The 71,087-nt window shown below is 44.2% G+C and overlaps 5 protein-coding genes and 1 long non-coding RNA gene across 10 annotated transcripts in view; 3 read left to right on the top strand and 3 right to left on the bottom strand.

The window, feature by feature from the left end:
* The first annotated feature begins 23,368 nt into the window (after nucleotides 1–23,368).
* Nucleotides 23,369–24,542, top strand: LOC133903799 (proline-rich protein 4-like). The gene is made up of 2 exons (XM_062345262.1): nucleotides 23,369–23,608; nucleotides 23,710–24,542. The coding sequence occupies exons 1-2, from the start codon at nucleotides 23,446–23,448 to the stop codon at nucleotides 24,330–24,332; spliced, it is 786 nt and encodes a 261-aa protein (XP_062201246.1). The 5' UTR covers nucleotides 23,369–23,445; the 3' UTR covers nucleotides 24,333–24,542.
* Nucleotides 24,516–26,916, bottom strand: LOC133903800 (uncharacterized). 2 transcript variants are annotated; one of them, XR_009907355.1, is made up of 4 exons: nucleotides 26,547–26,916; nucleotides 25,556–26,161; nucleotides 25,397–25,484; nucleotides 24,516–24,653 (listed from the first exon to the last, which is right to left on the bottom strand). It is a non-coding gene; the product is annotated as an uncharacterized LOC133903800 (long non-coding RNA). The 2 variants fall into 2 exon arrangements; XR_009907354.1 differs by having other exon boundaries at nucleotides 24,630–24,908.
* Nucleotides 26,917–35,393: 8,477 nt separating this feature from the next.
* LOC133903703 (uncharacterized) lies at nucleotides 35,394–37,918 on the top strand. Its single transcript, XM_062345143.1, has one exon. It carries the CDS (start codon nucleotides 35,629–35,631, stop codon nucleotides 37,597–37,599), a length of 1,971 nt encoding a protein of 656 aa, XP_062201127.1. The 5' UTR covers nucleotides 35,394–35,628; the 3' UTR covers nucleotides 37,600–37,918.
* A 1,286-nt stretch (nucleotides 37,919–39,204) lies between these two features.
* On the bottom strand, nucleotides 39,205–42,120 carry LOC133903217 (non-specific lipid transfer protein GPI-anchored 24-like). The gene is made up of 4 exons (XM_062344534.1): nucleotides 41,781–42,120; nucleotides 40,213–40,376; nucleotides 39,555–39,678; nucleotides 39,205–39,221 (listed from the first exon to the last, which is right to left on the bottom strand). Exons 1-4 carry the CDS (start codon nucleotides 42,118–42,120, stop codon nucleotides 39,205–39,207), a joined length of 645 nt encoding a protein of 214 aa, XP_062200518.1.
* A 5,932-nt stretch (nucleotides 42,121–48,052) lies between these two features.
* LOC133902956 (auxin transporter-like protein 3) lies at nucleotides 48,053–52,817 on the bottom strand. Its single transcript, XM_062344286.1, has 4 exons — nucleotides 52,332–52,817; nucleotides 51,646–52,226; nucleotides 49,782–50,247; nucleotides 48,053–48,797 (listed from the first exon to the last, which is right to left on the bottom strand). Exons 1-4 carry the CDS (start codon nucleotides 52,740–52,742, stop codon nucleotides 48,414–48,416), a joined length of 1,842 nt encoding a protein of 613 aa, XP_062200270.1. The 5' UTR covers nucleotides 52,743–52,817; the 3' UTR covers nucleotides 48,053–48,413.
* Nucleotides 52,818–70,275: 17,458 nt separating this feature from the next.
* LOC133904038 (putative disease resistance protein At3g14460) overlaps nucleotides 70,276–71,087 on the top strand; it is a 4,148-nt gene continuing 3,336 nt past the window's right edge. The window contains exons 1-2 of one of the 4 annotated variants that reach the window (XM_062345521.1): nucleotides 70,622–70,751; nucleotides 70,861–70,997. Coding sequence is in view for 3 of the 4 variants with exons in the window: in XM_062345522.1 (XP_062201506.1) it covers nucleotides 70,374–70,751 (378 nt within the window). In the remaining variant the exon portion in view is untranslated. Of the gene's footprint in view, nucleotides 70,752–70,860; nucleotides 70,998–71,087 lie in introns of all 4 variants that reach the window. The other 3 variants (XM_062345522.1, XM_062345520.1, XM_062345519.1) reach the window with 3 other exon arrangements.

Consider the following 71,087-nt stretch of genomic DNA (forward strand, 5'->3'; position numbering starts at 1 on the left):
TTAAGTTGATGCAGGTTCACAGGTCGGCGAGGAAGAGGTGGTGTTTGGCTACTTTGTGCCTATCGATCCGGGTGGCGGGCAGGAGTAGCACACTCTACTCCGAACTCGGTACTCTTGGTATGGAGCCTAAGGGCATGTGGCTCCATATCCTTTTGTTGTTTAGTTTATTTTCTTCCGCTGCGTAGATCTTTTGTTGGTTAGGAGTTGAGGGGTTTTGTCTTCTCCTAGCTCCCTTTTGTTGTAAAACTGTTGAAATCAGTTGCCATGCTTAACTTTTGTAATATAAATATTTATTACTTGCTCTTTATTAAGCTATGTTGTGATGCACTATGTTGGAGGCATGTGTTCCGATCCTTGTGCACAAAACACGTGTCGGGCCTGCCGGAATGGTATTCGGGTTAATCGTCGAGGTTGGATTATGAATAATGATCCGCCTGATGATTAATTTGAATACTGTTTGGACGGGTCCTCACATTGTTCATCTTACAAACTTGCATCTTGCTTTGGTTATCAAAATTCTCCCCCTTCGTCAACAATCTCCTAAAAAGGCTATATGCACATGTTGAGCTCAAAGGGAAAAACATTAAAGCATATGGGAGAGAGCTTCATAAATCATGATCCAATTAAAAGGATACAAATTGTATGGATATCACTATAAATGAATGATAGCAATTGTAGGCTATGAAATCATATGAATCATAATTTATGAAACTTACATAATATAGTCTAAACTCTCCATATATGTTTACATACATATGATGAGAAAGAAACATATGCACAACTAAACAATATGTCAAGATAGTAAGTTTAAGCTATATTATGCATGAAGATAGTTTAAATGAATAAAAGATTTAACAATGATACCAATTGAAGTATTTAAGCATTGCATACCTCCGGAGATATATTGATTGCTCCATGAGACTACAAGAGATACAACTTGCAACACATGTTAGTCTCAAAATCAGAACCTATAGGATATACTTCCCCTAAAAGTGTGCATACATGTGTTGAATACTTGTGACATATATGCACTTATTATTGATAACAATGGAGATCTATCATATAGATTGGATCGTGGCACATGAAAGATACCAATTGTAAAAACTGGTGCCATGAAATGAACCAACAACTAAAAAATCATGTAGGTTGTTCATGGGTTAGAGATAAAAAAACAAGCAAACTACCATATGAAAACCTACACTAGGCATTGCAATAAATTGAAATATGGCTATACAATCCTAGACGAGGCAAATAAGCTTGAAGCAAAAAACAAAATGCATGAAAAGTCTAGCTACCATTTACCTCTTTTACCTTTGAATGGTGATTTGGGTATGTGATGATCATAATCTTCACCAATGCGCCCATCTTGTACACTTGGCTTCTTTGCTTGAATCTTCACTTCATCTTATAAGCCAAGGTTCCAAATCCCCATAGTCACTTTGGGCTTCAAGTCTTCTTTGAAATCCAAACTAATTGGGGCCCCTTCATGTTCGTGATGACTTTCTTGGGCGTCCAAATGGGTTGATTCCACCTCCAATCCTTTCTCCCAACCATGTGTGCAATCACCTATCCATTGTTGAACTTCTTGAGCTTATAGTGGTTGCTTTTGATCTTATTCTTGTAGTTCGGCTTAGTGTAGAGGTTGGAGGTCTTATTAGAGAGGTTCACCATCTTCTTCTTCTTATTTGTCTCCTTCTTGGCTTGCTTGTATTGGAAGGACTTGTGGTCTTCTTGATAGCATTTGAAGTATGTCACAGTGGACCTCTCCGCAAGCTTCTTCACCATGAAAACATGATTATCTTGAACATGTTGGACATGTACTTTGCCCTTTAAAATCACCAAGTCCTTCTTGAGCTTCTTCACTTCTTACTTAAGCTCATCATTTTCTTGTGCAATGAGGTTGTTAGATGATTCTATAATATCATTCTCAATACAAATCTCATTGCAAAAGGGAGAGCTAGATAAAGCAATTAAATTATCACAAGAAGTAGAACAATATACCTTAGGATTGAAATTAAATAGAGATGTAGATTGCTTCAAAGGGACCCTAGTTTGATATTTAATGTAGTCAAATTTAGTCTTAAGCTCACCATGCTCCTTGTTTAGCAAATTGAATTTACTCAATAATTGTTCATAATTAGAAACAAAGATAGCATGAATGTCATTGAGTGTATTGAATTTCTTAAGCTCTTTTGATTGTTTCTTAAGGTTCCTTTGTTGCTTATTGATCAAATAAAGGAGTTCATCATAGGAGGGAGAATCCTTATCGGATTCATCATCACTTACATTGTTATCCATACCTTTGGCCATAAGGCACTTGTGAGATGGCTTGTGTGTCGACTTGCGTGATAACAACCTTGAGGAAGAGCTTCTCTTGGAGAAGTGGATGTTGATGCTCTCATCACTTGATCTTGAATCTTCACCGTCAATCATTCATCTTCCTATGCTTGCAAATGCCTTGGCTCGTCCACTTGTCTCCCTCTTATTCTTGGTCTTTTTCTCCTTCTTGATATGATCAATTGTGTTGATCAAATCTTTAATGGAGATAGGATGATCAACCTTAGCATTGATCCTCTTCATATTCTTCTCTAACTTTGAGAAGAGTTTGGCCATCTTAGAATCAATTTCTTCATCACTTGATGCACTTTGATCATCCTTTTCATAGCTCTCTTCATCTTGATCACCATCATCTTCGCTTGAGTTTGACTTTTACTCTTGCCTTCTCATCCTTGTCTTCATATTTTAGCTTTGAGCTTGCTTGTTTGTGAGAGAAAGGTTCTTGGTGTAGGATGAGGAAGAAGCTTCCACCCTTCCATGTTCATTGTCATCTTATAGGCGGTGATCTTGTTGAGCACTTGACTTGGAGTCATCTTCTTAATGTCATTATTGTCGTAGATGATAGAGACTATCAACTTGTACTTCAGAAGAAGTGCTTAAAGTATTCTTCTCACACTTGATCATCTTCAATTGGCATCAAACCTAACATATTGATCTCATTAACAAGAATGTTCAAATGAGAATACATATCATTAGCACTTTCATGGGGTAATTGCTTGATGTAAATTAAGCTTAGTAACAAGCACATGATATTTCTCATTGCGCACATCCTTTGTGACTTCATGTATTTCAATGATACTATTCTAAATATCATGTGCATTAGTGAGAATAAATATGATTAAATGCATCAAAACATATAGATGAAAAAATGATACTCTTGGCCAATGTATCTAATTGTCTCTCCTTATTGGTGATGCGAGGTTTTATTCCTTGCTTGGTGAATCTACAAACATCCAACCCTTGGGCTTGCAAATAACAAGACATTAGAATTTTCCAACGTGGAAAATTTGTGCAATTGAAAAGTTAAGCACTATGTGAATCTATTCTAACCCCAGACGTCACAACTCACTAGGCGGTGAAGCCTAACTGATCATAATGAGACGAAGGCTCAAATGCCACTTGAATTGGTGAAACCTTGTGAAACGTGAGAAGCTCTAACACAAATTGTAGAGCTAGATGTGAGCCCTAGCTCTGATACCAATTGAAAAGATCGGTGACATCCTTAGAGGGGTGAATTAGAACACTTAGAATCTAGTCGGCTCCAAAAACTACACAAGATAAACCTATACAATTTCTATCTAGATGTGCTCTAGGTTTATCTAGTGTGTCTACTCTACCGATCAATGCGCTTGCAACATATCTAAGAAGGTAAATTGCAAGAATGTAAATGCGAAAACGTAAATAAGCTAGAGAGAATAAACTCAGCATAAGGATGTTTATCCCGTGGTATCAATGACATGAATGCCACCCCTAGTTCACGTTGGAGCTTCACAAAGGATATGCTCCCGGTCGGCATCTAGTCATGACTCTTGAGCCACTAAGTTATAAAGACAATGCCTCCACCCGGATGAGCCACCAAGCTACCAAGGCAAGGTCTCACTACTAGCCTCTCTTCTGGTTCCTTGCCGTCGTGATCACTTCAGAGCTTGAGCCACTAAGGCAAGGATCTCCGTATCCCCGTACACGCTTCTCGTCGTCGCTCCACACCAAGTCGGAGGGTCAACAAGTTTGCCAATGAGCCACCAAGACTCTAAGGCACCAATGTACCAATTGGTACAATCTTTGGTCACTCCTTGGTCCACTCTCTAGGCAGCAATCACCTAGTAACACTCTCTTTAGGCCTATAAGCACTAATCACTCACTAATCTTATGCTTAATCACCTTGGATGATCACTTTAAACACTTTTGTGGCTTGGATGTCTTCTTAGGTGTACATAAACTTCTCAAGACTCCAGCTGTATGCCACATCTTTAAATGACTGAGTTGAGGGGTATTTATAGCCTCAAACCCGCGCACTAGCCATTACCCAATGACTCAAAGAAGTTGTTAACATCGGATAATCTAGTGAGAAAAATAGTATTAACACCAGATCATCCGGTGAGTACACTCTCACAAATTAGCCGTTGGAACCCCACTCAAGCCTCTATGAACACCAGACATTCTGGTGTATATTTCATTTCCATCACCGAACTATACGGTGAGTTATCCTGAGCCATTCGAGCCTTTCATTCTTCTCTGTGTAAATTGCTCCGATGAAAGTATCTGGTGCACATCACTTCATCACCAGACTATCCGGTGCCTTGAACTTTGTTCTTCAACACTTGGTACCCTTTCTGTGTAAATTAGTTTGGTGTGAAGCCTCCGGTGTGTACAACACATACACCAGACCTTTTGGTGTGTTGATCTCCTTCTATCCCTTTGCAACACAATGATCACCGAACCATCCAGTGCTTTGATCTTCAACTTCAACAGCTACAACATTCGCTAGTAGAAATACTCCGGTGTGTACATTTACTAATCACCAGTCCTTCTGGTGAGGTCTTCATACCTCTCTCCCCCTTTGTCAAATATGCTCTGGTGAGTTCAACACCTAGAGCACTGGACCATCCAGTGAGGCAAATCTTCCTAGGACTTCTCCAATTCAGTCCAACTTTGTTCCGGCTGCAGTGGCTTCTTCATGTATTGCATCTATGAGACCTACTAACATATATTCTTAACAAACATGTTAGTCCCATTGACTATGTTGTCATTAACCACCAAAATCACAATTATAGCCTAATAGGGCCTTTTTCGCTACACAAGACCCCCCGCAGTGGCCACAGGCATGATCCCTAGTGTGCCATGCGACCGCACCCAGGCGCGCTCAGTCGAGTTGAAAAAGACAGAGGGGTGTGCCGGCTGCTACTCCTGGTCTTGGTGGTCGGAGTCTAAGAGCATGTGGTGGATCTACCCTAGGTGAGTGGAGGAACGATGGTATGATTCAAGGAGGACGAACGGCGGCAGCGGCACAGCGGAATGGCGCGAGTCTGCTATCGATAGGGCATTGGGAGGATCGAGCGTGGAGTTAATGCTGGGTCATGGTGGGCCACATGGAAGCCCAGGCGTGGGCCAGGAGCGAGGGCAAAATGTGGGGAGGGCAGGACGTGGAGGCAGGATACAGGAGGGTGCGGGAATCACTATGTACTTTTAAGTAGCAGAGATTTTGTGTAGTGAACCTTTTGGTGTAATAAATTAATATATTGTTTGTATTTAATATTAAGTCTAACTAGTAGTTCCTTACAAGTTTTAGTTGTATTTATGTGTATAGTATAAATATTGGTTTTTGTTACCAACCAATAGTGATAGATTATCACTAACACCTCGGTCCCTGTGCCTCATGCTTTCAGACTATTCCTACTTGTTGGTTAGTTGATCTGGTAGTGCTAGTTTCGCTACCCTACATAACTATCCTTCTCTGCCCTTCTTCAACACTTAGCCCTCCATGGCCTCCTCCGTCTCGAAGCCTCACGCTGTCGTGGGTCTCCACGACACCGACACCGCCACACACCTCCATGGCTTCCTACTTCTCGAAGCCCCACACTGTTGTGGGTGCCTCCGTGACAACAACCCCACCGCACCTCCATGGCCTCCTCTGTCCTGAAGCTCTGCATTTTTCTGGGTCTCCAGGGCATCCCCCACCCTGACACTGCCACCCTGACACTGCCACCCTATCCCCAATCTCCACCATCATGAGTCATTGCGGCCTCCTTCACCCTGACGCTGGCACCCTCCACCACAATGACATCATTTTAGCTGAATTTTAGATTATTTTAGGTGCATAGTAAATGATTTATATCCATTTTAGATTATTTTAGGTCAATTATAGATTAATTTTATAGAAATTAGTTGAATTTTTAGCTATGTTTATCCTCTCAATGATCAAATAGGCCAATGATATAAGGTCATATATTGCTAATGATGATACCATGTCAAATTAAGTTTGAATGTTCTGTTCTGTGGTATTAGGATGTAGGTTGTGCAAATTACCTAAACTCTGTTATCCATGACATCACATTAAAATTTGGGATACACAAATGAGGTGCAAAGGAATAATATTTGTTGGCATTCCTTGGCGCAATAGCCTGCTCTCATTTTCCTTGGCGCCATTCCTCCTTGCTTTAGGTACTTGCGCTAATATCGATAAATAAATTATTTTGCTACTTTGCTGCTTTTGTCCATTTCAGTGATAGATGGTGATTATGTTGTTGGCCTATGATGATAAGTTAGAAGGTGTGCTAGGATGAAGTGGCTATTCTTGCACTAATATCATCACTGTGAATCTTGTTTCTATAATCATTAGATGTAATTATTGAGATAACAAAAATAAGGTGCAGAGTGATTATAGGGAGGTTATTTTGTTTGTCCCTATCAGTCCACATATGCATGATAGTTATGATATTTTGTGCCCTAATCTGATGCCCTATGGAAATTTAAGTTGAATTTACAATCCAAAGTGATAGATGATTATCTCTTTTCAGGAATTTAAGTTGAATTTATATTTTTGGGATCTATCTTGGCATTATACTTCTCACCATGGCTTTCCAGTTGCAATACATTGCGTGATAATAGGAGGCCACATATTGGCAAATTAATTGTTTTGCTAATTTTCTGTTTTGGTCCATTTTTAGTGATAGATGTGATTATATTGTTGGCCCATAACGATGAGGTAAATGGTGGGCTAGGATAAAGTGGCCATTCTTTCACCAATATTGTCATTGTGAATCTTCTTTCTATAATCATCATACATAAATTAACTGAGATAACAAAAATAAGGTGCAAACTGATGATAGGTAGGTTATTTTACTTGTGCCACTTATGAGTACACATATACATGATTGTTATAATGTTTTGTGCCCTAATATGAGGTCCTAGGAAAATTTAAGTTGAATTTACAATTCAAAGTGATAGATACTTGTTTTTTGGGGGGGATTTAGGTTTCATGTAAACCATATGTGATATGAGATGATTACCTGTATTTTCACCATTTATGATGTGTGCTGATAAATTGTATGTGAACCATATGTGTAGTTTTTTTTAGTATGGAATTATCACTGCTGGTTCGAGCAAAGAACCTGTAGTGATATCACCACTTCTACTATCGGTTGGAGCCACAAACAGGTAGTGATAAAGGAGACATTACTGCCGATTCGTGGCTCAAACCAGCAATAATAGTGGTGATATCACTGCTGGTTTTTGGCTTGAACCGATAGTGATAGTAGAGAAATCACTATCGATTCATGGCTCAAACTGGTAGTCATATTAGGCTATCACTGCTGGTTCATGATTCAAACTGCCAGTGATAGCCTATTTTTGCTATCGGTTTAGAAACCAATAGTGACAATCACATGCTGTCACTACCAATTGCGCAGTTCCGGATCCAAAAACCAAGACTAATGGCGGTTCCGAACTGGCACATAAGGTGGTTTATGTAGTAGTGAGAGAAGACTCATTGTATCCATTATTGGTCACTTGTGCATGTTGTATTGTTTGTTCCGCTGCAGTTGTTGGCTGAAATTGTCCTCGAAGTTCATCACAAGATGAGGGATTAGTTATGCACGATTGATGTCCTTTATCCCAAATAGCATCCACATTGGATGAAAAATTTAACTGAATAACAATTTCATTTTCCAAAACACTTTCTTTACAAATTTGCCAAAAAAGAAAAATTATTGCATTTCTATAACAGCATTTTTTAGGCGACATTCGGAAAATCTCAACTGAGACATCTCTATTTAGTCTTAAAGGGAGAACCCCCACAAATTTCCTAAAATAGAAAAAATGGGTTCCTACCTTACAGAAAAAAAAAAAAGGAAAGATGCTTTCTCTATTACCTACGCAAGCACTAAGTGCATGTGAAAAACTCAAGGAGTTTTTAGAAAAAGTTACATCTATTTTGCACAAATTTAAATGTAAAATAATGTTATAAAGTTACGTCTCATAAGTTGTAAAGTTACCTCTAACAAGAAGGGTGCAATCTTGTAGTTCTTGTTACATGGGTGCTAAAAATGCTCTATCAAATGATAGAATGAGATATACGAGGTAATCATGTGGCTCGTCGGTGGATAAATTATACAACTTAGGGTTGTACATTCATTATCTAAAAAAGGTGACGCTCACGCTGAATGATCCCCCAAAGCCGAGATCCCATCCACCTATTCCCTCTCTTTCCCTGCTCCGGCGAGCACTTCTGCCGCCCTTTCCACTGCTGTTTGTATGCCTCTGCACCCGTTCCTCCTCTATGTGCACTCACCGCACTGCAACTGACCCTGTCAACTTGTATATATGCACACATTTTCAGCATTTAGCACTCCAATGTTACTACTACAGAAATGGTCATCCCTGTGCCCCCTTCACTGCAGGTGTGGTAATAATTGGCAATGATAAGGTATCATTGTTCGTTCATAAGCTGAATCAGCATATCTAACAAGAAGCCACTAAGAACCAAAAATAATGGCTACTATCACTGCCAATTCATGTTATAAACTGGCACTGATAAAGATTATCACTGCTGGTTCATAAGCTCAACCGATATATCAATGATTGAGCCGTTATGAACTGACAATGATAAAGAACTGACAGTGATAATCCTTATCATTGTCAGTTCATATTCCAAACCAGCATACCGTCGGGATCACTGCTATTTCATATTCCAAACTGACAATAATAATCCTTATCACTAATGGTTTGGAATACAAACCGGTAGTGATAATCATTCTATAAATATCTCGGCCCTCCTTCACTCAACTCCCCTCTAGAATATCAATCCCGACGGGTAGTGGCGGTCGAAGTGGTGCGATGGTCACTATCGCCACTTTGACCGTCACTACCCCTCAGGTCTGTCTTCCCCGTCTCACCATCTCACTCCCCTCGGGTCCGTCACCGACCTCGCTAGCGTCCCCGTCGCCTAGCGCAGCCGCACCAACCACAGCTGTGCTGCCCTGTCTCCCCATCTCCATTTGGGCATGTCACTACCGTGGCTGCACCGCCTCGTCTCCCCATATCCTCTCGGGTTCGTTGCCTATCGCGGTCATGCTGCCCCATCTCCCTATCTCCCCTCAGGCTCATTACCTACCATGGCCACACCACCCCATCTCCCCTCGGGCATGTCGCCTACCGCAGCCACGCCGACCCGCTTCCCATGTCCCCTTATGCCCAAAAATGAGTGGCGGTAAGTTGAGTGTTCAAGATTGTGGTAATAATATTGTTGGGATCGAAGTCCCAGACCAGATGGGGGCCTTCGGGGGTAGAACTGGCGAAGACCCGTTATGTGACATGTATTGGAGAGTGAACAGTCTGACATCCCGTTTACATTTACACTGTGACTCTATTTATAGCCCACACCCCCGCAATCACAGACCCGGTTTACACTTACTACCCCCTAACCTACTACATTCCCGGAATATCCGGGGGCAGTATGGTACAATTAAACATGGTCCCATAATCACAACAGTGCCCATGACAGCTGGGCCCACTATCCGGCTATTTCTCAATCGAAGGGTGTCGAAGTCATCTCCAAGCGAAGCCTTGATCTTGTCTTCGCCACCACCAGGCGAAGGCCTGGCTCGGTCGTCACCACCTCCATGCGAAGGCCTGGTCCTGTCTTCGCATCCATCAGGCAGAGGCCTGGCCCCGTCTTCGCTGCCTCCTGTCGAAGGCCTGGAGCACGAACTGTAGCTTCGCCGGGTAGTCGGGGCAGACCAGTCTTCGCATCCATCGGACCGGTTGTGGATGACTCCAACTCCAACTAACTTCGCAGTTGCCCTCGGGTATGGGGACGGCTGGGGATGATCCCCAACAGTAGCCCCCTACTGGCAAGGTTTATCTTCGATAGGCTGAGCCTGTAGAATTTTGAGGTATCTAAGCGCTGTCCCCCTTCGGCCTATCGAAGTTGGTTGGAGGCAAAGCCTAGTTTTATTATTGATATTATTGTTGTTATAATAATAATATATGTTATTATTATATTTTTTTTTTATCTGTTGAAATGTTAGGGATAACTGTTTGCATTTAATGTTCACGGTAGTTACCCGAGCGCATTTTCCGGCGTCGGTTGAGATTTCGATGCAGGTGGTGTTAACCGCGCTCGACTTCTCCTATAAATACAGAGGCAGTCAAAAAAAAATTCACCTTGCCTTTGTTTAGAGTCTTTGCTCTCGTACGAAGCAAGTTTGAGACCCTCGGACAGGCTAGTCTTAGCCCCTTGTTCCCTTCGCTCCGCTTGGAAGTCCCTTGAACTCGATGGCGCCGAAATACAGATCATCGCGTCCGAAGACATATTGGATTGGACAGTCGAAGGTGGATAGCGAAGTTTTGGCTGGCCTTGTCAGGGAGGGGCTGATTGATGACGTATCCAACGTCTGGCTTCCCGGGAAGCAGGAGATTCCCGAACCCGCTGATGATGAAGCCATTGTCTTTGTGCATTACTTTAGGGCTGGCCTTCGACTTCCCTGCGACGAAATGGTAATTAAGGTGTTGAAGCTCTTTGAAGTGTACTTGCATCAGTTGACGCCCAATGCCTTAGTCAGAATGAGTCTGTTCGCTTGGGCTGCCCGTTCTGAAGGAGTTAAGGCTTCCGCGAGGGCATTCTCCGCTGCGCACCGCTTGCACCATCAACCAAAACCCGTTTTTGTTCGTGGAGTGCAGAGCGAAGCGCACTATGGTTGTCTTAATTTCGCATACCGCGCCGGCCTGTCCACTCCCGCGGTCGTATACAAGAACAAGTGGCCGAGCGACTGGACCCAATGGTGGTTAGTTGAAAACGAAGAGTATCTTGTGTCGAAGTGCGAAGGAGTAAAGGGAAATCGCACCCCTGATGTCCGGTTGAAAACATCGCAAGAAACGGCACTTGAAGCCTTCGCACAGTGCGCGAAATATCTGTCAACTCGTGACCTGGTCGAAGAGTTTCTAGCGGCCGGCATCTGGCCTCTCAGCCGTGGCTGGAGTATACCGACCTTCGAAGAGAAAGGGCCTGAGGGGCTCTGCCGTCCTCAGCCTGCTGTAGAGGGCTTCGCAGGTATCCTCTTGGACGTGTGCTATATTATGATTTAAATCTTGTTGCTTAACAGTTGTTTTAATGGTAACTTTGTTTATAGATTTGTCAGTGGCCGAAGTTGAAGCGAAGGCTGTGATGTTGGTTGGGAAGGTTACCCCTGGCGAAGCGCAGCTCTGCGCAGACCAGGGGCTTAACCATAGGTTAAACAGGATTTTTGAGTACCGTGGATTGTCTTACGATGAGCGGCCGAAGATTTCGGCTGTCCTGCAGAGCAACGTGGGAGGTTCCCCACCAGTGGAGATAAGCGAAGAGCCTATTGCTTGCCCTCCGGCGAAAAGAAAGACTTCGGAACGATCGCCAAAATCTAGGCGTACCAAGAAAGCTGTCGCACTGCGCAAAAAACCACGCGAATCTGCGCCGGAGCCTCAAGTGGAAATGTCACCGGAGGGCTCCGCTGTCTCGCGCGGCTTGAACCGTCGGGAGAGTTCCGAAGGATTGCAAGAGGGCCAAGCGCCGAAATCTTCGTTTTGCACCCGCGTCGACCTTCCGACGCTAATCCTGAGCGACGACGAGGAGTTGACGGGTGTGGGCGTGGCATCGGAGCCCGGTGTCCCAGAGGATCCCGTTGATGAGGGCGGCGATGACGTAGAAGTGGCGGGGCATTCGTCGCCCTCCTCGTCGTCGACCTCATCTTCCGAAAGCGAAGATTCGACGCCAACTGCGCCGCGACGGAGAGGGAAAGGCCTTATGGGTCTTGGCGGGCTGCTTGACGCGAAGGCCCTTGCACCCGAGGCTTTGCGGCCCACCTGTTTTGAGCCAAGTGCCGGGGAGGTAAACGATGCGAAGAGGATTTTTGGCTCCTTCGTTCTCCCTGAGATCGAGATCCCGCTTGGGCAAAAGTCTTCGAGCGAATTGATTGATGTTGCTGATGTGGCAATCGCGAAGGTATGTTGTATCTTTTCTTTGAATGGAAATAAAGGAAATTTTGTATTTACTAAGTTGTCAGTTGAAATTTCAGGTTTTAGTTCTCTCCCGAGCTCAGCGCAAACAAGCAGAAAAGTCTGAAGCCCGCGCCCGAAGCGCTGAGGGCCAGATTGAACTGCTACAAAAACAGGCGGAGAGAGCCGAGAGTCAGAAGCGCGAGTTGTCACGGCGAGCGAAGGATGCAGAATTGCGATCGGAGAAGCTCGAAGCAGAGCTCGAAGCGCTGCGTGCGGCGAAGGATATTGCTGACGGCGAAGTGAATTGTCTTCGCCAGAATTTGCAATCCTCCGAAGCGCAAGTTTGCGAACTGCAATCAGAGTGCGCATCGGAGAGGGAAAGAGCGGAGCGGCTGCAGATTGAACTGAGCGAAGCGAAGGCTTATAACGAAGATGCTCTTAACGTCATTGGGGAGCTTGAGCCGAAGGCGGTAGCCGCCTGCGAAGCAATCAGCCATACATTTGAAGGTATAGGCGCCTCGGCAATTCCTCCATCAGTTGAACTCGTTGGACTGGGTGGAGTTATTGGTTGGATCCGCGAGACCAGCAGTAGCCTGCTTCCAGCCGCTCAGCTATACGGCGATTTCTGCGCCATGGTCGCCGCCCGCAGTCTCGTGCAGTCTGTGGAGATGACGGGTTGCGACCATCATACTGCCCTTCAACGACCCTCCTTCCAGTATCCTTCGGATATGTCAACTTCGGCTGTTACCAAGTCGTCGAAGAGCACCGCCCATTCATTCACCACCAATTATTGGTGTAAGTATGGGCGCGAGCTAGCTCTTCGAGAGACCGAAGTGAATCGTCAAAGGGTACAGATTCCAAACTTGCGTTTTTTTTTTAGGAGGCAATAATTTGTTTATTGTTAAAATTTATAGGCTAAGGCGAGGGAGAACACTTCGTCGAAACCGACCAATACGGCGGCCGAAGATACTGGGAAGGTGGGATGAATTGGCGCGAAGGGTCGTTGTCATATTTTGATTTTGTCATTTACAATGCAATACAGTGGCTGTGTAATACATTATGTATTAATGTCGAGGTGATATTGACCTTTTTGCGCTCCCTGCGCAGGTCCTTGCTTCGGACACTGCGCAGGTAGCCGAAGAAGCTGTTCCTTTGACTATGATGAGGGATAATTTTTATGTCTCCTGGTCCTGCTGGGAATCATTTCAACGCCGCCATGCTGATATCGACTTGGAACGTTATTGGCACGCGAAGTGTAGATCGTACGACGATATGAATGCTAGGACGAAGGCGTTTTGGAAATCAGTTCATTCTTCAACGAAAGTTAACCGGCGAGCTGAACGAATTCTTCGCCGCGAGGCAAGAGGGAACATTGACGGTGCATCGGTACTTCTTGAACCGAAAATTGAACCGCAAGACGACGAGCCGTTTTGCCGGAGACCCCAATTGTGTTATCGGCGTGGTCCCTCTTCGCAAGTAGCTAGGTGAAGTAGTAGTAACAACAGATCTTCCATGCCGACATGTTGTAATCAAGTTGGGGCCACTTCGGCCCCATCATTGCGTTTTCATGCCAGCGAAGGCATCGAGTATCAATTTTATTTTAGTCACTTGTATAAGGATTTTGTTGATCCAGAGGTTGATTTAGATGCGGAATAAACTTGGTTTGTGTTGTGACGTGCTTTTGTTTTTTTTTTTTTTGTCTCACTTCGCACGTCACGCGGAGTATGTTTTTTTGTTTTTTTTCTTTTTTTTTTCTTTCGATTCTCCGGGATCGTAAGTCAAATTCTCCGGGTTGACTATCTTGACAAAAACCATCCCCCAATTTTCACCGCAGTTTCCTGCGATTCCATTGGGTTGGTAATCTTATGATAATTAATGTTACACTTGCGAAGCGCCGTCCCCCCCCCCCCCCCGACTTTTACTCGCAGGTAACTTCGGCCTACCTTTGGTGGATCGCTGTCTGATTCCTAGACTTCAAAGTTTTCCGCCTTCTACCTGTTTTCTCCGTTGATATTTATGTTTGCATTTTTAGTGCTGTTACTTTCGATTGGCGATGCTTCGTTTAAGCGAAGGTATGTTTTTTCCTTCGATGCGGGGTCAGGCTCTCTTAGCTCCCGACTTTTATCGAAGCTCGCTGCCTTTTATTTGGCTTGGCGATGCTTCGTTTAAGCGAAGATTTGTTTTTTCCTTCGATGCAGGGGGCAGGCTCTCTTAGCCCCCGACTTTTATCGAAGCTCGCTGCCTTTTATTTTGTTTGGCGATGCTTCATTTAAGCGAAGGTTTGTTTTTTCCTTCGATGCGGGGTCAGGCTCTCTTAGCCCCCGACTTTTATCGAAGCTCGCTGCCTTTTATTTGGCTTGGCGATGCTTCATTTAAGCGAAGGTTTGTTTTTTCCTTCGATGCGGGGGCAGGCTCTCTTAGCCCCCGACTTTTATCGAAGCTCGCCGCCTTTTATTTGGCTTGGCGATGCTTCGTTTAAGCGAAGGTTTGTTTTTTCCTTCGATGCGGGGGTAGGCTCTCTTAGCCCCCGACTTTTATCGAAGCTCGCTGCCTTTTATTTGGCTTGGCGATTTCTATAATCCCGCGAAGGTCGTAAGTGTATGCTTTCCTGCTTACACTTTGCACCTTATTACGGTCGTCGATTGGTGCGCCAAACTTGTGAGGTGACGCACTTCGACGAAAGGTAGTGCTACTCGAGACAAGAAATATTTCTAGGGGTTTCTATCTTTCTTCATTTGGGTTTTCTGCCTCATTAAAAACCTCACCCCCTAGCGAGGGGTCCCCTTGTGAGGAAAAGAGTGCAGTACCCTTACATGATAATTACATGGGCTTGTACGGAAACTAGAAAAAACAAAAAATAAAAAATAAAAATTACATTGGAATGTCGGACTTATGCTGCCGATTCTCAAGCATAAAACTTGCGAAGATTGTCTGCATTCCAGGTGTGTGGAAGCTCTTCACCTTCCATATTCGCCAGATGGTACGAACCGGGTCTCAAGGATCTTTTAACTATGAAGGGGCCGTCCCATTTGCTATGAAGTTTGCCAAACGATGTTGCTGTACCAAACCTTCGCAATACCAAATCTCCTGGGGTGAAGGCATTTTCAGATACGTTCTTGTCTCTCCATTTTCTTGTCTCTTCTTGGTAAGTAGCCAGGTTTTTGGCTGCTTGCAATCTTACTTCTTCGAGGGCTTCTTTTGACGAAAGTTCATCACATTGCTCTGCGTCATTCCCGACCCTGAATGATTTGGCTTTCAATTCTTCGGGGGTCATGGCCTCTTCGCCGAATAGTAGGCGAAACAGCGTGTAGCCTGTTGGTCTTGCGACTGTTGTTCTTAATGACCATAACACCTTGGGTAGTTCTTCGACCCACTTTCCTTTCGGTAATCCTTGAAGACGCTTCGCAACTCCTGCGAAGATGATACCATTTGCTCTCTCAACTGCGCCATTGGATTGCAGGTGGTAGACTGATGCGAACATTAACTTTATGCCCAAGCTGTTGCAGAATTCTTTAAATCCAGTGCTGTCGAACTGAGTACCGTTGTCCACAGTCACTTCGCTTGGAACCCCGAAGCGGCACACGATGTTCTGCCATAGGAATTTTTGTATATTTTTTGACGTTATGCTTACGAGTGGCATTGCTTCTACCCATTTTGAGAAATACTCTACCGCCACCACGGCGTAGCGCAAATTTCCTGGGGATGTTGGCAGTTGTCCGACAATATCAATTCCCCATCGCCGTAATGGCCAGATTGGCGGAATGAGTTGTATCTTCGTTGTCGATCTGCTTGAACCCTTCGCCCAAAATTGGCACTGTTGGCAACTTCGTACCAGTTGGTCTGCATCAATTACAGTTGTTGGCCAATAGAAGCCCTGCCTGTATGCTTTTCCTACCAAAGCCCTTGTTCCGATATGCGAACCGCACAGCCTGCTGTGAATTTCTCTTAACAGTTGTTGGCCTTCTTTCTGGGATATGCATCGTAAAAATGGTGCGCAAACTCCTGCTTTGTACAGATGTTCGTCTATAATTTTATAATTTCTTACTCTTTGAGCCATGCGCTTTTTTTCGACGTGATCTTCGATACTGCTTTGACCCCGCAGATATGCTATTATCGGGAGACGCCAGTCTTCGCTTTCAACCGATGCGACTATTTGTGTCTGGCTGGAATTGTCATCGCAGGCCGATTTACTTAGTTTCTGATAGAAGACATCTGGAGGCATGGGCATGTTTTGCGAAGCTGCTTTCGCTAGCTCATCTGCTTCGTTGTTATCATTTCTTGATACACTCTTCACCGTGAACCCGACGAAGTACTTTTCCATCTTTCGCACTGCTGACCTGTACTTGACAAGTTCTGGTTCCTTTGCTTGGAATGTTTTTTCAATCTGGCTTGCTACAACCTTCGAATCTATTTTGACAAGTATTCTTCGAACTCCCAAAGCCTTCGCCTTGCGAAGTGCCAGGAGTACAGCTTCGTATTCCGCCGTGTTGTTTGTGGATCGGAACCCCAACCTTGCAGCGTATCGCAGCTTCGCCCCGGATGGTGAGAATATTACCGCCGAGACTCCTGCTCCTGCCGCTCCCCAAGCTCCGCCACAGTATGCGGTCCAGGTTGGTTCTGCTGTTTCATCATCCGAAGGTTCAGTTGAAGGTGTCCACTCTGCCATAAATTCCGCCAATGCTTGTGATTTTAATGATGTTCGTGCTGCGAAGACAATCATGAAAGGAGCTATCTCTGTCGCCCACTTCGCTATTCTTCCGACGGCCTCTTTGTTTTCAAACATGTCTCGAAGGGGTAGGGAAGTTGGCACTGTGATCTTGTGAGAAGCAAAATAGTGGTGAAGCTTGCGGGATGCCATTACAAGTGCGTACGCCACTTTTTCCAGCTCGGTGTATGACTTTTTCGGTCCTGCCAGTACTTCGGATACGTAATAGACCGGTGCTTGCAACACTCTGGCATCTTCAATTTTTTCCTGTACGAGAACAGCGCTGACTGTTGACGGCGAAGCTGCTATGTATAACAGTAAATCTGCGCCCGGATCCGGGCTGGTTAATGCTGTAAGCTTCGCCAAGTATACTTTTAATTCATCGAAGGAAGCCTGCTGCTTGGCACCCCATTGGAAAGGTTCAGAACTCCTTAACACCTTGAAGAGTGGTAGACTTCGCTCGGCGGATTTTGCGATGAACTTGTTCAATGCTGTTAGTCTTCCTGTCAAGCGTTGGGCTTGCTTTCTGTTATGTGGCAGTTTCATGTCCAGGAGCGCCTGTATCTTCTGAGGGTCCGCTTCGATTCCCCTCTTCGACACTAGAAACCCTAGAAGTCTTCCTGATTGCACCCCGAAGACACATTTCTCTGGGTTTAATTTTAATCCTGCACTTCGCAGATTATCGAATGTTTCCTGTAGGTCTTCGATGTGTTGGCTTTTCCTGGTACTTTTTACTACTATGTCAACAACATAGGCCAATACATTTCGTCCCAGCTGCGACTTTAACGTAGCTTGCACCAATCTTGTAAAGGTTGCTCCAGCATTGCGGAGTCCGAAGGGCATTCTCACGAAGCAGTATGTTCCGAAGGAGGTTCTGAAACTTGTTTTTTCTTCGTCTTCCCTTGCCATCCATATTTGATGGTAACCAGCGTAGGCATCGAGGAAACTTAACATCTCACACCCGGCTGCGGAGTCTATAAGCTAGTCAATTCTAGGTAACGGAAAGTCATCCTTTGGGCAGGCTCTGTTTAAGTCTGTGAAATCGATGCACATTCTCCATTTTCCATTGCTTTTTCTTACTAATACTGGGTTAGCTAGCCATTCCGAGTGTATAACTTCGCGTATTACTCCGGCATCAAGCAATTTTTCTACTTCGACTTTTGCTGCTTCCTCCCTTTCCCCCGAAGCCTTTCTAATCTTTTGTTTCCTTGGCTTCGCTCTGGGGTCCACATTTAACTTGTGCTGAATGATGCTTCGACTTACTCCTTGCAGGTCCCTCGGGGACCATGCGAACAAGTCGCTGTTTGTGTGAAGGAATACGACTAGTTGTTGTTGATATTCTTCCGGGGCTTCTGCCCCTATCGTAATCTTCTTATCTTCTTCATGATTCAGCGGTACCACTCTGGTAGGTCCTTCTGGTGCAGCCTTCGTGCATTTCTCTACGATGTTGCTTCTTTGCCCTGCTTCGGCCTCCGCCGAAGGGTCTTCGACGTTATGGACATTTCTTCTCCCTGGGGCTATGCCTACTTCGATTCGCCTAGCAACTCGCTGATCTCCCAGGATCTTTATAACTCCTTCTGGGCCAGGCATCTTCATGCACAAATAAGCGTGGTGCGGGACTGCTCCGAATTTATTGAGGAACCCCCTCCCAAATATCGCATTGTATGGGTAATTAATATCTACCATGTCGAAGGTGATTTCCTCTGTGCGGAAATTTGTCTGTTCGCCAAATGACACTGGGATTGTTAATTTCCCCAAGGCGTTAATTGCGCTTCCGCCAAAGCTCAGCAGCGGCGACCCAGCTTGTTTCAGGTCATCTCTTCGCAGCCCCATCTTATCGTAGGCATCGGCGAAGATAATGTCTGCAGAACTTCCTCCATCGATCAATATCCTGTGTACTTCGCTTCCCGAAATGTTCGCAGTAATGACTAGGGCATCTGTGTGTGGATAATCTAATACCCTCATGTCCTCTTGCGAGAATGTGATGGGAATGTTAGACCATCTTGAATTAACGTATGTTGGTCCTACTCCGACGTGGTTAACCCTTCGTACGTAATCTTTCTGCTGTCTTTTGGATTCTGTTTGCTGGTTGGACCCCCCTAAGATAGGCAGCACCACATTGTACCTATTGGTCAAGGTGTTGACTGATTTGCTACTTTCTGGTGGTGGCTCAATTGCTGGCCTTGGCGGAGGCGTGGGCAGATCACCCCATATGTTCAGTTGTCTGTTTTGATCAAATTGGATTGGTGGTGCGGGTGCGAATTGTGGTGCTGGAACTTGATTCCATTGGTTTGGAAACATCATGCTTTGACTGTGGTTCTGCCAACCTTCGCCTCTTGCGAAGCCTGTTGTGTGGTGAACCACTCGTTCGTTATCTGCTGTCGGCTTCGCTAAACTTTGCTTCATGGCCACGACTTGTGGACAATGTTTAGTCCGGTGGCCTGCTCCTTCATCGTGCAGTTCACAGTAAAAAGTTGTCAGGTCATGCGAAAGTCGACCACCTCTACCTCCGCGGCCTCTTCCCCTGCTTGTCCAGCCCCCTCTGTTGGATAAATTGTAAGCTTCGCACGAATTTTGAAATGCTTCGGGCGGGCCAGGGTCGATCTGGTTAATTTCTTTTTGCCGCGGATGATCCGGACCTTCGGGTTTTCTTGGTCGCTGGGGTCTGTCTCTCAGATTGCTCAGAACTGTCTCCCTATTTGGTGCATGTTTTGCTCTTGAGGCAGTGAACTTGTTTTTCCTTCGTAGATGATCTAACTCAGACCTTGAGTATTCTTTCATCTTGTTCAATAACTCTTGAACGCTTGCGGGTCTTTTTCTAGTGAGCTTCGCTGCCAAGAGGCCTCCTCTGATTCCTTGAATTGCAGCATCAATGATGGTATCTTCGCTCAATCCCTTCGCCTAACATCGTATGTGAACGAATCGGCGCATGTAGCTTTGTAAAGTTTCTGTCGGTTGTTGCTTTAGGGCGAAGAGGTCAGTTGCAGTAATGTTGTCTGCTCGGTTTCCTTGGAAGTTGCTGTATAGGGCAGCCCGCAGCTGCTCCCATGAATGTATGGACCTCGGGGGCAGGGCGGAGTACCATGACCTTGCTATTCCCTTGATTGCCAAAACAAAGGCCTTCGCCAAAGTTACACCATCACCTCCAGCTGACTCCACGGCTGCCTCGAAGCTCATGACAAATTCTTTCGGATCCGACTCTCCATCGAACATGACCACCCTAGGCATCTTGAATCCTATCGGCCATGGCTGATTTTGTAGGTCCATTGCCAGAGGTGATCCAGGGTCTCCTGTGGAAGATCTTCGCCGAACTTCTTGCGAAGCCCGTATGCAATCTCTTGGTGGCGTTGGTCGGCGAGAGATGCCTTCTGTTTGAAGTATATCGATTTCTTCTTGGAGCCTCTCCAACGTCTTTTTTGCTTCCTCCGCCCTACGACGGTACTCCGCAGCTTTCCGGGATGCTGCTAGGCCGTCCAACATGCGCTTTTTGTGCGCAATCTGTCTTTCCAACTCCTCAGCCTCTAATCTAGCGTTTCGTTCTTCGTTTGTTTCTTCATCATGGTCCAACTCGGCGAAGTCGTCTAGGTCCTCCCATTCTTCGCTTCGGCCTCTGTCGCCTTGTTTTTTCGGAACATCGAAGCGAATGCGATCTATCGGCTCCATGATCGGCATTTGCTCGGAGTCCACTCGCAGTGTGTCGTCATGTCGGCCATTGGCAGTTTGTTGTTGCGCTGTCTCAACTTCGCAATCCTGGTGTTGTGCAGCCGAGGCCCCCCCCCCCCGGTTGAGGCATTTCCTGATTCTGGTACCACTGGGGCGGTTCGATCGGCCGAAGGTCCGACTGCGGCTGTTAGTTCTAGCAGTGCCTCCGCTCCTCCAAGTGGCTTCGCTTTCTTTTTCGGTGGCATGCCTTCGTTCGATCCCCACGGTCGGCGCCAACTGTTGGGATCGAAGTCCCAGACCAGATGGGGGCCTTCGGGGGTAGAACTGGCGAAGGCCCGTTATGTGACGTGTATTGGAGAGTGAACAGTCTGACATCCCGTTTACATTTACACTGTGGCTCTATTTATAGCCCACACCCCCGCAATCACAGACCCGGTTTACACTTACTACCCCCTAACCTACTACATTCCTGGAATATCCGGAGGCAGTATGGTACAATTAAACATGGTCCCATAATCACAACAGTGCCCATGACAGCTGGGCCCACTATCCGGCTATTTCTCAATCGAAGGGTGTCGAAGTCATCTCCAAGCGAAGCCTTGATCTTGTCTTCGCCACCACCAGGCGAAGGCCTGGCTCGGTCGTCACCACCTCCATGTGAAGGCCTGGTCCTGTCTTCGCATCCATCAGGCGGAGGCCTGGCCCCGTCTTCGCTGCCTCCTGTCGAAGGCTTGGAGCGCGAACTGTAGCTTCGCCGGGTAGTCGGGGTAGACCAGTCTTCGCATCCATCGGACTGGTTGTGGATGACTCCAACTCCAACTAACTTCGCAGTTGCCCTCGGGTATGGGGACGGCTGGGGATGATCCCCAACAAATATGATCTAAACGAGTGGCAGAAAACACATTAACTTCAAGATGGTTGTGTTTTCGCCATTCGTTTGGATTTACTATTGTCACTAGAGTTCAACAGCTTCGGATAGCGCAAGATGTAAAACGGATGGTGCAAAACTGCTCTACCAAGAACTCGTCAACGTATGGGGATTTGAGACTAGATCCCCAAGCTGGTGAGCTCCTGGTAGAGTAGTTTTGCAACAACCGTGCCTATTTGTCATTGTGGTTTCAAATTGTGTTTTCGCCATTCATTTAGATTTAGAATACTCCACCACAAAATATTTTGGCATAGGGTCATATCCACATGCTGAAAAGTTCCTGATAGTGTATTTTCGCACATGTGGATGTATTATCACTTCGGGTTCAACGCATAAACCAATGATAGTTAGGTTATCACTATCGGTTCGAGGCATGAACTGGCAGTGATAATTGGGTTATCACTACCGGTTCAAGACTTGTACTGGCAGTAATACTTACTATCACTGTCGGTTCTGAAGTCGGCAGTAATAATCCATAATTATCACAATCGGTTTAAAAAGCGGCAGTGATGCCAGTTTGGAACTGACAGTGACAACATATTCTGTAGTAGTGTGTGGTGAATCACCTCGGTCTCTTCTTCCACTCCAATCTTTTCTCCCTTTAGAGATGACCTAAAGATGCCAATAAGGTTGTTCTATAGGTACGATTCAACCGATGACCGGTGTATAATGCTTGCTTATTTTTTAAAAAAAATAATGGATAAATATTGTGCACAATGCACTTTACAAGTGGCTAACTGCATAATCCTTTGGCAACTAAATTACACGTCTTACAACAGATGGTTCCCCTCTCTTCTTTGGCTTTTCATCCTCCCTATTAGAGTACCAATTGCAACCCTCAGAGTCCAGAAACTTTCACTCGCTTATTTCATATTCGGCATGAATGTGAGAAAATTTCAACAATGGAATTCAAACACTTCCAATCTTGAATTTCTAAGATTTAAGATCAGTTCCAGCAACTTTCGACTCAAAAACAGTTTTGTTGCTGATTACAATGTTAATTGTTGTTTCCTTCAGCAGCAAGAAAGGAAAGAGATGATAGAATAGCATTTTGAACCCTTGAGGATTACTCAACGTGTGTACAGAAATAAATGGGGGCATATCTAGTACAATAGCCAGCTTGAGAACTTGCATGATTGCACTCAAGTATACAGGACCTTCGGCAGGAAGAGATAAGAGGGTACTCACTTAGGGCCCATTGGACAGAGGCTCAACCCAGCAGGCACTGTCAATGTTGCTTCCAAGTCTTTAGAAAGTTGTGAGCATAAAATGGTAAAGTTATTCGGCAGTCAAACAAGTTTTTTTAGAGATGTTTAACAAGTTTTTTAATGGCTTTTATTTTTTGAGATGTCAAACAAGTTGTTTAACACTAAAACACTCGACTCCACAGCAATGTCATTGATGCAAATATACACAGCTGAACTGAAGATCATAGAAAAAAAACCGGTATCATCCATGACACGTAGTCATCAAATATTCAATTGAACTTGGAAAAAAATTCCTATGCTCCAAAAGTCAATTGTTCCTTCAATGCAGCCATTTGTTGTTGATCTCTGCATGCATGGAGGTGAGATTAGCCTGGTGATCAGGTAGATCTGGCCATCCGGGGAGCAGACAGAGTATGATCAACCGGGAACGGCATTAACTCACAAATCTGCAAAGCCGGTGCCAGATTTTGGTAGCTCCTTGATCACTAGCTGCACTTAACTTCTGCCAAATGCTTCGGCTCCACCGATAACCTGTAATCCTATATAAACCCAGCACTGCCTCTCCTTGATCTCCATGCATCCAGTGCTACCAAGTTGAGTCTAAACAGCATCTTGTGAACACGCAAGAACCAGCAATGGGGACTCTGCCTCGAGGCCTGCTTGTCGGCATCTGTGCCGTCCTGTTAGCAGCGGTCTTCGCCGATGCCGCGGGGGGTGAGGCGGCCTCCATGGTCGTCGGCTTGGCCAAGTGTGCCGACTGCACAAGGAAGAACATGAATGCTGAGGCTGTTTTCAAGGGTACGTTCATCTCCGACCATGCCATTGTACTAAGCAATTTGTTAAGAGTTTTCTGGAGCTTGTACAGAAGATTACCTGACAATGCTGCACTCGTTCTTCAGGCCTTCAAGTGGCTGTCAAATGCAAGAACACTGACGGCATGTTCGAGACCAAGGCCATCGGCGAGGTTGACAAGTCCGGCACCTTCAGCGTCCCCCTTGCAGCCAACCTCCTCCGCGAGGACGGTGAGCTGAAGCAGGACTGCTTCGCGCAGCTTCACAGCGCGTCCAACCAGCCATGCCCCGGACAGGAGCCGTCCTGGATCGTCGGGCCATCCAGCAATGACAACAAGAAGACCTTCCTTGCAGTCGCCGGCAAAATGCACTACTCGTCCAAAGAGTGCGCCTCGGCATTCCTCTGCGACCCTTTCCACAAGAAGCACCTCTTCCACAAGAAGCCCATCGTGATCCCTCACATCCACAAGAAGCCGGTGCCAGAGTACAAGCCGACGACACCAGTGCCGGTGTACCACCCAACGCACGTGCCGACCTACAAACCACCCACTCCGGAGTACTCGCACCCATCGCCAACTCAGGTCTACCATCCTCCTGCTGACCAGAAGACCCAGAACCCCGAGATAGACACTGAGAAGTTCAAGAAACTGCTCCCCTTCATCAAGAAGAAGCCCTTCTTCTTCCCCAAGTTCAAGAAGTTCCCTCCTGGCAAGGAGGAAATCAAGGCTTAGAAAGATTGGTGAGACACGAAGCATAGTTGGTTGGTCTGAATCTATTGCTATGTAATGTTGCATGGTTCCTTACCTCTTTTGGTCTTTTGAGTGTTTGTCAACTCTTACAGGCCTCCACCTTATACAAATAAAGCTTTTGTTCTAAGGATATTGGCCTGGATGTAACAACCTTAATTTACTGGATACATATATAAAGTTCCAGATGTCCTATGGTGAAAGTTGCTACGTGGTCAAATTGTTCATGTTGGCAGATGATGAATATCCATGTATCATTTTCATTTGCTCCTGTCCTGGGCCCTTTGTTTGAAGCTACAGCTCTTTCTGCATTGGCAATGAAGGGATTTCAATTTTGTCTAAGGTTAGTCATGACTTATGGTCTCACTCACTGACTGACAGGTTTTGTTTCCGTCCATGGGAGTCAGACTGGATTTGCAAAGGCCAAGTACTACCATCCTACTACACCACCCTCTGCATGCCTTAAGTAGTAGGGAAATGAGAACATTTGGTGAGAGTTGATAAAAGCGGCATGGTTTAGAGTTCAGCCACGCCCAATATATGAGCTGCCACACTGAAAACCTACAGAACAGACATATGATCTAACATGTCAGAACCGACTACAGGACAGTACATTTATAAGTTATAATGTAGGTTGAGGAAATCCGGGGAATGGCATTGCAGCTTGCAGAGAACTAGAACCAGTCCACGAGATTTGCCCCAAAATCTTTATAAATGAGTTTCTTATAGAAACACTGAAGGCATTTTTGCACGGATTACAATCTGGTCCTACATGGAACTCTTAAAAAGAACATATAACAGGAGTCAGCTAAGAGTATGGCTTTTCGATAAATGGTGGAGCAAAGATATTTCTATTACATATAGCCAAATTAAAGTTAAATACAAACATGGAAAAAATCATTTCCACAACAAAATTGTTTTAGTGTTTACAAAAACTCTAGGCAATGTTCAGTAACAGACATAAGATAATCAAATTCAGCTATGTCATTCCTTTACAACACATTTTGCAATCCCAATAAATGACCGACCATGCCTCAGGTAGACCTTACCTTCAGATTGTAGCCTGACTGCCTGACAAAGCCCTACGAAACAGCTCAGATACGCTTGTTCTTTGCAGCACGAAATGTAACTACCTCACTACAGAAAGCAAAAGAGGCATAAGGAATGGTCCCCAGTTCAGTTAAGTAGAAAATATTTGATCTTAATACTTGACTGTTCTATCTGGAAGTATCTGATGCCCATCTCTAGAGACATCGTTGTTACTGCATTCTTGTCTAGTGTGCTTGCCTCTTCCTGTATCCTGTCTCTGGTACGAATAGTAACTAACAATCCAAGTATGCATAAGGGTTCGGCGTTAAGTGTCTAACAGGAGCGCATTTCATGTTTAAACAATCAGGTTAATTTTAAACTTAAAAGAACTTTGATACATGAAATAAATAAGTCCTAAAGAATCAAGCATAAACTTTTCTATTTAATTGAGGATTTTTATTGGTAAAACAATGTCTGTTAAAATGTGCTCTAGAACTTGTATTCATGGTACGCTGTCTCCCTAAATCATTGCACTTGTATCTATATTTGTATGTATCTAGAATGGACAGTTGAGGAATAGGACCATCATCTTAAACCAACAGGGTGGGGAAGTATAAATATGTCATCCCTAAAAAGCAGGTTTGTTATCAAACACTGAACAAAGGTATAGCAGATAAATTGCAAGTACTTCCCTACTAGTCTCTGCAGAACAGTTTCATAGTCACAAGTCACAATAAGCAAGGAGTTGTAGAGCTATCCTTCGCCTATTCAGTAATCAGTAGTTTCTGCCAAACAGCAGAATGTAAGCTGCCAGAGCACGAAACACACAGGAAAAAAAAAGGAATGAATGCAAATCAAAGATGGCCTAGCAACTATCTCTTGAGGCAGCCACTACGAAACGCAATTACCTATTACCTGTCATACATTATACGTGAGGATTATCATAGGCATATACGCATATTAGCATACTTTTGCCGCTGAGTAAGGTAATAACAAAGCATTAAGTGTTCCGTCAAGATTCCTTTGCTAACTAATCATCACCATTCATCAGAGTTAACAACACAGCAAGAATGTTCCGATTCTGAACTCCATAACTAGTGCCAATTCGTTCTCGCAGATCCCTGGCTAGATCAATTACGAAAAGAAAAAAATGGAGGCGGGGAAACAAACCTCAAAATATCCTGCATTACGGAAGCGTCGGCGGTCGACGCGCCGCCTGGCGATGCCGCAAGAACGGCGCGCGCGCCTGACCATCGTCTTGAGCCGGGAACGCGGCCGAGGGGGAATCTTTACCGAAGGGCATCGTGCGCGCTGCTGCTGCGAGGGTCCCCAAGAAACGGCGGCGGCGACGGCGGCGGCGATGGGAACGGGGGAAGAACTTCTCGCCGCCGCCGCCGCAGAGAGTGCTTGGGCTTGGGCCGCGCTGGTATCGGGCTGAGAGGGCCATAGCTAAATTGGGCCTGCAACAGCAAAGCTTTGTTGTTTGCAATCGACAAGATCGACGAGATGCACACATCGTAGATCGACACCAGATAATTGTTCTCTTGGATTCTTATGAGCCAGAATTTTTTTACAATTTAAGGGCTTTATTCCCCAGTCTCGTCTAGAAACGGACGGACCATATGAGTGTCAGTTTATAGCGCCTTTGAGCTTAAAGCTCCACACACACCTTTAACATAGTTCTGACACAAATCTCATTACATGCATAGTTTTGATGATAGATCAATCATATAACTTATGAGTTAGAAATTTTGTTTTCGATTTGAAAAAACTTAAAGATCTAATCAACATCATCAAAACCTACTTCAACTATCGTGAGAGATTGTCAGGGATTATTGAAATTGGCAAGATCCAGTTAGGAGCTCCACCACGTTTATTGGCTAAGAGCTGACTGAGCTCGATGTAATGGGTTGTTCACTCAAAGTCAAGTCATGGATGTAAAGGTTTGATGTTTACGTGCTTTACCATTTTGGTGTTAATCAAATTTAAACCTGTTGATCTTTCTGACAAAATAATATTGCACGATACATTTTACCTTGTCTTAAATACTGATCCTGTGTATCACCACAGTTTAAGAGAGAGAGAGGACAGGAAGAGTATAGGGAGAGAGAAAATTGCTTTAATCTTCATCTAACAAATACCGGTCACTCGTTTCCTAAAAAGGAAGATATATATACACATACAAATAAAAAAGGTAAAGACTTATTTTCGAAGGTGCATGCTCTGCGTGCTTGCATGTACGCTCGTACCCGCAATGATACGCCTGCCGTGGCTCGTCTTCGTCATCGTCCGAATGGAGGTAGGATCTGCCACCCATGCACCCTTGTCGCCCAGGAGGTGGAGCCACTTCAAATCTAGTGTGATGGTGACCCACACTCTGGGATTGGGCAGTTTGTTTCACACTGCGTCCTACCCATGAGTGCTACGATAGACCATCGAGCTTTGGCAACATCACCATTTTGTAGCGATTTGCTTTCAGGGTTATATAAATTTTCCTAGGAACTATTTTTCAGAGGTACGAAATTGCTTCAATTTTACCTAGCTAATGCATGAAATTGTTTTTTCAATTTTATTTGTAGTTATCCAAAGTTTACTTCTCAAAGTCACATAATTTGTGTGCAAATGTTATGTTGATTTGGTTTTTTCGATCATAACTCTGATCTGCCTTTTGTTTCTTAGCCGGAACAATTAATTTGCTTACACATAATTGTTTTTTTCTTACTGATTTGTTTGATTTGCTTATGTTTTTTTGATACGGTTGTATTGATTTGCTTCTCTGGTCGTAGCAATTTGCTTTCAAAATTTGTATTGATGTATTTTTCATTTTGAATATATAGGATGTGGTGATTCTCGTGACCAGTGGAGTTCTTTCTCTCCCTAGGTTGAGGATTGGGCGTTCGATGCTGGTCGCTCATCCCCGATGACGAGGAGCTCGACCAGGCGCGGAGGAGCTCATCCCCAGTGACGAGGAGCTCGATCTACTCTATTTGGGTGGCATGGAGTCCAATGTTAATGGTGATGTTAAGGAGCTTGGTCCCATCGATTCAAGCGGTGAGAAGCTCGATCCCCACGGAGGATGTCGATTTGGGTATTGGCAGGAGCAACTGCAACTTGCTTTTAAGATTGTATTGATTTACTTCTCATGTTGTAAAATTTGTGTTGATGTGCTTTTCATGTTGATTCAAATGGGGAGAAGGTTGTGTGCGGTTGCCTTGCGGAGCAAAGCATTAAGAAAGCAATATTAAGGACTTTCCTAATTAGAGGTGTGCAGGCGGATAAGTATTAGCACCTAAATGGCCGTGGATGCGCTCCCGCACGATGGTTGCTTAATTGGCTAGGATAGCCTGATTATGAAGACTCCTAATCAAATAATTTCCTAACAGGGATGTGCGGACGAATTAACTTTAGCACGCACAGTTAGTATTTAGCAGTGTCTAATAAAAAATTACAATTACAAGAAAGACACCCACACACCACATCACTGCTCACACTCCATCTGTAGACTTTTTATTTTGTTGAGATGCTCGATCTAACAATTTCTATGTGAGACTTGCTGCAAATTGCGCACTCCATTCCTGAAGGCCGAGGAGACGAGATAGTGGCAGAGGAAATTTCCTTTTCCTTTTGGACTAGGTGGCTGCTGCATGCTGCACAACAGCTGGGAGCATGGTCTTCGCAGCAAAAGTAGCGCTTGTTAATCATTTCAATGCAAAAAGCCTTGTAAATTAATTATACAAAAATGTTATATACTCTTCAACGCAAAAAAAAAAGCTCTTATGCCTAATCCGCTCGGCAAATTGTTAATTCTCATTTTGTTCTCTATTTGCAGGCACTTTGATCACATCCCCGAAGGCGCAATTTTATTATCAGCCATACACATGCTCTTGTTGGATAAGTAAGTCTTGTGTACAAACACAAAGTCAATGACACCTTTGGTGTGGTGGTGAAGGTGTGGTAAAAGCAATATCTCACTATCTGTCTATTGGAGTTAATTGCTTTTCTTTTACTGAAGTACTTGGAAGGTCATGGTTTGATAGGCATGTTTGTTTGTCGGTCAACCACGTCACTCCTGCCTTAACTATAGACAATGACTAGTGAAAGAATTTTTGTTTCTAGTGGCATATACTCTCTAATGGTTGTCTTGTTTGTAACCGTCAAAAACTCCATCGATCACAAAAATATGACATTTTGAACCTATATGCTTCCATTCAAACTTTATAATTTTGACTATTAACATCTTTCAAAATACATAGATTGAAAACATAAAAAGCATGTGTTGATTTTTTTTAAAAAGTATTTTCCTTATAATATTAATTTATTAGATTTTATAATTGTATTTTAATATAAAACAATGATAAATTTTGAGGACTGTGTTGTTGTCCAAATTAACGTCAAGTATTTGCAATTGAGGTAATAGATTAATAATCGGTATATTAGTGTTAGTGCATGCCACTGCTGGAAACGGGAATATCTCTGTGGGCGATAATTTTGTTTTACGGTTATGATGGAATACATAGGGAAATTATACGTTAATATGTGGATTTCTACAACACACATAGGGAAATTAATTTTCTCGTGGGTTGTAACAGAACGTACATAAAAAATACACATTAACTTGCCAGTAGACACAAAACGCACAGAAAAATAGCACACGGAGAAATTATTATTCGGCTACCATGTTTTCATTTTTTTCTTCCGCGCCACTCTCGTTCTCATTTTTGCGTTCAGGCACTGCTATTTTCCATGCCACGCCAAGCAGCAGTGGCACTTGACCGCGCGGGCACCAAATTTCCAAGGCAGCCTCGTGCCAAACAGCAGCTATAGCACTACGCATGCCACACATGCTAGCTACCCAGGCCCACGCGGATGAAGAATTTCCACAGTCGCGAGCGCAAAAAAAAAAAAGAGAAAAAGACCCCATCTCGCATGCCCCGTCGAACCCAATCCCGTCCGCCCGTTTGTCCCCATCACCAGTTGCCTTCATCCACATCCATCCTCGTCCCTTTCTACCTTGTCTGTCCCCATCCCCAATTGCCTCCATCCCCATCCGCCCCCCAAATCGAGTCGCTCGTCCACCTCCGTCTATTAGGCTACCCCCAATCCGCATCCTCCATGAAGCCACACCCCCAAACCCACCGCCTCCATCATGCCCCCCCCCCCCCCGTCCAAACCTTATTGTGCTCCCTCTCCGCACGCCTCCCCCGCCAAACCCCGCCTCCACATCCTCCTTGACATGCCACTACACCGACATCAACAACCCCGCTGCACCAACCCTGGAGGATGTCCATGACATTAACACCAGAGGAGCCCACTGCATCAACCCCGGACGAGGCCCCGCCACAGCGATCCCTGGAGGAGCCTGCCACACCGACACCCATCTGTGTTGCCTGCCTGCAATCCGACTGAGGTAATAAAGCTCTTTTCTTTTCCTCCAAAATTTGCTATATGATGTGCTCTGCCTTTCAAGTTGAGGATGCTGATTGCTTATTGTGTTGTTATGGTGGATGCGTATGGAATGAATTTGGCATGCACAACATCAGTGTTTTTTTTCACTGAAATTCGGCTATTGATATTTCAATAGTAGTACCATGTATTGCTAGTTGTGTTGATCTAGTGACTGCTCGTAGTAGTGTTGCTCTATGCTTGAAATAGATGCTTGTGATATATATATATGTGATATTGTGAGCGCCCTTGTATTTTTTGTTGTTTGTGTGTGTTGTAGTATTCAATTATTATCATTACTTAATCACCCACTTTAATGGTTGTATGAACTTGGAGTGTTTGTTCTGTTACTCAAAATAATGCAACAGAAAATATGTAATAACTAATATATTTATCTTTGAATCACAGAACTAGTTAACATGTGACACCGCATATGGATGTATAGTGGTTGGCAACGTGGTAAAGCTACCTCTAATGAATGGATTGATCAAACCACTCAATTCTTGAATCATGCATTTTCATTTTTTGATGTAGCTGAAAATGATACTATTAAGTGTCCTTGTACTATGTACCGAAAGTACTTTAGACACTAAAGAAATATTGTAGAGTTGCACTTGTGTAAGCATGGTTTTATGGAAGGTTATGAAACATGGACGGAGAATCACCTGTTATATTTAAGAACCGGCAGTGATATATAAAAATCCGTTTGTAGCTGAAATCGACAGTAATAAGTATACAAATTGTTAGAATAAGCTCAAGAATCGGTGGTAATATGTACAATCATTATAGCTTCTATAACCAACAGTGATAATTATGAATTATCACTGCTATTTATTCACTGTCGGTTTTTAACCGACAGTAATACAGTTTTTGAATTATTAGTGATGATTTTTCTATAGTAGTGTAAATTTCATTGAAATCACACTTAAATACCATCATTTGAATATACCGAAGAAGACGACGCAAGTAAATTGTGTCATTCACCATGACTGCAAATGGTAGCCATGCTCGTCGTGTTACAATTGACCACAACAACTGGCCTATTCTTTTTTTTTTTCTTGTCTGAAGGAAGTTGCTGTGGACCTGGATATGACCAGAAAGTTCTTTTAACGAATATGTGCTTCAGACTTTGCACGTGGACATTGTTGTACTAATTATTTCCTACGTTGTTCCCCAGCAAAACGGCTTGATCGATCATTGATGCACCAACCCCAAACTATGCATGAATGAAGGATTTCATTCGGCACGGCGCCAAGCTGAGCAAACGATAGATTAGCTGTATTGCTGATGTCCTCTAAAAAAAACTGTGATGATGATTGTGTCCAATGGGGGCTTCATCTTATCACGAAACTATGCATGACTGCATGTTTTTTCCCTTCATATTTTACGTACTCAACTCCAAAGCTTTAACGCATATATATGAACTACTATTTAACCGATATCTGTCATAATCAAACTGTTTCTAGAGGAATTCTTGTTGAGTTTTTATGGAACCACTACGTTCCAGACAAGTGCACCACAAGTATGGCATCGTATGTCTGGTCGTCGGGTTAGAGACGGAGTGGGGATTAGGGTTGCATGATTCACTTTGTCTGCCAGCCTTAGATGGAGTCTGGCAGCACAAACTGGTGGTGGGCTACACAATAGGTAGGGTGGCGAGGTGGCAGTTGTGCTGCTAGAGTCGTAGGCTCGAAAGCCGGTGGTGGATGGTGGAGGCTATAAGAAAGAGGGAGGTTAGGAGGCAGTTGTGGAACCTGCAGTGGAGGAAGATTGAGAAGAACAAATTAATGTGGGTGGGATCGGTGGTATCTACCGTGGGCGGGTCTAGATATCGTCGGTGAGGCATTTGAGCGGTGAAGTGTGTGGAATGGTGGCGGCAGATGGTGGCGGGGGGCTAAGGAATGAGAGAGACGGGTGCCGTTCCTTATCTGGATTATGACCTCATGGGGACGTGGAAGGAAAGAGGTCTAAAGAATTGGATCTGTATCAATAATTGGGATTAAAGTGATCATGACTAATGACTTAGAAATCAACTAAAATTTCTTCAATTTTCAAGCGCTTGATATTTAGACCCTTCCTTGTTTAGAGCATGTTTGGTTAGACTGATGTTTTTCCAAATGCTGCTTCTGGCTGATGACCCTATGAAGCTACTTTTGGTTGATGGCCTTGGAGAAGCTGATAGCCTGTTTGGTAACCATGTCTGGCTGATGGCTTTTGAGCAGAATGGAGTGTGCACTGTCTGTAATGTCCATAGTTGTATGGAGTGAATGTATTTATTTCTATAAACTGTTTAGTGAATGTTATTAATATTTACTAACTGTATTAGTGATTGTTTTGGTTTTATTAGCAATGTAAATAATTAAGCAACCATATATTTAATTTTTGAAAACATGTGTGTCCTAAAATAGAATATGGTCATTCCATTGATTAGAGAATTACAAAAGGAGGATAAGCAACATTACATGTTGTCTATTCTCTCATGGACAGCAAAGCATTAACAATACTATCATAAGAAGTATTCATATCGCTCTCTTCATGTCCTAATAAACTAAGTTGAGACGACAATGCTTCGTGATCATTGAATATGTAGTCTTCATCTTGATCAAATCTCTCAAAAAGATAATCTTTTAAAGAACTATCTCGAATAAAGTTGTGAAGAGACATGCACACTCTCGAAGCTACCTAGATGGAGGCGCCATTGATGGGAGGAGGCGGCGGGCGGCGTCGACCTGGACGGATGGGCGGTGGCCTGGACGAGTGGGGGCGATAGGGAGGCGATCTAGATTCGCGGGGATGACGTGGTGGCACCGTGGATGGGCTAGGGGCGACTGGATGAGGATGATATCGTGGATGGGCAGGGGCGGCAGCGACGGGGCGGCAAAACCCTAGTCCCAGCCATCACTAGAGAGGAGGAACCGCTCGGGTCTCAAGGGATGCGAAGTCGGACCGAGAGGCACTACAGGGTTGAAGGCTTTTTATATGATGACAAATGTAGGTAATTTCATATGAACTTGATGCCCACTCTGAAAACAGCTACCCATAGAAGCTAGTAAAGCTCACCAGGACTTGTTTTTAAGGTATAGTTTATTTCTAGTTTTTGAGGCCCTTTAGCTTTTGACAAACTACTTTAAGAAGCCACTCATTTGGTTGGACTTTTGGCTTCTAAGGCGAGAAGGCAAAAAAAGTCCAAGCAAACAGGGCCTACACGAGATAAATTGATATCAGCACCAGACAAATCTTAATTAGGCTGTAATTTTTGCAGCCTTTTAACCTGAGCATGGATCTGGTTTCATACCACCATTTTAATTTAATTTCAATTTTATACCAAAGGTCTTCGCCTTGCTTTATTAGAAAGAAAGGCAAAATTACTGCAGTACCACTATTTCTAAAGCGGTTTGCAAATATACCAGTTTTCTAGGCTGGATTTCTATTTTACCACTAGTTACTTCCTGACTTTGCTCCGTCTACCACTGCGCCAAAGGATTGAAAATCGATGACTCTAATTAAATCCTCACCATTATCTTCTTTCTATCCTCATCTCCTTTCTCGTGTCAGTCCCCGGCACCCTTCCACTCATCATGCAACCGCCATGCCTACCACCACCCGCATCACCCCTAGCTCGCCCCAGTCGCCACCTTTCTCGTCCTTGCTGGCTGCCATATATGCCCTATCGCCTCCTCCTCCCGCCTCCCCCTAGGCCCGCCGCTTCACCTCTCGCCCCATGTGACTACTCACTGTTCTGCCCGAGGTGAGGGTGCACACCTGTGTTGCTGCCTCGGCTGATCTAGCCGCATAGGGCTAGGGCCTGGCACCACCTGCAAGGGATGGGTCGGCTGCGAGATGCCGAGGACGAGCCCAACCCACCGCATCTACCGGAGAACAAGGAAGAGAAGTGAGAGGAGGAATTTCGTCAGAGAAGAAAGCATATAAGCTAGGAGGGCTTCGGAGGGGAGGAAGATGTGCGGGAGATGACAAATTGGTTGATAGATGCATAGTTTTTGATGGAGTGGTAGATGGCGCAAAAGGGAAACTGATCAGTGCTAAAGTAGTAATCCGAGCTTGGAGAGTGGTATGTCCCAATTTTCGCTATGAGAAAGCAAAATAGTTTACGCTGTGGTAGTCAGATTTACACATGTTATCACGTTACAAATGTTGTCCGCTGCAAAACCCTTGTGTCTGACCATCTAACACTCCTTTATTTTAATTTCAGTTTCAGGTTTGTAAGTCACTCATTCTAATCGATGAAAAATGGCAGCTCTCGTCTGTTTTCAAAAAAGAATTAAATGATGTACACCTGATTCCCCGTAGTTTGCCCAAAAGAAGTGCAGAAAATCCAACGAACAAAGAAAGGGCGGGCTCTATTGCTTACGGCACGGTACGCTGGTCGTTTTCTGTTCAACCAAAAACGGACGGCCGTGATGGTCAACCCAGACCGTGCGCGTCCCACTTCACTTGCCAGTTCGCCACTCCCCTTCTCCCTTCCCGGAATTTCCAGAGCTGCCCACGACACAGCACCGGGCCCACCTCTACCAAGGGCCCCACCCACTGACCGCACAGACGACCCGCGCCCGCAACCCACTCCAACCGCAACCGCAGCCTCTTCTCCCCAACCGAGCCCACCACCACCAAGGAAGAAGCCACACCAGCTCCCAAAACCCCACTACAAATCCCCCTATTCATCCTGCTCCCCAGCAGATCGCACAATCGGCAAGCGTTTCCGTGTGATTCGACCCCGAATACCCAAGCAGCGAAGCGGAGGCGGCGGTTCTTGGCAGAAAAAAAAAATCGGTTCTTTGATTGGGGAGGGGAGATGAGCGAGGGGGTGAAGGCGATGCTGGCGCGACCGATCCAGATGGCCGACGAGGTCGCCAAGCAGTGCGCCGCCGCGCGGAGCTTCCGCGCCGAGTGCGCCGACCTCAAGGTCCGCGCTGACAAGCTCGCCGCCCTGCTGCGTCAGGCAGCGCGGGCGCCGGACCTCTACGACCGCCCGGCCGCGCGGATCATGGCCGGGGCGACGCAGGCCCTGTCCAGGGCGTCGGTGCACTCGGCGCGGTGCGCGCGCGGGCACTCGCGGCTCCGGAGCCTCTTCACGCTCAGCCCCGCCGCCGGGTTCCCGCGCGCCGTCGCCGCGCTGGACACCGCTCTCGAGGACGTCGCCTGGCTGCTCCGCATCTCCTCGTCGCACCACCACGACGGAGGAGGCGGGGACGGCGAGGACGACTCGCTCCTGGGACTCCCCAACATCGCGCAGAACGAGCCCATCCTCTTCTTCATCTGGGACCACGTCGCGCGGCTGCACACAGGCTCCCCCGCGGCGCGCGCGGACTCGGCGGCAAACCTCGCCTCGCTGGCCCGGGACAGCCAACACTTCGCCAAGCTCATCATCGAGGAGGACGGCGTGCCGCCGCTGCTCAAGCTGCTCAAGGAGGGCACAGACGACGGGCAGGAGGCCGCGGCGCGCGCGCTGGGGCTGCTGGGATGCGACGCTGAGAGCGTGGACAAGCTCATCCAGGCGGGGGTGTGCTCCGCCTTCACTGCTGCACTCAAGGAGCCGCCCATGCGCGTGCAGGCCGCAGTCGCCGAGGCCGTTGCGACCCTTGCAGACCGGAGTTCCACGTGCCAGGACCTCTTCGCGCAGAACAACGCCGTCCGGTACCTCGTTGGCCACCTTGCCTCTGGGACCATTCAGGAGCACAGCAGGTACTCCGTTGGCTCAAGCAGCTCTAATAAGAACAGCACCGCTGCACCGCAGTCCATGAACTTGCTCCACTCTGTGATGGTTGCCAAGACTCTGAGCATGAACCGCGATGGTGACCTTGACACCTCCAGTGGCACCGCCGAGCCGCCAAGGATGTCTAATGGCTCGCCAGGCGAGCAAGACACGAAAAGGAACCAAATGCAGTCGGTGGTTCACTCTGCTATGGCTGCCAAGACAACCACAAATGGCTCGTTGGTTCCGCCATTCAGGCCGCAGCTGGGCACGAGTGGCTCCAGTGGCCGTGGTGCTCGCGAAGTGGAGGATCCCGAGACCAAGGCACACTTGAAGGCTATGGCGGCAAAAGCTCTGTGGAAGCTCGCCCACAGCCATTTGGGTGTCTGCAAGAGCATTACAGAGTCGCGTGCGCTGCTGTGCTTTGCTGTGCTCCTGGAGAAGGGTGATGGAGATATGGGTACTGATGTGCAGTTCTTCTCGGCAATGGCAATCATGGAAATTGCCCGTGTCGCTGAACACAGCCTTGTGCTGCGGCAATCGGCATTCAAACCCAGCTCCCCAGCAGCCAAGGCTGTCGTTGATCAGCTTCTCCTTGTCGTCCGCAAGGGCGACTACGACAGGTTGCTCCGCCCATGCATCACCGCCCTTGGCTGCCTTGCGCGCACCTTCACAGCAAGTGAGACCAGGGTCGTCGCCCCTCTTGTGCAGCTTCTCGACGAGCGTGAGCCACCGGTCACTAAGGAGGCGGTGATCGCGCTCACCAAGTTCGCATGCACTGAGAACCACCTACATGTGAACCACTGCAAGGCCATTGTCGATGACAGCGGTGCTCATCACCTTGTCCAGCTTGTCTACCTCGGCGACGAGGTGCAGATAGAGGCGCTGATACTACTCTGTTACATTGCACTGTACGTGCCTGAGAGTGAGGAGCTCGCTCAGGCCGGTGTGCTGGCCGTGTTGCTCTGGGCATCGAAGCAGGCTCACATGGTGCAAGACACACGTGTCGAGGCACTGCTTCCAGATGCCAAGGCGAGGGTGGAGCTCTTCCAGTCCAGGGCCTCCAGATGATGCAGGAAACAGGATCACTGGACATGGGTTAGTACTTTGCTGCAATGTGTAACTAGAGTAGAGTTATTTTCATTGTCCGCAATTGCTCTTGTGAGTTAGCTTACATTGTAGGCTGTACATATGAAGCCATCAATTGTCTCAGAAAATTGTTTGGGGGTATTGAATTATAATTCACGAGACATTGAAACACAATATTGGTGTACCTGTAAAGTTGGCCATGAAACTTTTGTCTGTTCATTTCTGGTTCCATCAAGTTGAATCACAAACAACTGGACAATGAAGTTTCAGTCTTTAACCATGCATTGACTTTGTTAAGAAATTTCACGTTATTAATGTTCACAAGTGCTTTACAAATAATTCAACAAAAACTTAATAGGAGCATGAAATTCCAATAAAATTGAGGCCAAGCAGAATCCAGCAAACCAAAGCAACCCCTGTTTGCCGCATATAGACATGATTGCTGATTGATTTGCATCCGCCGTTGTAATTTGTTTTGATGAATCTGCACACGTAATTGGTTCTAATGATTTAGAGTATATTTTCTAGTCATGATTAGATAAACATTGAAAACCATATGTACTTGTCTTAAATGTACTTGAAAACCTTATTGGAAACCATATTGAGTGTTGCAGAGATATTCACTTATGTATTAGAGATCTTGGTAAAGAAGTGTAATTGTCTACTTTACCAAACTTGTTCTATTTTCCCAAACAGGTTCCACATGGTTGGACTTGAACATGTTCCTTGGTAACCACGTTGTCAAAAACTTGAAAAAACAACATTATAGTCTTGTGGTCGTAACAATTCCATTAAAACATCATTTTGCTAATTCAAGAGCATGACGGATTAGCATTCAGCTGGCATGTTGCTCGCGGAAATTTTGGTTTTTAATCAAGTATGAGAAATTATCTAGGAGGAAGTCCTTATTGTGAAACAAAGAGATTAAAAGTAAGTATTTTGTTCGTCATGTATTATTTGATTGACAAACAACTACCACATTTAAGTATGCTAGGTTCTCAAATCTGGGCTGTTCTACTATTAATTATTGCCATTTTTTTCTTTGTGAACTTCAGTGCCTTTGCATTTGCATTTTTGTGAATAGAAGGGAAATGAGGTGGTTGGAAGAAAATGAGATGATACGGCACTCATGAGCTATTGTTTGCACTTGGCTTTTAGAAAGACCATGATTATGTAATTAGTCAGAGTTTTCATATGTGTCTCATGACTTGTTTGGTTGAAAAACAAACTCCACAGTCTCAGTATGCTAGATTAATCTGGATTTTTCTACTTTGCATTGTTGTCCTTTTTTGTAGATTTTTTGTGTGTTTTAGTGCTTTTATATTTGCATTTGTGTCCGCCAAATGGAAATTGGACTGTAGGAACCAAATGAGATGGATGTGGCACTCATAAGCATTGTTTGTAATTGACTAATTATCTTTAATAAAAGATAAATATCACTTATGTAATTAATCAGAGTTACGCATCGGTGAACAATCCTTGTACTCCAACATCAACTAAAAGTTGACCAACTTTATTTCTTAATTTGAGCATTACTAGCTGCCTTGCGTATGGTAGCCAACTTCTCAATTCAGCCACTTCTTTGTCTCAGAGCTGCTTTGATCCTGTAATATAAAGGAAAGCACAATTAGTCCAATTGTTTAATTTTTCAAATAGAATCAATCATCTCAGAACGAGATTTTCAATAATTAACATATAGTACGTAATCTTTTGAGGCTCAAATGACCTTGCAGTTGTCTTTTTTTTTTACTGGAACTGTTCTTCACTTGGCATCAGTTGATGAATAGAACTTCTATTTTTCTATCCTAGTGGCAAGTTGTAGTCCACCATATTCCCTCTACTTCTCTATTGATCCGAGATTATCTGACCATGATCATTGCCACATATAAGAAACTAAGAACAGCATACTGACACCGACATGCGGTGTCACTGCTCACCTACGTAACTCCTGGGGATGGTGATGCCGCACTGCTTGGTGACATAGAACACCTTCTCCAGGCTTATGTTGTCCCTGACTCTGGGGAAGCCCATGTAGTTGCAGACGCAGGGCATATCCGTGCCCTTCACGGAGGCACAGCATTCAACCAATACGGTGGCACCATCGGTATGTCCTTCTGGTCGCAGGTGTTATGCAGCGCGTCAATGTCGTTCTGGCAGGCTGCTCCCGCCTGAGGAGATGGAGGACCTGCGACTGCTACAGCAAGAGGAGGAGCCTTGCAGCCAGGAGGCTGGGAGAGCTCAGCTGGGACATCTTGGGTATGAGCTTAATGGACTCAAACTCTCCTGATTAATTTGGGCTTTGTTTCTGCTGTTGTTATTTGATCTTGTGCATCAGTGATCTGGATTGCAGTTGTTGTAATGTTTGGTGTTTAGAGGGTGATTGGGATTTTTTGGGTTTCTAGCAACAGCTGCAATGCGATATTTGTGAGCTGTTTTGAGGTGACGTGTTTGCTTGAACTTAAGTTCATGCAAATGCAATAGTTTTGACTCTTAAAGTAAGGTTGTTGCTAACATATGGAAGTAGTGTGGCCTTTGTGCACCCTTGTCTACCTCAGTGACGAGGTGCAGATCGAGGCACTGATACTACTGTGTTACATTGCGTTGTACATGCCATGGAGCAAGGAACTCGCTCAGGCTGGTGTACTTGCTGAGCTGCTCTGAGTGACAGAGAAGGCTCACATGGTGCAGGACGTGCAGGCGCTGCTGCCAGATGCCAAGGCAAGGCTGGAACCCTTCCAGTCCAGGGCCTTCTGGTAATGCTGGAAACAGGATCACTGAACATGGGTTAATACTTGTTTTCTGCAATGTGTAAGTAGAGTAGAATTATTTCCATTGTTGATGATTGCTGTTGTGAGGTATGTTACATTTTAGGCTGTACATATGAAGTCATAATCTCAGAAAATTGGTTGGGATATTGAATTATAATTCATGAAATATTGAAACAGAACATTGGTATACCTGTAAAATTAGCCATGAAAATTTTCGTGTGTTCATATCTTGTTTGACCATGTTTACAGTATATTGCTATGAATTTACTTCGTTAAGAAATTTCACTATAGTTATGTTTATGAGTGCTTTGAAGTAAACTCAACCAGAAATTATAGACTTGTAGCAGCATAATTCCTAGAAAATTATTTGTAACCAGAATCAGGCAGACCTAAGCACCCCCTGTTTCCCACATATAGGCATAAGCATGATTGCTGGTTGCTTTGATTTGCGAATGTTTCTTTATGAATCTCTAAATGTGATTTGTTTTAGTGATTCAGAGTATATTTTACTAGTCAAGATTAGATGAATATTTAAAACTCATGTTCTGGAAGTATTTAAGAGATGTTTCATATCCCATTTGTGCATTAGAGTGCACTTGTCTACTTTTCCAAACTTGTTCTATTTTAAAAAACATGTTCTCATGATGGTTGTGCTTGTTCCTTTGTACCCACCTTGTCTGAAAGTTATTAAAAAAAAACATCTTTCTTGTTCCTTGTATTTGGGTCATAGCTTGGTTTTTTTGTTTTGTTGTTTCATTTCTGTACTCTGTTTCGGCTGGCTTCTTCAGAAGTCGGAGCCCAATAAAATACCCTTTTCTCCAAAAAAAAAAATATCTTTTGCTTGTAGCAATTCTGTCTAAAATATATGATCTCCGCATTTTTCAACATGAACCATCGATTGTTTTGGTCTTTGATACAGATCCAGATTATGTAATTAAATGGAGGTTTATATAGGTGAACATGAGTACAGTTCTTGTAGTCCAACATCATCCAACTAAAGGTTGACCAACTTTATTTATTAATTTGAGCATCACTAGTTGCATTGCGTATGTTAGCCAACTTCTCCTTTCAGTCACTTGTTTGTCTCAGGCCTGCTTTGATCCTGTAATAAAAAGGAAAACACAATTAGTCCAATTGATTAATTTCTCCAATAGAAGCAATCATCACAAAATATACATCAGTTGTTGTGTAGTACTTTTCTTTTGCTGTCCTCGTGGCAAGTTGTATATTATCCTAGTATATTCCTTCTACTTGTCTGATTGATCTGAGATTATCTGTCCATGATCATTGCCACATGGAAGAACAGGGTACTGATACCGACATGCGGGACCCGTTCGAGTTGCAACTTTGTGCAGGCCAGCATGTCAGTATCAGTCACCAAGCCAAGCTACTCACCTCCGCAGGTCCCGGGGATGGTGACGCCGCACTGCTTGGTGACGTAGAACACCTTCTCCAGGCTTATTTTCTCCCTGGCGGCGGGGGAGCCCAGGTAGTCACAGACGCAGGGCACGTCGGCGTCTGCAAGCGCCTTCACGGTCGCACAGCAGTCCGGCGACGGCTGCACCTTGGGGCCATCCTTCTTGACGAACTGGAGGCAGGTGGTCTGCAGCGCATCGATGTGGTTCTGGCATGCTGGGACCTCTGCCAGAGGAGATGGAAGGACTGAGCCTGCCGCTGCAGCAGCGAGGAGGAGCAGCGTTGCAGCCAGGCGGCTAGCTGAGCTCAGCTGGGACATTTTGGTATGCTCTTAGTGAATCGAATTCGCCTAATTAATCTGGGTTTTTGTTGCTGTGGTGTAGTGCATTATTAGTGTGATCTGGGCTGCAGTTGCTATTTATAGTGTTTAGAGGATTTGTTTGGGTGTTTTTTTTGGTGTTTCTGCACAATGCAATATTTGTGAGCTTTTTTTATGCTACGTGTTTCCTCGAGTTAGTGTTCATGCAAATGCAAGAGGTGTGACCCCCCCAAAATAAGGGTGTTGCAAAATGGATTAAGTTATAGCGGCTCTGAATTTTAATGGGCTAGGCCATAAGGCTTTTTGTACTGCTCCTTCAGCAAATGTGCCAGTGGGTTGGGTTTGGGATCATGATTTCCGAAGGGCACGAAGGAGCACTCTTTTTTTTGGAAAAAATAACACACACTTGTGCCCATGGGGAAAGAAGCAACGTTAACTTTTTGTGACGGAAAAGCTTTAAAATATAAATATCAGATTTAGGATTTAAATAAGATGTCTAGTATCGAAATTTGCTGCATATTGCATATTTGTTGTCCATACTGTATACTCCAACAATCCTTGCATATTCGAACGAAATATTACTTTCATTTTAAAAAGTGTTTGGATTCAAAATTTGGTATGACCCTTTATGTGACAACCAGAACCGGAAGGTGTTACTGGATAAGATCTGGCATGATTTTTTTCCTGTAACCATTGTTTGAATCATTTGATTGTGCTTAAACCTTTTAATTTGGTAGAACTCAACATATTACCATCGGCTTAAAGGAATGCTGTATATATCGTCTTTAAGTTCATCTCTACCCCAGCTGCCAATCTGTAATTTAGAAAACGAAGCCTAATCTCAGGCAAAATGCCAAGTTAGTTCTTCTCTAACTCAGTTTCGATACATGTACACTGTACTACATGGCACTTCAACCGACAACAGTACAGAACTCTATTGGAGGCACTAAAGAATTTGGCATTGGAATTCATGCTACTGGTCCCCATTCACCCTGCACAAATGGACAAGGTTCTCACTCTGTTTGATGCATACTCCACTTCTCTTCTCAGTGGCCTAAGCACTACTGTATACAGTGAAATGTGAAGCAGTGACAAGAGAAGATCCTCCAGTAGACCTATCCATTCAGGTTCAAGTCCGGTGCTCGCCGTTTGTGTTAGCACCTTTCTAAAGAGTTTTACTTTTCATTCTTAAGACAAAGCCAGAGGTACGTTTTCCTGTTTCTCCAAAGCAGCTGCGGACTTCAAATGCATCTATGCTTGACATGTTATTAGCACATGTTTGTTTTTGCTTTAAATATTGAGAATCTGGTCTATTTCGTAAAATCTATGGAAGTCTATTCTCATAAAATTATGAATTGTGAGATTTTATAAGTACAATTTAACTTTGGACTGTAAGAATTAGTTTTTATATTGTGACTGTTTGTTTTTCTTTTATTTTTAGGTTAGAATCTATAATCAAAATAAAAAACAAATAGGGCCTTAGTAGGTAGCGAGATAGCCAGCCATGTCACCGGCCTCTCTTTTATCCGAACCAGAAGGAATTAACTTTTACTAAGGCTAAGTTGCACCTTGCTGATTAATAACTAGCTAAGCCCTAAAAAAAGATTAATAACTAGATAAGCCCTAAAAGAGATTAATAACTAGCTAAAGCTACAACAAACTTGAGTACTAATCCATCGTGATCCGGCACGGTCGAATCAAGGCGATCGACCCGAGCACAGGCCGCGGCGGTGGAAGAGTAAATCCATCATTGGAGATGGAGCCAGAGAAGGAGCTGGAACCAAGGGGAAGAATATGGCGCCACCAGTGATGTTGAATGTCATTACGGGTATGCATTTGTGTCGGTCTGTCGGAGGATTAACTCCTGTCGCAGGGATCCCGAGAGATCCCTTTTTAGAGATTCGGCCAGGGGATGATCCTGAATATGTTCGTCGGAGAAATAAATGGGAGTGGAAATAAATGCAACGGCTGGTGGTGGGGGATGATCGACCTAGTGCAAAGGGAAGCAAATGCACCGGGGTTTAGACAGGTTCGGGCCGCACGGGGGCGTAATACCCTACTCCTGTATGGAGGCAATAACTTTCCCCGGAGGGGGATCCCTCAAGGAAAATGTCTGGTTACAAGAATATATCGTCTAACTAAGAGCTTGAGGCTCCTTGTTCTAGCTCTGCTCAAGCTTGCTTGCCGTGTTCTTTTTCTAAGTGTGGCACGGTCGAGTGCTTGGGCTTGTTCTCTCCTTCGATATTTCGATGTCTTGGTCGCGTCTCTGATTCGGTCTATCTTCGATCTCTCTGATTCGGGGCCTCCTTCTTTTCTATGTATCTCCATCCTTTTATGCACTCGTCGGCCACGACATACCCCGAACGGGAAAGATGAGGCACAAGTTCCGAGACGCCACGACTGAGAAAGGCGTCATCATTCCCTCTGGGCGAAGTGACAGGGGCGGTGGAAAAAAGCGGCGCGTCGCCCGATCGCCCGCCGCTTTGGACGCCCCAGCGGCGGGCGCCGTTGAGAGGGCCCACCGGGCAGCCACAGAGGCATCCGGCGCGCCCACCCTGTCTTGTTCTTCTGCCACGGCAGGGTGGCAGGCGGAACGCCTTGATCCCGGCAACGTTATCCCGAGACACACCGGATGATACGGGACGGGACCTGTGCAATTAATAGCCCCACGCCCTCCTGCCAAAGCATGGCAGGGACTGACACTTCGGCGGGAGCAGTTGGATGTGTCAGACCACGCACGCTCATTAAATGCGGCTTCGGCCTCTGACTGACGGACACCTCATCGGTGGGCCCCTCGGGAGCCTTACTGGGTCGTCTGGGCACCGAGTGCTCGGGGGTACTGTTTACCTCCCCGAGCACTCTCGCACGAACCTTCGGGGAACCGAGTGCTCGGGGGCTGCCACGTGCAACCCCGAGCACTTTAGCTCTTCTGGTCATCGGGGAACTAGGGTGCTCGGGGATGACCTGGCACCGGCCCGAGCACTTTTTATCCCGGTATTTAGACTCCGCGGATCATCGGGGAACTGGGGTGCTCGGAAACCAAAGACTATGGCCCCGAGCACCTTCTCCCGGAACTTGGACTTTCCTCACCCTGCAGGAGGGACCTCGCGGGATGGTGCCACGTGGCGGACGGCGGGCTTGGCCTCGAGACTCAGGGACCCCCGGTTTCTGATACACCGACACGGTCGGATTGAAATCAGTCGATAGTAATTTTCAAAAAAAAAAAGAAATCGGATGGTGGTAAGAAAATAGGACGGTTTGGCAGTCTCATGAACCATCGATTGTTACTAGCTTCAATAAAGATCCATTGTGTAAATAATTAGAGTTTTAGTTAGGTGAACATCAATACAATTCTTTTTTATTACAAAATGACACACACGCATGCACACACACAAGTACATCCCTATCAGATGTCTACATATAATACCGCTAAAAACACTCGTGTGTACATAAATCGTGGTCATCAGGATTTGAATCTTGCATCAAAATTTGAATCTTGTTGGATGAAGCCGTACCCTCACACATCCACCACCACATCAAGAGGCGGTTCCCACATCAATACAATTCTTATACTCCAACATCATCTAACAAAAAGTTGACCAACATTATTTATTAATTTGACCATTATACTAGCTGCGTTGCGCATGTTAGTATGTTAGCGAACTTCTCCATTCGGACCAGTATGTTAGCGAACTGGTGTGGTTGCCACATCAATAAAATTCTTATACTCCAGCATTATCCAACAAAAAGTTGACCAACATTAGTTATTAACTTGACCATTATACTAGCTGCGTTGCGTATGTTAGTATGTTAGCGAACTTCTCCATTCGGCCGGTTCTGTCTCGGACCTGCTTTTAATTTGTAATAAAAAGGAAAATACCATTCGTTCAATATTTTAATTTCCTAATAGAAGCAGTCATCACAAAATGATATTTACATTATTGTCACCAAGCCAAGCTACTCACCTCCGCAGAACCTGGGGATGATGACGCCGCATTGCCTGGCGACCTGATGCATTTTGTCCAGGTCAAATGGGGATTTGAGACTTTCAACTGGGGAGATTTTGACATATTTGTGGGAAAACTTTCAAATAAGTTAGACAACTTGCAACCGCATCATGTCTCAGAAGCACTGTTAACTGTATCGGTTGCAAAGTTTTATCGCTGCCAATTATACCCTATATATCAGAATTATATCGGCTGATATATTTGGATTTTGAATAAATTTTGACTGAAAATTTTAATTTTGACAGAAAAAACTATTCAAACTATACACGATATATCGGTATGTTTAGTTTATTGGAGATCGCCGATACTACCGATATTCGTCGATAGAATGAACACTACTCAGACGTGCATAATGAGTGTTCATCGAACTGTGTAGGTTCCTTAGATATAAGCTGTCTAAAGGACTGATGCACAGTAAAAATTCAAATTCAAAGTTTGTCCTCGTAAAATGCATGTGAGAAATGGTATTTCTTGTTTCCCCTCACTTCCCAAGTTTCATAGACCTTCGGGCCATCCCTACACCACCAAAGTACTCATGTGAAAAACTTCTATAGGAACTCAACCCTCTGTAAATGCCTTTCAGAGGTTATTTCTCGTGTGTGATACATTTTGTAATTGTTGTCCTTGTGCAATAAAATGTTCAAGGCAGCCTATAGTCGAGTCCTGCCATAGTTCCCTTCAAAGTGGAACTAAATAAAAAAGGTAATTCGTTACAAATTAGCCCTCATTTGAAAGACAAGGCAAAGATGGAAAAACCTTTAAGAAAGGAGAGGAACACTATTATCTTCCACAACACTATCTTGCATCATCTCCAAAAAAAAACATCACTATCTTACATGCACATAAGCAGTAGAGGCACTAATTATCCATGACTTTAAAAAATTCTCCTAATTTTCAATTGCAAAGTAACATTCTTGGGCAATTCAAATGCAGGGTTAATTAGGACCTGTACTTTATGCATGCGATCCAATCTAACAGCCACGAAACAGAAACAAACGTAATTCTTAATATAGTTTTCTTAGATAAACAATATAGTTTGTGTTGGGTAGAAGGACAGAGAGACATAAGTTTTTATGTGGAAAACCCCTTCAATGCGGAGATAGAAAATCATAAGAGATAATTCTTTATTATTGTTACAAGATTACAAGTATAAGGGGTGTTCTATATTTATAGGTGTTTTATGAAGTCGTGTCGTATTCGTTTAGGACTTTGAGGCATTATCCAACAGTTTGTAAGAAGTATAAACAAGGCAGTCGCATAGATAAATATTTATATAAAAGTAATTCTGTGAGCTACAAAAATGCGACAAGGTCTGTGGGCTGAATTGGAAGTGGAAGATGGGCTAACAGATGAGGTCTTTTCCTTAGGTGAATGGGCCAGTGCCCAATGGGTTGGGTCGGACCATGATTTCCAGAAGGGCATTAATACCTGAGAAGTGCGTATCTTGGAGGGAGCAAGAAGAAAAATATAAAACTGAAAAGTTTTAAATTTAAATTCAAACAAGATGTGTAATATTCAACTTCGCTGCATATTGAATGTGAACTGTGAGGTGTTACTGGCTAAGTTGTGTATTTTTGCCCCCTATAACCAGTACTTGAATAATTAGTTGTGCTTAAACTTTTTAAACGTTATAAAACTGAAAAATGCCGGGTGTACATATCGGCTTAAAGGTTGTTATATATTGTGGGATTGCATAAATATCTTCGTCTTCTCTAAGTTTGTAATTGTAACCCAGCCGCACAATTTGTATTTTAACAAACGAAATGTAATCTCAATTTAAATGCCAATTTAAGGAGACTCGTTCTGTTCCTATTTCTTTCCCTGAATTGCAACACCTGTACTCCAACCAACAACAGTGCAGAAACTCCATTGGAGGTAGTAAAGCAGTGACAAGAGGAGAGAGCGGCAGGCCAGCATATGACTGCATGAGAATAACAGAGTGTGCTGCTGCCTCAGTAACATTCCATTTCTCTTTTTCTTTTTTGCTTCCTTTAATTTCTTCTCAAAAGCAGCTCCACGCAAGGACACATTACAGGACAATGAAACTTATCTCTGCTTGACATGCTACTGCCGGTACCTAGCTCGCTAGCTAGGCTTGTCACCACCAGCGTAGCCTCTCTTCTATCTCAACAGCAAGCTAGAAGGAATTAACAGTAGAACGAAGGACTTTTTGCTAAGGCTAAGTTGCACCTTGCTGCTGATTAATAACTAGCTAAAGCTACAGCAAGCTTGAGTACTGACATCCGTCGCCACAGCCCGGTCGCATCAAGGCAACATGATCCCCGATCACAGACCGTGCCGGTGGTGGTGGTGGGGGAGGAAGAAGTGCATCATCGGAGATGGAGCCGGAGATGGAACCGGAGCCGGAGCCGGAACCGGAGGGAACAACCCGGCGCCACCGGTGGCGTTGAACGACATTGCAGGTGGCATTGAGGGGGTTGGGGCCATGGGCGGCGGCGCGAGGGGCACCGGCGGAGCGGCGAGGTGCGGCGGGCACTGGTAGCACTTGGCGAAGAGCCCGAACGTGTTGACCTGCTGCACGAAGTTGGTAATGCTGGCCCAGCCGCCGAACCCGAACCCGACCACCAACACCCACGCCACCACGAAGGAGTTGATCACGTACGCGCCCGTCCATCCTCCGGCGAACCTCGGGGGCCGCTCCACGGCGTTCTGAAATTCATGTCCGCACTGTTAATTAGCTAAAAGAAACAACTTCAAATTTCTTTCAAAAATAAAAAGTTATATATGACGAGATGGTAATTAAGGAGATTTGAAATCAAATAATGATGTCACAAGTGAGCTCGAGCATTCGATGTGAAAGCTGAGAGTTCAAGCTCTCTAAAGTAGCAAGCACTAGTCTACCACTGCTGCTTTTTGTTGTTTTTTAGACATCTGGTGTCCCATAGGCAGAAGCAGAATTATGTCTACATGGGGGCGCCTGCTCGATCGATGACGCCAATGGCTCCCGGACACCAGATGGTAAGGCTCCTCCTGCATGCTGATCTCTGCACCGTTCTGTGACTTTACAGTACACCACTTTTATTTTATCACCACTTGTGCTGCAAAGGAATTGCTGTCTCTGCAGTTTTGTCTCGCCTTCAGTGAGACACTGGTGCTAGAAATGCATTTACTACTAAATAGGAGTAATATATATGCAGTTCACACACATATATGGTGGCCAGACTTATTTATATATAGTTGGAACATGGATATCGATCTGTGGATCAGTGGATGTTACGAGATCTCGCTACAAGTTTGCATGGACTGCAATCAATGTGTGCTCTAACGATTAACACGACACGGCCACCGACGCGCCTGCATGCACAGCAGCAGGTCATGGACAGGTGGGCCCTGTCGTGTCTAGCTAGAGTGTGAGCAACATGCATGCAGTTTCATCATCTATCTACATCGATCATCTGCAAGCTTGTTTGCAACTGCGACAATGGCGACTAGCTATCTCTCTGTATGGACCCCAATGTAGCCATGCTCATCCAAGAAAATGTCTGATCAATGCAAGCTGATGATCGAGACATATATGCAGCATGCAAAAGAAATGGACAAGATTTAAAGCTGTACAGTTAGCTAGTACTATATAGGATTGCACAGAAGATGTGACATATATAATGTGATAGTTGAGAAGAAGTAGGTAGGTACCTCACGCGACTGTGGGGACCTGAAGGTGACCATGTGCGCCATGGCCGGGATGATGTAGACAGTGAAGCTGACGAGGAGGGAGCCGACGGCGGAGTTGATGGGCCCGAAGAAGGGGAAGATGATGGCGAGGAACCAGATGGGCACGACGACGGGGAGCCTGGCGGCGGCGCGCTTGCAGAGGCTGCGGCATTCGTGGAGGCCGATGAGCTTCTCCCAGACGAAGTAGAGCGGGGTGCACGCGAAGCCGAAGGTGATGAACTGGTGGATGAGCATGAGCACGACGGCGGCGTCGCGGAAGCGGGTGCGCGGGAGGAGCGCCAGCGCGTTGGAGTGGGTGAGGAGCGCGTCGCCGAAGGCCCAGTACGCCGCGGAGGCGGAGGGCAGCGTCAGCGTCAGCACGTACACCGTGGCCAGCAGGTAGATGGATTTGAACTTCTGGGGCCGCCACATCGCGTGCATGACCTCCCTGTTGTGTTGCATTGCATTGCATCAGAATTAAATTAAACTAAATCCCCGTGAATTATACTACCTTCATTTTTAAATAAATATCATCCTAAAATAAGTACAGTCAAATTTTAGAAACGTCGATCATTAATATACACAAAATTATTAAGATTTAACATAAAAAATAATAATAATAAATTTATCATGAAAAGTATTTTAACATCATCTAATTTTTATCAGCTTTTATCAATTTTTATCAACTTTTATCAAAATTATTAGGATTTAACACAAAAAATAATAATAATGAATTTATCATGAAAAGTATTTTAACATCATCTAATTTTTATCAAAAGATAATTATAAAAAAAATATTCAAACTTACTTGTTGAAAACTATATCAATATCCTAAATAACGAGTAAAAGATAACAGGGACAATATTAGTTTGGATTAAGATTTCTATACACAGGACACAAATCCATGGATCCATGTGCACATCATTATGATTCGTGCATGCACAGTACACCGATCGATCCGATCCATGGATGGGTCGAGAGTCGAGCCAAAGGAAGAGACGCAGGTAGAGGAGGCTGCTGGGCCTCGCCATGGCACGAGGTCATGGAGCCTCGTGGAGTCAGTGGGGCCCGGGTGTCTGTGGGACGGGACAAGCGTGCGTGCATGGCCTGGGTCTCGGTCCCCACTTCTCAGAGCAAGCTGGCTAGCTGCAGGGGATCGATCGACCAGTTCAACTGTTGTGGCTGCAGCTGGTTGGCTGCGACCACGTAGACGCATGATGCATGCAACGGTCTTGTCCTTGTTGGGGTCTTTCAGGCACTGTGTTCAGCAACAAGACTCTGCAACTCCTATGTTTCAAATACAAGCAATTGCAACATGCATCTAGCTAGTGAGAAAAGCATCTAGCGACTCCTGTGTATGGAATAACTTTCGTAGAAAAAGCATGAACGATGTTCAATACCAACAACTACGTAGCCACCAGGTTGAACATGAACTGTGTTGCACGTATACGTTCTTGCTTGCCCCCAAGAGAGTACGTCCAACTTAGAATAACATGGTCACTACAGCAGGCAGTACTTTATCCCCGTGCGGCTGTGTATGTTTTTCGGGGAGACCATCTCCAATTATATTACATTCATTTTGTTTTTTTATGTTCTTTATTTTTTATTCTCTAACAGTTTTATTCTAAATAGATTCATGAAGAAAAATAAGAGACTCTCTGGCCCAACATGTGGAGCCCACATGGCAGAACCATTCCCGGAGCAAAGCAAACATGCACGTCATGCTTGTCAGCATGTGACTGTTATACTTTACTTTAGGTAATTAACTGCGAGCAATTAACTAATTAATTTTATGAAACTAATTAATCAGCAAAAAAAAAGAAAGAAAGGTCGATCGGTAGCTTACACGGTGACGGCGTGGCCGCCGAAGGTGTAGAGGATGTTGGTGGCGCCGGTGAAGTAGAGCACGATGCTCGCCGGCCCCGAGTGCGACACGCCCTGGACCTGGCCGTTGAGCAGCGACGCGACGGCGATGTACCAGGCGGTGTAGGTGGTCATGACGAGGCCCAGGAAGGACCAGACGCGGTAGTTGTGGAAGGACGGGATGAAGACGGTGGTGGCGCAGCAGGCGCCGAAGATGTAGGTCCACGTCCGCTTGTCCAGCCGGTCGTTGATGTAGTAGATGTTGCTGGCGCAGCCGATGAGCTGGATGACGGAGCCGAAGAGGAGGAAGGTGCAGTTGAAGGCGAGCCCCACGTTGCGCCAGTGCCGGCCGAGGAGGCCGTCCAGGACCTCGAACCACTGGATGACGTGGTTCCGGAAGTCCACCTTGTCGCGCTCCTTGCGGGTGCGGTACTCGAGGTAGAGGATGCTGATGAGGTACGCCGTCCAGCTGCCCAGCAGCCCGTAGAAGAGCTGGAACAGGATGCCGCTCAGCATCCCCAGCTGCGCGAACGAGTAGGGCAGCGTCAGAAGCACCTGCGCCACCTGCATTCAATCCACGCCGCTGCTGTGAGCATATATGCATCCCAAGCATGCAGAAGAAGAAACACTAGGAGCTGATGAGCTGAACGAAGAAGAAAGAGTGCATACTTGGTTGGAGGCGCAGCTGAACCAGGCGTCGTACGCGGACCCGCCGTGCCACAGAAAGCCGGACAGCTTGGACTTGACGCTCGAATCGCCGCCGCCGCCGTGTTCCTCCTCCGCCGCCTCTGGGGCGTGCCGGCTCAGCCCGAACGCCTCCGGCGCCTTCTCGTCGGCGATGCCTCCGCTTCCCGCCGCCATACTAGCTAGTGTACGCTTTGAGCTCTCCTGATCTCCTCTAACTGGACTCGTGTGTGAGTGACAGAGTGAGTATGCGAGAGTAGTGGTTGCTTGGAGTGTGCAGAGCAGTGGAAGGGGTGGTATGGTATATATGGAGAGAGGACGGGCGGTGGCGCGGCCGCGGGGAGACAACATTCCAGCAGCTGGGGCATAAAGAAAGCCAGAACCCTTTCTTTTCATGTCCTCTTTTTCATTTGGGTTCAGAAAAGAAAAGGTGTGGGAGGGTTAAAGAGCTGAAAAGATGGAAGAAATGTGGGGTGAAAAATCTTGGGGAAAGGATGAGGGGCTGCCTAGCTCGTGGGACATTCATGTCAGCTGGGAGCATACGAAGAAACTGGTACCTAGACTCTTCATAAGTGGGGCAGCGTGTATGTACATCACTTGAGCGATGTCTCAAAAAGAATCAACTTAACGTTTTGTCCATTGGATGTATGCTCAACGGCTTCAATCTACTCACCTTTTTACTTTCAGGATTCATTTGAAATTCAAGAATTTCACCAAAATTTGGAATAGTTTAATTGATTCCTATAGTATTTGGTACAAATTCCTGCATTCCAAACCGGAGCTAGCTTTATTATCTCTGTAAACCCTAATCTGCATTCCTATACACCAATCCGTTGTATGAGAGGGGTCCACATCGCAATCTTATGAGAAACAAAAATTAAGGTGGATGGTGACTGAGCCCTGCAGTACATGCGTGTCTAAGTTTTCTTTTGTAATTAGCAAAACTAGGGGTGATAACGGTCATAAACGATAGAAAAATGTTAATATAATTTCCTATACAAGGATGAAGCCCTTTGATTGCGATGAAGAGGCCGACAACTGAGCAGGGGCTTTTTTCACCAAGCTCAGCTATGGCGAGGAAGAGCCGCTGTCGGCCGACGGCAAGGTGCAATAAGGCACCGAGGAGGAGCACAAGCATGAGGAAGACGACTCAGAGTCCGAGCCTATGGAAGAGTAGGAGTCGGAGATCGAGCTCGAGGAGGAGGGCTATTTATTTGTTGACTGATTTGTTTCAAATAATCTGGTTGTATTATGATACCTTATTTTTCATTGAATTGTATAGGAGTTTTTTAGATTTTATATGAACTCTAGAGGCTTTTTTAGTTGCCTTGGTATTTTTTTTCTGTTCTCATGCTGTACTATATTTTCTTGTTTTAATTTTACAGATTTTGAGATGAAAGCATAATGTTAGAGTCAGTCTTGTAATTGCTAGATACCTCAGTATAATTCCTAGCCCTTAGGAACACCTTCTACTTAATTCCTACTAGACCTCGGGTTCATCCAAATCAGTTTTGGACTGTTGATGCTATTATGTAGTATGGGTTAGGTCATCCTAATGCTAAGATTGCATTTGATCGCCAAAACAACGTAAGCTTTGTTCTCTGCCCTATAGTTCAGATGCTAGCTATTTGAATGCACATCAGTTTACTTGCGATGATGACACTGACATTTAGCCTTGTTGCGGACTACACCTTCAACATTTAGGATGATGATCCTGCTTTCAAGAAGAAGCTTAGGAGGTTTTTTTTAAGATAGAAGTATCTTCAGTTGAGTGGAGTATCCTGAATATTTTGGTGCAGACATGTGTGTAGTTCTAAACAATGGATCTATGTTTTATAATGATATGTGTAATATTAGTTGTCCTTTGATATTATATGTGTCGTGATAAACTGTGTTCATTATGATCTTTCGTACGCTCCTCCTCTCTAATCCACCACACATCCACTTGTTGACCTCCTTCACTATGTCCATCGCCGTGGCTTTGACCTCATCCCAACCGCAACCTCGTCCCCCGAGCTGGCTTCCTCCTCCTCCATTGAGCCCCTCCACGGTGCCGATCGAGTTGCACTCCTCCTACGTAGAACTTTAGATGAATTTTTTTGATGATTTTCTACTGACATTTAAATGAATTTCAGATAATGTATGGGGTAGCACATGGTTCTTGTTAAATTTTCATATTTATTGTGTATGTAGTGTGATTATCATTCTTGTTAAACTAGTGATTCAAAAAATGTATGTGGTAGCATGGTTTTATGCAATGTGCATATATATGTGGTCTATGTCTGTATGTTGTTTGTTGTGTATGACTGCTAACTCTGAGTATAGCCAAAAACTAGGAGCATCATACATGTGTACTTAAAGCCAGACAATTTTAAGATAGGATCTGTATGTGGTTATTTAACATAAAACAGACGATTTAAAAGGGAACGATCTGTGATACCACACTAAAAGCTGATGGTTCTTAATAGTCATATGTAAGTATCATAAAGGGTTGTTGCTACCTATAATGACGTGAATAGTTATCACAGATGGTTCTTTTGTTGAAAACTATACGTAATATTGACTAACACAAACCCGTCAGTCATTACCAGGGTCATCTTACGACAGACGGAAGGAAAACTGTCTAGTATTATGATTTAGAGCCATGTATAATGAAGCATTTTGTAGCAGTAATACAAGATTTTATCCTTGCTTTGTTGCCCCCTCAATGAAAACTTTCTGGGTCCATCCTGTATTCGTTGGTCATGTCGAACCAACATTTTCCTGCAATTTCTTCCCTCTGCGTGCATGATGGGCTTCAGCAAAGTATTTTTTTTTTAGTGAAACATTCTCTTAATTAGGAGACATCGATAAAAGAAAACATCGTAAAACGAGAGGGTAGAGTATATACTATATCTTTTACCTTCAAGAATTTGCTGCTGTGTCTTTTACGTATTGTACTGCAGGGTCTGTCACCAATACCCACCGCTGGTGCGTGGGGGTGTGGGGCATCACCCTCGGAGACCGTACAAAGCAGAGAAAAGAACTCCTCGGGTGCGTGCGTCCCATACGGAGCCGAGCGTGCTCTACGACGCTGCACGAGCGGGTGGCTCGGGCCCCGCGTGCAGCGCGGCTCCGCGCCCGCGCCGGCAAGCCGGCCTCGTGGGCCACGATGGGCGTGTTGATTAGAATTATTTTTTATTTTTTAATAATTTCTCTTTACGGTTTTTTAAGAGATTGTTAATACTATTTTCTTTAGATAGGATTCTCTTTTTTTCATAAATTTCTTTAATAGAAACTGTTGAAGATAAGAGAAAATAAAGATAATAGAAATAGTGGGAGAAATAAAAAAGAAAACGAAATGAAGAAAATATAGTTAGGATGGTCTTACAGCAGATGTTGCGACTTGGAGTAATTAATTAGTAAAATTAAGGATTAAAGTAATGGTAATCGCATCCGCTGCTTGGCTTTTTGCCGGTCGCTTGCTTTAGCCGGGAGTAGATGAATTATGGCAGGGAAAGGCAGGTGGATTGTGTCGTCTGCTCGCTCTACCTTTTAATTGCACATGATTAGGCTAACGGTCGGTTTAGATTCTTTTTCCCTTGTTTGGATTGAAGGATTCCATCAGTCCTATACAAGGATTAGTTTTCCCTAATGAGTCATAAATGGTTCCTGTCCATTCTTATTACTCGTCGCCTCAGAATCGAGTCGTAATTAAACTGGATGACGAAATCAGTCAGTCTGCTGGGCAAAGTGATCCGGTATTCGATGTTCGGGGGTTCGTATACGAGCAGTTGTAAAGATACTCAAATCCGTGCACTACCACATAACCCATTTAGAATCGGTTCCAAAATCTTATTATAAAAAACTTTTACGGTGGATAATAATTAATATGAACCATTCAATTCTTTAATCGGATAGTTTAGATCAATCTAATGATATTCCTCATCCTATCATGTATCATGATATTATCTATGGATATCATAGGAGTATTGAAAATAAAAATGAGTGACGGTGACATAGGCAGCGGCGTCCCCGGTCGTCCACAAACAGTAGTGACGACGAGCGGTGGAGTCCATGGCTGGCGGCGTGTGTCCACTTCTGGGATCTGGGCGGTGACGGCCATGCGTGTGCAAGGAGAACAGGATCCACGCAGTTGTACCAGCGAAGCCACAAGTGGCGACGAACCCCCTCGGTGGTTCGCGCCTCAAGACGGGGAGGGGACGGCAGAGCCTGGTCGCGGCGGCTGCAGGCGTTCGAGGAACGAAAAGGCTGTGCGTACAGGATCGAGAGAGGTTGCGGTGATTTGGGGTTAAGAAAATGATGAGATTAGCCCTTAAGGGCAGTGATCGTAATTTAATCACTTAATGAAACGATTAAAAAATACCCAGGCCAATAGACAGTTGGATTTGATTTATGATATCTTAAGATGTGGGTATCATTTTCCATCGTAAATGAGTTCTATTATAATTGGTTTTAGAATTGATTCTAACTAAGGTTCTCTATGACAGGGCTTCGGCTCCTAGCTTCAACTCAAATCTAAGAGTTTAGAGACTAAAATAAAGTAATTTAAATATTTATTTTTAGTCTAAAATAGACCTTGGATATACCTGTAGTTCTAGCTCTACGAGTTTGTAGAGCTACGAATACCGAGCTCCAATAATTTGAAGCTAAAACTCTACCATAAATGTTCAAGTGATTTTATACTCCGTTAGGAAGTATCAAATCGGTCCCAAAACATCAAAAACGGTTCAAAATTGGAACCAATTTTGATGACCTTAATACCAAAACTAAGCATCAGGCTCAATTCTTAATTAACTGGCGAGACGATCAATATCAGTTCATGTTCTTAATAATTAACTCGCGCAAATTAACCGTCCTCTCGTCATACATCCGAATTGGGATGACAGAACAAACAGTTCCACTAAAGAAGGCTGATTACATTTAGGCAGCTGATGGTCATCTGCCCCAGCAGCTGCAGCTGGTCAGTCTCTGTCACAGTGGCTCTCATTTTTCACGGCATGCAGACTGCATGCTAACCTAGAGGAGACAGGCACCCATACCTCCCAATGATGGGAGAGCGGTAACAACTAAAAGAATCTAGGCCCCTCGGCTAGCTCCATGTTGGCAAATGAGAGCCCTAACCAAGGCACGCTCGCTAGCCCATCGATCCTGACTCTCGACTCTGAATGGAACTTGGAACGTGTTCATGTTCATTCCTGTTCCAGATCAAGGAGTTCCGTGATCATCATAGGTAGCTTGGAGGGCATGCTTGAGCTTCTTCGATTAGTACATCACTATGATTTCAATTTCCACACCCTGGATCACTTTATTACCCTCTTCAATCACAAGTAATTATTGTTTTAAGTTACATGCAATCAACCGTTCTAAATTTTAGTTATAAATTATTTTTTACATATTAAGTTTGGATATTTGAAGATGATATAGATAAATTTGTCTCAGAAAATACTTTTACAATATAGTATACTTTTTGCTATATTTTATAAATATATTACAATAACAACAATAAGTAGTAGTTAAAGTTGTGTTTTGTGGATCATATAGATGTCCAAAACAATATTTATTGGTGATTGGAGGAGTAGTATTTAGTACCAAACACTTAGTTGGTTCAATTCTGATTTCTCTTGTTTCAGACTTTCAGTTCAGTGCAAGCCTCGAGATTGTTTTTCAGCCTATTTTTTTTCTAGACAATGGAATAAAAAGATATACTGGCCTTTGCACATATGAGGATACATACATGATTTTCCTGTACCACAGCTATTAAGTACGGCTCAATAGACTGCCGATTTTTCCCTATCTATCAGTTTATTTATTGGGTCTGACTAGTCACCTGTTGACAGATTTTTAATTGGAAATTAAACAAATTTTTTGACGATCAGATGTACCACCAGTGGTACATATCTCCCTCTCTCCTCTAACCCTATCCCCTGCACCAATCCTACTCTAATCTATGCTCACCGCTCCCACCCTACACACCATCTCCCCGTCGCCCTTCCTCCTCCTCTGCCACTGCACACCACTTCTTTCTAGCACCAACCTCCTCCTCTCCTCCTTTCTCTTTGGCAAGATGCCCTGGCTAGCCCCTTCCTCTTCCTTCTTCACCGACGGCTTCCACTACCCACTCCCTCGCTTACAACTCTGATGAGATGTCACCCTCGCCGCTAGCCCCAACCGACTGACAATCCTCCACCATCATGGCTAGCGGCGCCCCTACCACCTCGCCATTTGCTTGTCATCCAACACTATCACTAGGCTAACTGGCTTCTTCGAGCTTCCCTCTATGCCGCAGAGTTCCCCACCTGAAATCCTAACCCAACCCTAATCACTAACCCCAAAATCTAACCTCACCGGTCGGAGAAGACGACCTCCCACCGGTAAGCACTAATCTGCACGTAGATCAATGGCTAGAAATTTGACATATTTCTCCGCCTAAAATCTGTCAATAGATATCTAGCAATCCTATTATTTTTTTGGAGACTAATACTCTTTGGAGCTGGAAGGGGACAAAATCACTGAGGTGGATGAACAGGCTCTTCTATCTTGAATGCAGAATGTACCTGACTAAATGCGCGCCCCAGCTCTTGATCATGGGAACTATAATACTGAATATGCAATATACCAATGCTACTAGTGCTATCCAGCTTTATCTGGAATTGCATTTTATAGTTTAGTCACTGATGATCAAGATACATGGTTTATATACAAGGCGGCTCAAATGCACAAGAAAAATCATAAACAAACCAACCACTAGAACTGTGTGTCTCATTGGGAGTGGAGACTTGGAATTGCTTCAACGTACCTAGCTGGCTATTAGCTTAGCTTAACCATGCATGCTAAGGAGAATAAAGCAAAAGAAACGATCCATGTTGAGCATCGGAGGGAGAACCGGAGGGCATGGAGGGCAGAGAACCGGCCGCATCATTGCGTTCTTGGCGACCGTGTTAATAGCTTTAATTTTTGAGAACTGCAATGTATTTCCCTTCTTGTTTATCTTTCTGTTCCCGTTCACCGGAGTTGCACGCTTGCACCCACCCTATATCCCCGCCCTGCATCCGTCCATGCATGCATGAGAGAGAGAGGGGTTGGAGAGAAAGAGAGAGGAGAGAGAGGTCCCTCCAACCTCCAAAGGCACTTTGCACACATGGAGACCAGTGACACACAGCAGCAGCAGCAAGAAACACACTTATGGCTCCCATTAGGTAGCAGCATGTCACTGGCAGCAGGTCCGGAAGCGAAAAAAATATGGACCCACGTGTAAGTGACGGAGAGGGGAATCGAGTCGGGGGCGGGGCACGGCGGCAACCTGACCTGGGAGACATCCCTTTGCTCGGCTCGCCACAGTGTCTCCGCTTTTGCTCTCCTCTTTTGGCCCTTTCTATGCAAATGCTAAGCATGTAGAGCATAGAATTTGTTGTGCGTCGAGCCTACTCCGTTTAGAGTATTCCACAGAATATTCAGCGGCCATATCAAGTCTGCAATCAGTTGGTTCATGCAGAGGGGACGGATTTTGATTTAATTTGCCATTCCAAAGGGAGAAATGATGGCTTATTTCGTCGGAAACTATAGAACGCGAACGCCAGCGAGATAGGTATCCCATGGAAACCGTTTGTTGGAATATGGACGACGGCGAGATAGGTATCCCTAGTTGTTGTCGTCTCCAGTCTTCACCACCGCATCGCTTGCGAGTGCATGCCATGCTTGGAGGCAGAAAGAATGGGAATGCGCATGTGAAAAGGAAGGCCCAAACCTCGAACTAAAAGTTGGAGGCTTTTCTAATTTACATGTTGAGTGTTTGGTGATATCCAGTTTGTTTGAAGGTTATAAATTTCTTAGCTGAAAGTTGAAATAAAATAAAATTCTCATTACTACAGAAAATATCATTCATGCCCTCTTTCACTGTCAGTTTGAAAATGACCGGTAGTGATAAAATATTGCTGCAAGTTCTTATAAAAAACCGATAGTACTAATCCATCCGATAAAAACCAACAATAATAATCAAGTATCACTGTCGGTTCAATTAAAAACCTACAGTGATAGATTATCATGATTGGTTCTAATCATAAACCAACAGTGATAACAGAGGCATTATCACTATCAATTTATTATATTAACCGGCAATAACAATAAAATGCAGTTCATCTTCGTAAATTCATAACTTTGTTATACAGAGTCTGATGGAGACAAAATTTATAAGAAAATTGTAACCCTTAACGAGATCTATAACTTTATAATTGATAACTTTTTTATTTGAAGAAATATAGGTGCCCAAATATTTATGTAAAGACTATCAAAGAAAAACCATGTATTTGCTAAATCTAGTGTAACACTAGTAGAAATGATTGAAAAAGCCACAAAGCCACACACATGACTACAAAGTTGAAAAGTGCAACTTCAAAGATTTTTATTATGAGTTTGGTAACTCAAATTGATGAAACGTCTATGTAACACTGACTTTTAAATCTAGCATTACGTCTCAAAAAATTTCAGGCAAATTAGAGAAGGTAACGTTTCGATCAAAACTTTAGAAGTCATGTTGATGTATCTAAGCCTTTTTGGGGGGTCAAGAAATATACCGATCTAAACACATATATTTTTTCAGACGTGCCTTCTCGTTATCTTCGAAAGTAGATGTGGAACATTGAAACCGGACTCTGTATGCAAAAGGAAGGCCCAAACCTCGAACCAAAAGTTGGAGGCTTTTCTAATTTACATGTTGAGTGTTTGGTGATATCCAGTTTGTTTGAAGGTTATAAATTTCTTAGCTGAAAGTTGAAATGTTCAATTTGAAAGACAAAATTCTCACTACTACAGAAAACATCATTCGCGCCCTCTTTCACTGCCGGTTTGAAAATGACCAATAGTGATATTTTGAAAATAACAGGTAGTGATAAAATATCGTTGCCGGCGACTGTAATAGTCCATCTGACAAAAACCGACAATAATAATCAAGTATCACTGTCGGTTCAATTAAAAACCTACAGTGATAGATTATAACAATCGGTTCTAACCATAAACCAACAGTGATAACAGAGGCATTATCACTGTCAATTTATTATATTAACCGGCAATAACAATAAAATGCAATTCATCTTCGTAAATTCATAACTTTGTTATACAGAGTCCGATGGAGACAAAATTTATAAGAAAATTGTAACCCTTGACAAGATCTACAATTTTATAGTTGATAACTTTTTTATTTGAAGAAATATAGGTGCCCAAATAATTATGTAAAGACTATAAAACGAAAACCATGTATTTGCTGAATCTGGTGTAACACTAGTAGAAATGATTGAAAAAGCCACACACATGACTATAAAGTTGAAAAGTGCAACTTCAAATATTTTTATTATGAGTTTGGTAACGCAAATTGATGAAACGTCTGTGCAACACTGACTTTTAGATCTAGCACTACGTCTCCAAAAAATTTCAGACAAATTAGAGAAGGTAACGTTTCGATCAAAAACTTTAGAAGTCATGTCGATGGTCATTTGAGCCTTTTGGGGGGTCAAGAAATATACCGATCTAAACACATATATTTTTTCAGATGTGCCTTCTTGTTAGCTTCGAAAGTAGATGTGGAACATTGAAACCGGACTCTGTATGCAAAAGTTATAGCGGCTTTACAGAACAATGCATGGATTGGAAACAAACTTTATCATACATAGTCGGATGGAGATAAACTTTATATAAAATTTGTAGACCTCGATGTGATGTACAACTTTGTAGTTGATAACGTTTTCATTTGAAGCAATCTACATGCCCAAATAACCGTCTGAAGATTTAAGCAGGAAAAGTCAAAACAATAATTACCTCAGAGCCATCCGCTAAAACTGTGAGGTGAGATCATCGGTTCGATTTCTATAAACTACTCGGGCGCGTGTCTATATTCAATGAATAAACTCCCACAGAAGCTGTAGGAAAGCCACAAGGAAAATCGATAAAAAAAATATCAGATTTGAGATCGACTATCACTGCTAGTTCGTAACACAAATGCATAGTGATAACTCTATTACTATCAGTTCTAAAATCGGTAGTGATGTCGTTTTTGAACCTGCAGTGATAACATTTTCTGTAGTAGTATCTTGTGTTGAATGTTGGTTTGTTTGGTTGAAATTTGAAATAGTTTGAATCATAGTTGAAATTGTTAAAATTGGGAAGTTTGATTGAGCTCCGTTGAAAGGTTTCAAATGTGAGTCGAAAGTTTGTATTTATCGGAAGTAAGAGCCCCAAAGTTAAAAAGTTAAAGTCAAATTAAGACTTCTTTCGAATGTCAGTTTCAATTCCAAATTGGAAGTACTTGCATCTTACGGGGAAGTTGGTTTGCCATGGTGCATAGCTACTCCGAAATGGAGGAAGGTGCGGGCAACATCTTCGAGGTCACGTACGTACTCATGGACGCTCATGACATAGTCACACCTTTTATTTTGTGCTAAACTTATAAGAAGTGGAAACTTCATAAGTTGGAATTCTAACTGCACTTTTTTTTAAAAAAAATTACATGATAATTAAGCAAAAAAGTAGAGAGTACAATTCATGATAGCTGGTCAAACCAAATTTTCAGATGATTGATTATGGTTCGCCGTGGATGGCATCATTTGGAGCTAGCCCGGCTATTATGTTCCCGTACCCCTAATTCTAGGATCCTAGCTAGAAGCCTAGAAACGACAATGACATCAACATAGTCACAACCAAAATCTTGTTCAAGTGGCACGCATGCCCTTTTAGGTACCCTGGTTAACGACAAGGCATGTTAAGGTTATGACCAGTCAAGCTGAAGTGAGGCCAGCTACATGGCGGAGACCATGCTTGTCAGGGCTCCTCTACACTCGCCAATGATGGCCGCATGTTCACGCCGACATGCCGGCCGTCTCCTGCCACCGTGTTTATACGTAGTTAACTCTCGTTCTAGTGTTAATTAGCTAGTCTTTAGACCCTAATCTCTGACCGGAAGTGTTACTCATTATCATCTCTCAGCTTCTTGCCAACCATTGGCTGCGCGCTATGCATATATGCCCTGTGGATTATAGTCTCTGGTGTTCAAGCATGCAACTGCAAGGTAGCTGTGGATTCATTGTCGTCAAAGATTTGGTCCTATGAACTTTCGGCCACTGAGCATGCCTCAAGAGGACACATGTGTCGGAAGCTTAAACTGATGAAAAAGACAGGCAATTTACTTATACTTCATCAAATCCCCCTCAAGAGAAAGAACAGATATTAGGTACAAGCAAGAATATATCCTGCAGTTCGAAGTTAAATCATACTATTTAATTATTAACCGGTTCATCACAGTTTTCTTACCAGTTAACCTGAGTTTCTAGCTAGGTTAGCAATAGATGCAGGTTTAATTTCTGTTCCAAACTAATTACAACTTTCGATCCCCACACTGCCTGATCATAAGCATATGCATATATACGGACAGCGAAGTGGTGGCCTGCAGGCTCCATCATGCGCGGCAGCGACGACGGATGAGACGAGAGCACCAACCGGAGGGAGACATGATGCCCGGCGTGTCTCGTGGGCTGCCGCGCGAACTCGTACTCAAGACAAAGCCGGTATTCTGCGCCTGCCTGCTATGCCACTACCGTATGTTTCTACTCGATCATACGTACTTCCACTTGAGGCCGATGGAATCTGCTCATGGCAGAGGCAGAAACAACTGTGGTATACTGCATATGAGAGAGAGAGAGAGAGAGAGAGAGAGAGAGAGAGAGAGAGAGAGAGAGAGAGAGAGAGAGCCTCTAGCTCAATGAGTGTATCACACTGCTCGTGACAACTTTTGGAACGAAGATGAGACAACGCCTTTGGCAAAAGGGACTAGATTTATTCCTAAAGCTAGATCTCACCTTGTTGCTAAAGTATTAAATTTGTCAGCAGGGACATTGACATTTGTATGGTACCTGAGGAGGAATCGAGTATTAGACAGACTTGCGTTCAGTTATGTCCCATGTGTATATACTTTATACCTTTGGGAGATCTTGGTCTGATCTTATTCACTTAGTCGCATGACTTTCACAAAGATATGGAGGTGTATGAGGAATCATGCCTTCTCTCATTGTTCTTTCCTATGTGTCTTTTGGGTGCAAAATCCTCAAGCAGGTCGCCCTGATGATGATGCATATGCTACTACATCCATCTGTTATGATGATCAATTCATCTGTTATATGTGCACCGTTGCCTGAACATCTGTTGACACGGATTCAATTTGTTGGCACGTTCCCTCCTGAACATGTTGAGCCCTAGGCCCCTAGCTACCTTTAGTTTTGCTGGGCCTGGGCGCATCAAGGGCACGCCAGCATCGATCACAATGTCACATGCACCATGCATTTGGATGCAATGAAATTGTGATCCAGTGAGCCTCTTGGGCTCGGAATCCTGTCTCTGTGATCCCAATTACGCATGCAGCAGCATGCTTGTATCCTTGCATGATGGCTGCTCAGCTGGCCCAGCACAGGCAGCAGGTAGAAGCGCGCGCACACAGGAGGAATGTGCAGAGGCTGCCTGGACGGAGAGCAGGCAAGAGCAGCAGGCATGCAGCTAGTAGCAAAGCGAGCAAGCTTTGCCGATGCAGCATCATGCATCATTATAGGTTAGGTTAGAGGCGTTCGTCATCGCCTCTGCAGAACCATAATTTTTCCCGGCTGATTGACACCTTTTCGCACGCTTTATTTCACCCCTCAGAATATTTCTGTTTTATTTTAAAAGGAAAAATCTTCCAGTCAACGTAAATACCTAATACATAGCTTCTGCACATAGAACAGGAAAGGTACACCCAAATACAAGAATAATCCTCTGTACCGTGAATTTGAAAACCTCTGCAACTAAAGAGGGACAAGTATATGCAACTATTCCTTTTTTCGAATTTGTGGTTTTGTTTGCAGGTCGGTGCATCGAATAAAATAGTTATTTCCGGGAGAGAAGGTGAGTGAAATAAACTTGTTGCCCTTGCCTTTCTTCTATAACATTCCAAATTTATTATTCTAAAATGTTAATAAAATTAATTATCAATAATAATAATAATACAAAATTAGTTTTCCAATAATGAAATATGACTTAGAATTAATTTAGGATCATCAGAAATATTAACATGAGCTAAAAATATTTTTGTTTGATGCATTTTACTCTATTTGAGTTATGTGAATTTTCTCATATTTATTTGAAGCATTTTGGTTTTTTATAGATTTTATCTGCATTTTTGGTATTATTGGAAGAATAGAAACCAATAAAGAAAATGGAAGAATAAAAGAAGAACCCGAAGAACCCTTTGGGCCGAAACCCATCTCCTTCATGGGCCAAGCCCATTTACCCTTTTCTTCTTTTTCTCTCATTTTCCCACCTGGGCCGAAGCCCATCTCGGCCGCTCGCCTTTCCTCCTCTCTGGGCCGCAGCCCAGCTGCCTCGCCCACTCTCTTCTCCCTGCAGCGCAGGCCCAGCTGTCATTTTCTTCCAGCTCATGCGGGTTCTCTCTCTCTCTCTCTATCACCAATTTCTCCGCCCGAAACCGCCTCTCCCACGGCTGCAATTCTTCCATAAGCGCTCAAATGAGTTGGCCCTCACCTCCTCTCCCACTTTCACGCTTTATCTACAAGCTAACTGCGTTTAAACGCTCGGACCAAGCTGAAAAAGGAGCTCCGCCACCGCCACGGCACCACTGCCTACGTCTACTGAACCCCTAACTTCTTCCCTAAGCCTCCTCGCCTGTAAATTCCAAGCCCCTAGGCCTCAAAGTAGCACATGAAGCCCCTTCCACGCCTTCTCGCCATCAATTCAGCGCGGAACACCGTCGCCACCGAGCTCCAACTGCCTCCGCCGCCCCTTGGACCGGCCCAACCGGGTACGTGTGGAAAATGGCGAAAATAGCAGGTAGAGGATGAAAAGTTAGTCAAAGAAGACTGCGATAATATTTGGTTGCAATTCCCAGGACGATCGCAGTCATATTTGCATGCAAAGAGTGAGCTGTCCGAAAGTGGAGAAATCACATTTAGAAACAGCGAAACCCAATCAATTGCAGAAAAAGTAAAAGAAAATGCACTTGAAGCTAGCCAAGGTTCTTTCAGGCAACATGATGTTCTCTCAGCAGCATTGAGAACCCCGGAGCACCCAGGTCGACTGTGCGGTGTATCCAGTTCCTAGGGCTGGAAATACGGTTTTTCCGAAGACCTCGGAATGTACAAGAAGAGGAAGAGATCAGGTGCAGTGGACGTGGATGCATTGACACGGAACATCACCTAGAAAGTTTATGCAAACATCATGCAAGCGCTTGTAGCACGGGGAATAGAGATTTCCATCTCAGAGGTAGCTAGCCTCGGAACTGAACGGAAGATGTGCTGCGCCTCCAAGGAGATCGATCAACCAGTAGCTGACATGATTGAGCCAGATACGATTGACCTACTAGAAGGGCCCATGCCCTGCAGCCTTGTAATCAGGCCTGATGGGTATCAAATGGAGATTGCAAGGGGTCAAGTGCTTCTAGATATCCATATCTTACATACGGTCTCGATATGTGCTGGCTATGCCGTGGTTAGAATGGACATAGTACATAGCAATGTCACCCATCACGTGTTGGAGCTCCCCCCATCCAATGATGAAGTCACAACTCTGGGTGAAGCTCTTCGTCAAAGGATCCAGTGGAAGAGGGGTGATATTGTGGTCTCCAGTGCATCTCAGTCTGGACGAGCTGCAAGTCCACTGTCGTCACGCCCCTCACTTCCAGAGAAGATAGCTTCACTGCCTTCTCCTCCTCCAGAGAAGTCAGCTTCATAGTCTCCTCCGCATTCGGTAGCCTTGCTTTCAGCTCCAATTCTATCTCCCCCAAATAGCCCAAAGAAGAAGGAAAAGAGAGCCAAGAAGAAAGGCTATAAGAAGCACATGCCGAAGAAATCAAAGGCCATTGTACCGGCGAAGAAGTCCACAGATATTGGAAAAGTGTGGACTAGTGCTCACCCGAAATTCTAATATGAGAAGCCCTTGATGGCGGTAGATGACATAACAATGGTGGGACAAGCATATGTCGATCTGCATAATCACCACATGCAGATTTGTAGAGATACCAAGGTTCAATCCATAGTCGTACAATACAAATGACGTCACTTCTTAATTGACGACGGGTACTTCCTTATGGGTTTCAATGACTTATATGACCTCTTTAACCTTGATGCCATGGACGTATCGTTATTACGGATCTTCACATTGTAAGTCTCTTGAAACTGGACATTAATTAATTAATACCATAAGTCTTGAATCTAACTATTTTCTTATCTGTAGACATGTAATCAAAGAAACGAAGAAGAAGGAGGCCATCGGATTTCTTAACCCTGAAGCCATTACAGTCTCGGTCATCAAAACACACAAGGACAATGCAACACTATTCTAAAATAGACTTCTTATTGGGTGCCCACAACACCGGTGACCATTAGATCGTACTGGTCATTTGTCTCAAGTAGAACTTAGTCCTCCGAACTTAGTCCTCCGAACCATTAGTTCGTACTGGTCATTATATTTGTAGGAACGGTTTGGCATATTCGTGATTGTCCTCCGAACTGATTTCTTACTGTCTTGTTTGGAATGCTTGTCCATTGGCTCTTCCAAGGTGAATAAAAGCGTTTGCCCGCTAGCTTTCAGTAATAATTTTGCTATTTTATGAATACAATCTCTACTTTTTATATCTCTTGTGATTGTTGTATCTTTTATCTTGAACAAGGTAGAGAGGATTTTGTGAGTACCAAGCAAATCAATAGTCATCATTCCTGAAACAAGCCAGTTTGAAAGCTCGGTACCTTGAGTAGTACCCATCACTTAGAACAGAAGAAAATTGTCATAGAATTCTTATATTATGACACATGTTGTAGCGAGTGTTCATTTTCCCTTTCTCCAGTGTTTTGGCCTTCAATGTTCTTCCTTCATCAGTATTCTTCAGTGTTCATCAGTATTCTTCAGTGTTCTGTATTCAGTATAGTGACACATGCTTTTCCTAATTCTTCGGTGGAAACAATACTGATATTCATGAAAAATAACATTGATGATGAACCTCTGGTTCTCTTATTGTATGAGGAGTGTTGTTCAACGGTTATTCAATTATCTTTAGTGTCTCAGCTATAAATTTTAATCCCTGTGCTCTTATTTTAGATGTTATCTTCATCTTCGGAATGTCAGCTTAAAGCATACAACAGTTTTTTCTCATTTTGATATTATGGTTTAGGACATGCCTTGTCAGCCCATGATGGTGATGATATACAATGTATTCATGAATGGCATAAGCATCTGATGAGTTGTGACTTCTGTGCATCACAGGATTCATGACTCTGTTTGTCTATCTGTTAACAAATACCCAAATGCGCAGCTTAGGAACATATATGAATGTGAGACCAAATAGCTATCTTTGTACCTCTATGGTATTGCCACATATGGTTTTTTTTACTGAACTTGGTACACATGAATTGTATTCCCATCATCATTTTCTTTGCACCTACTGTTATGTCATGCTTTTTTTTACTTATTGGTCACTGAATAATTTGTGAAACAATAGATGGATGATGGTCCTTTCGATAAAGCCAATTAAAATTTATTTCACAATAGGGTGTTCTGTGACATATGTGTTGAGAAAATAAATACTAGGAACAGGCCTCGACTAACAGAGCATACAAGAACCTTGGACAGAAGTTCTTTACCAGGACAGGAAAACGTCACTCAAGACTGCAATTAAAAAATCGATGGGATGCACTTTAAGAGTCTATTTCAATATCCAAATTCGTATTTAAAAATATGAAGAACAACATACAAAATGATAAAGAGAAATAAATATGCACTCACAACGGCTAGGGGTGTTACAGATATTGCACAACAAAAAACAGTAATCCAACCCTCCTACAATCCTAGATGCCAAATGATCTTAGCTTTTTACAATCTAGCTTCTTCCAATTCAACTTTTAAAAATCTACAATATGTAAACTGTTTTTCGTAATATAGAGATAAAACAAATAGGACCTAAGAGACGCTATGCGTTTTCAGGGAGAATGCAGTGGTCAGATACGAACCTGGTGTGGAGCAGTTTGGTGCTGATGTTGCGAAGGTGGATGATGTTTTGTACGGAGAATTCGCAGGACAAGTTGGGCAACTTTGTCAATGAGGTGAAATGAATTACCAAACAAGACTCTGAGATTGCCGGAGGGGGCAGGAAGAACAAATAGGACTGGAAACCTATCCGGATAAGGAAGAGCGCAGACACGAGGACCAAGGGTCTTCAGTAATTGAACATAAATCAGATCAAGTGATGGGTAGAGCAAGAACACTGACGAAGGAAGAAGAGATTATAGAAACAATCCAGATTCCAGAAGTACGTGGAATGAGTGCGAGCACTTCAGCAGAACATGAGTATGCAGTGGAGGCCACAGTTAGGTGAGAGAGTTCGGTTAGAATGGAGCAATTATCAGTTACATCGAACTGGTGGTCTAGGGTGGAGTGCAAAATGCATGTCTGTTGACCCTGGTGCTGGTCTTGTAATAGGATAGAACGATTTCATCAAAATGCTGTTGCTAATTTTTTTCATCATTTCGTTTGTGCTGAGGGCACTGAACAGTAAAACGCTGATTATAGTGTGACCGTTTTGGTCCGTTCTAAGGAATGAGACACAAGCCTTCCAGTTCTTGAATTCTAAAAAGAAGAAGAAATTTCTTTTCATGTTGCATTAGATTATGTTGCTTGCAGGTCAACGCCAATCTAATGGCACGCAAGGACTCGGCAAGTTTTGATGTGAACGGATCTGTGCTTACATGTGACATTGTGACCATAGAGTTTACTTGCTTTCTTTTATAGATTCCAGCTGGATCTGACAACAACTGAACTACTCTCACACCAATATTCTCGCACAATTTGTGACACTTGGATGAAGACCGCTGACTTTTCAGTTTCGCGGTTGCAGGGAAGCTTCCTTTTGTGCCTTGGCAACCTAACTTTTGCCTGCAATAGGTTCAGAACGACCTGCAGATTCCTAACCTTGTTCCAGTTTCCCTCCACCATACCTGAGAGCTTCCAATGGATCCGGTGAGCATTGCGGCGGTAGGGTGGGGCATCTCGGTTGCAGGATGGCTCGTCTCACCAATCATCTCCGAGCTCCTTAAGAAAAGTTTCTCCAACCTCGGCTCTCGCTCATTGCGTAAGCTCAGAAAACTCGAGAAAAAAGTCCTACAATTGAAACTGATGCTTGAAGCAGTTGAGGCCAGTCCTCGCAGAGGCAGACTGGAGCAATGGATGAAGGAGCTCAAATCTTCTTTTTACGAAGTCGAAGACATCCTTGACACCATTGATTATCACAAACTTGAAAGACGTATCATTTATCAAACTGATGACAATTCTGCTGTGTCAATAGATGACAAGTCTATTTTCTCCGTTTTTCGATGCAACACAAACCAGGTTCGTTCCTATCTTCTCCTTGATGAACATATATTTGCATGGTTAGATACCACGCAACTCTAATGCTTACAATCAAGGAGTAAATCCACTTTTCAACTCTGAACTTTAGGCTCGAGCTGTTTTCCAATCTTGAATTCCACGAAAAAGGGATCCAGATCATAACTGTTAGCAACCGATTCTCACAGTTCCTAACGTCATCGTGACCGATTTCTGGGGCGTGCACCTGCCCACTTCTGCGTGTGCAAGGTTTCTATCTGTTGAGTTTATTACTCTTTTTTTTCTATCCACAGTGGTGGGAGCATCATCTCCTTCATTATTATTAAATAGATAAGTATT

The sequence above is a fragment of the Phragmites australis genome, chromosome 21 (genome assembly GCF_958298935.1).
Source record: "Phragmites australis chromosome 21, lpPhrAust1.1, whole genome shotgun sequence".
Taxonomy (NCBI): domain Eukaryota; kingdom Viridiplantae; phylum Streptophyta; class Magnoliopsida; order Poales; family Poaceae; genus Phragmites; species Phragmites australis.

Excerpts from the sequence above, each read along its gene's own strand:
- LOC133903703 (XM_062345143.1), top strand. The coding sequence starts at position 35,629 with ATGAGCGAGGGGGTGAAGGCGATGCTGGCGCGACCGATCCAGATGGCC.
- LOC133903799 (XM_062345262.1), top strand. The coding sequence starts at position 23,446 with ATGGGGACTCTGCCTCGAGGCCTGCTTGTCGGCATCTGTGCCGTCCTG. Across the intron at positions 23,609-23,709 it reads TGCTGAGGCTGTTTTCAAGG|GCCTTCAAGTGGCTGTCAAA; the intron begins GTACGTTCATCT and ends CTCGTTCTTCAG.
- LOC133903217 (XM_062344534.1), bottom strand. The coding sequence starts at position 42,120 with ATGTCCCAGCTGAGCTCAGCTAGCCGCCTGGCTGCAACGCTGCTCCTC. Across the intron at positions 40,377-41,780 it reads CATCCCCGGGACCTGCGGAG|CATTACCAGAAGGCCCTGGA; the intron begins GTGAGTAGCTTG and ends TCCTGTTTCCAG. Across the intron at positions 39,679-40,212 it reads CATGGCATGTACAACGCAAT|GGCACGGATATGCCCTGCGT; the intron begins GTAACACAGTAG and ends GCCTCCGTGAAG.
- LOC133902956 (XM_062344286.1), bottom strand. The coding sequence starts at position 52,742 with ATGAAAAGAAAGGGTTCTGGCTTTCTTTATGCCCCAGCTGCTGGAATG. Across the intron at positions 52,227-52,331 it reads TCAGCTGCGCCTCCAACCAA|GTGGCGCAGGTGCTTCTGAC; the intron begins GTATGCACTCTT and ends GATTGAATGCAG. Across the intron at positions 50,248-51,645 it reads GGCGGCCACGCCGTCACCGT|GGAGGTCATGCACGCGATGT; the intron begins GTAAGCTACCGA and ends GCAACACAACAG.